The 72,089-nt window shown below is 35.7% G+C and overlaps 4 protein-coding genes across 4 annotated transcripts; 2 read left to right on the forward strand and 2 right to left on the reverse strand.

Moving 5' to 3' along the window:
* Window positions 1-19,016: 19,016 nt before the first annotated feature.
* Window positions 19,017-19,679, reverse strand: LOC136810075 (uncharacterized protein F54H12.2-like). The gene has a single exon (XM_067066646.1). The coding sequence runs from the start codon at window positions 19,677-19,679 to the stop codon at window positions 19,017-19,019; it is 663 nt and encodes a 220-aa protein (XP_066922747.1).
* Window positions 19,680-32,090: 12,411 nt separating this feature from the next.
* Window positions 32,091-37,172, forward strand: LOC136810092 (uncharacterized). Its single transcript, XM_067066669.1, has 2 exons — window positions 32,091-32,392; window positions 32,582-37,172. The coding sequence occupies exon 2, from the start codon at window positions 33,627-33,629 to the stop codon at window positions 37,170-37,172; it is 3,546 nt and encodes a 1,181-aa protein (XP_066922770.1). The 5' UTR covers window positions 32,091-32,392; window positions 32,582-33,626.
* Window positions 37,173-37,330: 158 nt separating this feature from the next.
* Window positions 37,331-39,283, forward strand: LOC136810103 (uncharacterized). Its single transcript, XM_067066676.1, has one exon. It carries the CDS (start codon window positions 37,331-37,333, stop codon window positions 39,281-39,283), a length of 1,953 nt encoding a protein of 650 aa, XP_066922777.1.
* A 15,145-nt stretch (window positions 39,284-54,428) lies between these two features.
* LOC136809151 (uncharacterized) lies at window positions 54,429-66,815 on the reverse strand. The gene is made up of 3 exons (XM_067065680.1): window positions 66,645-66,815; window positions 55,756-64,457; window positions 54,429-54,813 (listed from the first exon to the last, which is right to left on the reverse strand). Exon 2 carries the CDS (start codon window positions 64,450-64,452, stop codon window positions 57,916-57,918), a length of 6,537 nt encoding a protein of 2,178 aa, XP_066921781.1. The 5' UTR covers window positions 64,453-64,457; window positions 66,645-66,815; the 3' UTR covers window positions 54,429-54,813; window positions 55,756-57,915.
* Between the last annotated feature and the right edge of the window lie 5,274 nt (window positions 66,816-72,089).

Raw genomic sequence — 72,089 nt, forward strand, 5'->3', positions numbered from 1 at the left:
CTCTCTCACTGACTCTTTTTACAAAGCATTGATCACTTTTTGTTAGTTGTGTTTTCAACGACGGGAATAAAAATATCGACTATGACGCTCATCCAAGATCTTGGATGGTCGTCATGGTTACTTTTGTCTTCGCTGATTGCGCGATGAATAGAATCTCGATTCGTCGGCACAGCGTAAATATATGATTTTGAGCTGTGCTTTTCACGGTACGAAAATATTACATTATGAATATAAAGAATATATGGATCAATTTGAGTGTTCTGCTTAGCATCAGCACTTTTTAATAATGTTTTTTTCATCCACTTCACCAACAGTGGGACATCGTCATCGATTTTCAGCTTACATAATTATAACCAACGGTTATTTATTTCTTTTTATAAGCTTCTTAAAAAAGTAAAAATTTAATTTCTTAAATATGCGGGTCGTCACAAATTGATAAGCGTTTTAAATTTTACAGTAGTGAGTCATTTGTCAGCTGGATAAAAAATTTCAACAGGAAAGCCTAAAGTCAGGTTATAACGAGGTAATAATGTTCTCTGGTCACATCTTTATATATACTTGGCTGGCGGTGGCGTGATACGCCTTGTTTGAGTGGCGGATACAGACAGATTGCTACAGCGTTAGTAGCAAATGAAATATCTTTTGTTTTATTATAGTGAGCTCTTTATTAGAAAGACATCAGAGAAAATAGAATCGAAAGAAGCCACGATGTAGTAAAAATTGTCATTTTGTTTGAGAAGGAAAGAGGTTCTTATTTTTTAAAAATGGCGCCCCCCCTAATTTTCGAAAGTGGTGCCCTCACCCACCAGTTTCTAAACTTTTACTAATTCATTTGCCTAGGCATAGTGAGGAAGGAAATATTTAATTGAGAAGAGTATATATATGTTTGATGAATGGAAAAAGGAAAAAACAGGCCCCACCATGGTTGGGGCCGACTAGAAAATTTTTAAAAATCGACTGTCAAGATACCCTAAATCACTAAATAAAAATAGACAAATTTGACACTTGCTAGAGTGAAAAGAAACTTAAAGAAACAATATGTAATGCGAAAGAAGCGAGCGGAAAAACTGATGGTTCATGATTTCAATATTGTTGTCAGCAAATTAGTCTTGGGGCGCAGTTAGATTTTAATTTAATAATAAACCAGCTGCGCTGGAAGGTCAGCCCAATAAGCTTAAAAGGATTAGAAGGAAGTACAATCAAGAGACCTAATTCGATGTTAAAGCCAAAGAGGTTGAAAAGCTCATTTTGGTTGAACTTCAGACAAAAAAAAGTTTAACACAAAGTTGAATTTGTCCAAATGTGATTGATTATTTCATCCTTGGAATTTCACATAAATCTTTTCGTTAGAATGTCTTAAACCTGTTCTTTATTCTCTTAGAAAGTATTCGAGGCGGCCGCTATGTTCACTGTACTCTGTACCAGAGTGTATCTCACGATTATCGTAGCGTAGTTCCTCTACGGCAATGAATTTTGAAATTAGCCGTAGATATCGGGTTTGTGTACAGACAATGTTCACTGCGGCTTTCGTCACTTTTGTTCATTTTTGGCATTTTTATGTTGATTTATTTATGGGACGTGCCGCTGGAGTTTGGAAAGTGGACACTGTCAGATATGAATTTTTGGCAAAATTAGGACCCTGTCAGAACAAAAAATTGAAATTTTTTTCCCATTTTAGCCCTGGAAATAAAAGTAGACGAAAATTTGAAAGATTTTCTGTTTTCCACCCTAAAAATCGACCATGTCAGATACACATCTTGAAAATTAGTAAATTTGGGAACCTGTCAGATATCTTCAGAGCCTATAAATTAGGAACCCTGACAAGCGGCACGTCCCCGTACCCAACTTTGCCTAAGTGCCTCCCCCGGGCACGGTTAGCTGTCTAGTAATCACTTGAAAAGAATAGTCAATTGATTCAAATTGATTTAAATGGCGTGTTGAACCTAGTATAATGTGAATGAATAGGGCATTTTATATTGAGGGAGCTGCTTAGGAAATTCCGTCCAGTTTCGATAACTCAATCAAAAGTTATGACGATTCTAAGTTTATGTTACGCCACACTTTGACGTTCCTTTCTTACACAAAAAAACTCTCCAGACAAGAAAGCCTCAAAACCAATCATAAAAAACTTTCTTTTACACTCTCTATTTATTTACAATGCAATAGCTTCTTTCAATTTATTGAATATAAACAAAAAAAATTATTTTTCACTTTCTTCTTTTTAATTATAGTGTTCTTTTATTATTATGCGCAAATCTTTTAATGAAGTTATGTGTTTCTTTTATTCGCGTAGCTAACGCGAGCAGTATCCCGATTTTCCGAAAAGGAACCGAAAGTCAAATCGGGAATAAATCGGAAAAATCGGGGAAACACTTTTTTGAACACGGACGCAGCGCATGGAAAAAGCCGATTTGAAAGCTCAGCTTGGGCTGACCAATTATGCTATATTGTACAAAAAAACTTGTAAAATACCTAGATTGCAAAGAAGTTACCAATTAACTTTATTGCGAGCGAAGCGAGCGAAAAAAAATGCAAGTATTTTAAAATTATCTCAGTAAAATTGGTCCTGGGTGCAATTTAAGGCTTGATTGATTGATGATTTTTAAGACTGGGGCGTTTAGAAAATCTCTTTTGGCGCCCCTTGCTCTTCGGCGCCCCTTCAAAAAAGTTCCACTGGGGGGCCATGGCCCCCCGCCCCCCCCTGCCACAACGCCACTGAATGCAATGTCTTCTTTTAATCTTTTCCAGGCAAAGATTTTGATTGCGCACTTTCTTCCCCACTTTTTTACCTACTTTAACAATTAGAAAAGGCAAGGTAAAAAGTCGGTTTGTCCCTAGCTATCGGTTACGCATTTAACGTTTAACGTAAAGTGGGTCACAGTTACGCCCCTGTCTCAATAAAGTCGGACTTACAGTGTTACATAACAATTCTTATGAGTAAAAAATTTGAGCCTTCAACCAATTAAAACCAATGAAAACCTTTGTCTAAGAGACACGTTAAGATTTGTGGAATTTTTATAATTGATTGATCCATACGGCTCTATCTTACATGCATTTCGCTAGATATATAACTAAAATCTGTCCAAATATAATTGGCAGTGGAAACAAGAATGCCTGTAACTTTTGATAGTCAAATATTATTATGGAAATTTTTTTTGCTTGTTTTAGAGAATCAAAAGCGCTATATTTGAATGTATTTTTGGTTGAAAAATTCGCGATTTTTAGCGGTTAAATTTGCGATTGTAAAAATTGAGCTTTTTTTCTACTTATGCTATAACTTTCATTTTTACACCAATGCTAGTTCAACCTTAGGTTAAGAAGTTTGTTAAATTTGAAGGCAAACAGAAAAGTTCTTCGGAAGATATGGGACCCGAAATACCCCTTGGTAGCACTTTTCTGTGAAATATCAAATCTCCAACTTATTACTAAAAACGGGGGTAGTGATATGATTGATAAAACATTTTTTCGATCATAACACATTTTACGATTGCTTTAATGCCCTCATAGCCAAACTGTGTTTAGTGTTTTGGGAATTAGCAAAGTTCTTTAATGACTTAAAAATAACAGAGGCAATATAAGTTCATGGTTATCTTTTCAATAAAAACAACTATACTGTGATTTCACTTCGTTTCGAAATAATCAATGATACCAATAATACCAATGCACCAACACTTAACATTTTCCAACTTTTAATTTCCCTGTTCAAAAAAGATAACATAACCCCCGTTTTTAGTATATGTTTCGGTGTACAGGGTGTCCCTAATTAAAGTATCGAGTTTGAACATGCAATTGAGTAGAAAAGTTTGTGTGTGTTATCGCTAAAATATAAGAACGTTCTCCATCACACAGGCTAATTGCAAAAGGTAGTTACAACGTATAAATTAATCGTAATGACAAAGAAAAAAGAGGGAGAGCTTAAAATACAATTTTATGAACACGCACATAAAACTTTCTACTCATAGTTGTGTTTCGACTCGATACCCTAGGGACACCCTGTATTATAAGAACAAGATCATAGTTAGATCTCGTCGTGTTTCTTATGAAAAAATTGGATTTCGTTTTTGATAATTCTGATTTGATTAAAAGTTTTTAAATTGCTTGTATTGCTTGCTTTTATTAATGCATACTTCATAAAAGTGGTATTTTGATGATGAGGAGTATGTATTTGCTGTTAAAACTATTTGTCTGGAAGCTTTGATATGCTTGTATACCACAGTTATTCACGGTAGAGGATTTACGGTACATAGAAAATTACTACCCGTCTAGGTTGGCGCTACCCGGCACTCAGGAGCTGGTCTAAAAACACATGGCTTGAAGTTGTAAGGAGATTCGCTGCCATTGAGAATAGGGAATACTACTACACTACATAATTCAAAAATAATTGGACAGTAGGATTTTTGCTGATACTCATAACTCTTTCTGTGTTTATTTTCATGACTTCTTGTAAGCAAATTTTTTGTTCGGACATATTTTCCGGACATGTCCGGTTTTAAACTGTCCGAAAAAGTGGTTTCCCCTGTCCGGATTGATGGGGCTTTTTTTTTGGTAACTCAGTATACCCTAAAGAACATCTGTGCCAATTTTCAGCTTGATGGCAATTTTGTCCGGGTTGCGGTGAAATTTCAACTAATTCTACCTGACTACTTCTTCAAAGGGCTGTAACTTTTTATCTAAGATAGATACGAAAAATCTGAAAATCAGCTTAAATTTTCTAAATGGCCTGGTGTCATGATTTTTAAAACAGTAGAAAAAATAATCATTTTTTTCATCTTCATTTTTCTTCTTCATTTCTCAATTTTTCAAAAATCTTTAGATTATTCTCCTCGAAAATATTTTTCCAACGCAGTGTATAAATTTTTAGCATAGCATGTAGTAGGGGGCCAAGCCTGGGGTTCCTTGACATCTTTTCCGAGGGGCAAATCACTCGAAAAATGGTGTACGAGATTTCTGATTTATTTTTGATTTAGGATTTATTTCTGATTCATTTTTGATTTATGATTTACTTATGATTTATTTTTGATTTATTTTTGATTTATGATTTATTTTTGATTTATTTCTAATTTATGAATAGGAGTAATTTTATGGAAGATTTTTTTCAAATTATAACGAACTGATACTCAAAATAATTGTCAAAAAAATAAAAAAAGTTGAAAAGTCAATTTTTTTTCGAAAGATGTTTTATTTATTTTTATTTATTTCTGATTTATTTTTGATTTATTTCTGATTTATTTCTGATTTATTTCTAATTTATTTTTGATTTATTGATTTATTTCTGATTTATTTTTGATTTATTGTTTTATTTCTGATTTATTTTTTATTTATGATTTATTTCTGATTTATGATTTATCTCTAACTTATTTTTGATTTATGATTTATTTTTGATTTATTTTCGATTTATAAAATTGTGTACGAGATTTATTTTAGTGATTTGCCCCTCAATCTTTTCTACGACCTAGCCATTTTTAGTCCATTCCAAAGAGTTATAAAGTATTACAAGATATTTTTGAGAGGGAGGACGTGGATTAGGCCCGGGAAATCCTTTAATGACGAAAATAGTGACGCCATAGGCAAAACTGCAAGGTCGTTTTAAGACCAACTAACTGTCAGCTCTACTGTGATTTGACGTCAAAAAATTTACTTCATTGAATATCCAATTCATAGTACTATCACCTTATTTCCAAATTCTCACTCCTCATTTCAAAGTGGTTAAAGGATCTTAACCAACATTTCAAAAGTATATCGTAACAATTCCAATGAATTGGCTCTCGAATCTTCATTTCAGATTTGAATCAACCAATTTTCAAAGCTTCCATCTGATGCAAATATTTATATTATAGTTAATTAGAAGTTTGAGATTACTTTTTGGTCCACCTAAGCTGAGCATTCAAATAGGTAAAATTATGTTCTTCCATCATAAGACGTCAGAAAAGAAATCCGATTTCTCGATCTCACTTAGATCTCTGAACTTTCTTCCGATCGGGTTAACTTTTTTGGAACTTTTAGCGTGTGTGATAAGTCAGTGTTGTACCAAAGTATTTCCAGTGTAAATCTGTTGCAAGCTTCAATTTCTGTCATTTATTTTTTAAACTCGGCAAATCAAACACATGATTTTCATCAAGGTGATTTCTTTTTCTATATCTTTTGAAGGTTTAAAGCCGTTTGCTCAAGATTTTGTTTGTGTTGAATTTTCTGATACTTTTTATTGCTGCTTTTTATTAGTTTTTGCAATAAAAACATATTTTTCTTGTTTGCATCTAGGGGGGATTGATGGTGCTATAATGTTATTGGAATTTGATAAAGTTTACAAAAGTACAGCTACTGTCTAAATTTGATAAAGACTGGATGCAATCGTGCTTTTTTGGACTTGGACGTGTTTGATAAGGCGAATCGCAAAAGATTGTTTGGTTCCCGTCATTTCTACTTTAAAAAGTGGGGGTCGTCCGGTCGAAAATATTTTTCTGTTAAGAAGCAGCTACATCTTGTTGTAAGGGAATCCGTGTTAATCCGAATTAAAAAATTGAGAAACCGTGGATAAACTGGTTTTCGGTTTACTCTCCATTAGCATGCGGCTTGCTACTTCGATTTGAAAACTTGTAAACACAGAGCGTGCAGAGGTCGACATTGGAAATCCAGCAAAGCAGCGGACAAGCTTTCCGACTCTCCAACTCTACCTGCTGACTGTAATTCAGGGTCGGTCAGATGACGGGAGCCAAATGATGACATCACATCTCTATTATTGGACTTGCAAAATTATGACAAATGGTCTTTGGAATTTGATCAATTATTATATTAATATTAATATATACAGTTCTTGTTGAAATTGATCAAACGACGACGATTTTATTCCTTTTTCTAAAGAACACGTCAACCCCATTGTTTAAAAATAACCAATCAGTTAAGTATCTTGTAAAAACTCCAAGGCATCTCCTTTCGTTTCATCGTCTATTCAAAATAAAAAGTAAGGGTCTGTCGAATTTTTTAGCACGTGCTTCATTGGTTTGTCCCTTGTATATTAGGTTCCCAGTGGGTGGCTGCATTCGTTTATCATGTTCTACAGAGGACTGAAAACTGGTCTCAGCAACAAATTCTTTGTTGAGTTCACAGTAGTTGTGTAATACAAAGCAAGCCATGATAACCTTAGGTAAAGTTTTGATATCAATATCCATCGCCCTTTGCAAACAACGGAATCGTCCTTTAAGGGCTCTGACCATAGTCCAAAAATTGATTTTGGTATTTGAACATAAAAGTTATAGTTCCTTAACACTTTTAACAAAGAATTGCCTTTATAAATTGCTTTTCAATCAAATGACGTTATGAACTTTAAAAAGATGTTAATAATATGTTGCATCACCCTCTTTTACAAAAAGTGCTTAGTTTTAATTGGTAATTAACTTTTTTGTTTCAAAATTTCTTTACAATGTCCGCAAAGAATTGAACTATTCTAAATTTTGCGGAAAATTTTCTAAAAAGATGTGTCAAAAGGTATGACTGTTTTTTTAAGCAAAATCCAGATGAAAAATTGATGAAAACCCACTATTTTGAAGATTTCGAAACAAAGAAGCATTTACAAAAATTTTACGCAAAAAATTTTAATGTTCGGTAAAAGATACACAATCGTACTGCGAAGAATTTTTCAAAATGTTTTTTCTTCGCCGAAACTAAGCTCTTCAAAAGTTTTCATTTTCCTCTTCGTCAAAAATTTTTAATGCAATTTTTGAATTTTTAGATTCAGGAATAGTTTGTCTAACAGAAAATGTATAACATGCCATAGTTTTGTTGGTTACATCAGTCAGAAAACACATTTTAAATACGGCAATTATTAAAAATTCACTATGGTCAGAGCCCTTAAGCCTACCAAAAGAATTTTCGATTGTAATTCTGGCACTTGATAATCGATATGAAAAGAACTTTTCTCTGTCATCTTTGCCGTCTCTAGTGAATTTCTTCATGACATAGGGTAGTAACGGGTAGGCAGGATCTCCTAAAATGCATATTGGAACTGAGTCATCGTTCGGACAACACATTATCACACATAATTCTACAGAATACGTAGATGGTGTAAATTTAAAATTTCTACAGATGTCTGTAGATTTACGGGTAGAATTATTATTCTACAAAATATGTAGATTCATATTTCTACAGACATCTGTAATACTGGATAAATAACGATCTAGACAGTTAGACTGTTTACTCGTCACTACAAAAGTCCTTGGGTCAAGGGTTTGGAGCTCGAGTCTCGAGCACGCACAAAGTGAAATCGTTCTAGAATATCTACAAAATTAGTTGAATTCTATATTCTACATTATATGTCGATATTAAAGAGTGCCGTAATTCTACAGACTTCCGTAGAATTAAGAAAATTTATACATCTACTTATTTTGTAGATTTTCTAGTGAGTATGGCCTGGTTCGGAACAAGAAGGAATAGTTCCCTGTTTGAATATCTTGTTGATCTCTGAATTGTGAACAATACGGGCGTCATGGACGCTTCCCGGCCATTTCACAACGACATCCAGAAAACAATATTTGTAGTCACATACTGCTTGTACGTTTATCGATGGATACCTTTAAGATTTATAAAGTCAGTGTAGTGTTCTCTCGGCTCTGAAATTTCGATATTGGTTCCGTCGATGGCACCAATACATTGTGGAAAACCGTGAGTCTCCAAGAATACTCTTTTGACAATGATCGAAACGGATGCCCTAGATATCCCAAATGCATTCGCTGTTTTTCTGTAACGCCCCTCATCATTAATGTAATACAAAAAACTGAAACTTGCGTTTCTACCGACATAGGCTCACGCATTTTTGTAGTTTTCTTTGGAGGAATGGCTTTAACATTTCGCACAATTTGTAAAAACTTTTTCTAGACATGCGAAAATTGTCCCTCCATTCCGACAAGGGAACTTTACCCATCAAAAAGTTATCCCACCACGCGGAAGTTCTACTACCTTTAACCCAGCAACTTCGCGGATGTCTCTTCTTGCTATTGTTAAAAAAGAGTAGCACTTGTCTTCTTCTTTGGTTTGACTTTTTCTGCTGATAAACAAAAAAGTAAGGTTACAACGTAAAGCTTTCGACGCCTGCCCATCTTCTCATTTGCCTAACAAGAAAGAAAAATACTTTTGCGTTTTACAAAAACGTCTGGAAAAGTTACTATTTATGATAACAAAAGTGTTTACACTGGATAAAAAGAATTTTTTTATCGTTTTCACATGAAAACGGACAAAGAATTTTCACTTTACATAACGTTTTCAAAAAGTTGCGTTTTCATCAAAATTTGACCCCAAAACGGAAGTATTTTTCAGCTTTAAGTGTAAACGCAATCCGTAAAACCTTTCAACTTTTGCTCTTTCATCGATGAAAACGAACTTTTATCTAGTGTAAACGAGGTTTAATTATAACCACGGCGTATCTTCAACTGCTTTTTCCGAAAGACAATAAGATATTTTTTGTCACAAAACTGTAGGAAATCCAACTTTCATACTCGAATCCCTAAAATCAACCCCCTGGCAAAATTTGAGAATAACAGCTCAGCTACCATCTTGCGTTAAACACAATTTTCATAAACTCATTTAGTATAGTAAGATAAAAGTAATAGCATTAAGTTTTCGTTTGTCGTTGTCATTAATTCTGCCCTTGCAGTTTGATTATTAGCCCTCTAGTGCTATTTGCAGAGACCTACCTTTGCCTAAAACTCTCAAAGAAAAAAGAATATTACGATGGCCTTCAAGGGTCATCTACATTAAATGAGAAAAACTGATGTCCAGGAAAAAACACAGTGGGCGAGAAAAAATTGGCCGTCTCCGAGAGAATTTTTGCAGACTGTCGGAGCGGGAAAGAAAGCAAATACGATATATATTAGCAAAGGAGATGTAATTTGACATGTCTGGTCATTAAAATATACCACACAAGTTTGTGTCTGGTCTTGATTGTGTGGTAAATGCATGTAAATGGTAGAGAAAGCTGCAGGAATAAATTTCTTCTACATCTTTGGCTGTTCCAATGACTGGTGACTGCCTGATTGGATTATATATGGGCATGGAATACGTTCATCACTTTTTTGTTTCAATAGATATACTAGCCGTATTGTATAAGGGTTGCGAAGCGATCCAGACTCCACCTCAATTCGCAAGCTGCTAGCAAAATAAGAGACACTCTAAAAATCCCTCTAATAAAGCCGCTATAGAGACAGGGTCGTAAGCAATGAAGTATAAGCCCGAAGGGCTAGAAGTTAATCTCTTTGGTAGGATTTGAAGCCAACAAATCCTACCAAAGTTGCGCGGCCTTGAGCGTCGAAATCATCAAAACATAATTGATAAGAATAAAACAAAAACAAAAATGTACAAAGATGGCTTGTTGGTTCTTGGGCAGTTTTGATTTATTTCTTGACAAATTCGACAAATTTGATTACCTCCGTACTTCTTTATCATAGAATATATCCACTTGGTTTTGCAAGGTAAGTTTCGTTCACTAAAAGAGCACTCCAAACGCCCGCGCGACTTGCAAAAACCTCTCATTGATTGACCTTATTTGATACTTGATACTTGCTTTAAAAATCAAGGGATGATGATGATCATTTCTGTCACCGTTCAAACTAATTTTTTTCTCCATTTAACAGCAAAATAAACATTTAAAACCGAAGAACCACTGCTTAGATTGCTTAGATGCGTGCCGCCCGCGCGTCAATTTGATCAACTTCAGATTCAAAGTCCGTGTTTCGGCTTCCGGTAATTTTGTTGCTGTTCACTGCTAGGGTACACCATTTTAAAACGGCATTTTTCGCAGTCTTAGCTACTATACCAAACCAAGAAAGTTTTCGTGGCTTCAAGCCAAACCATTCAAGGTCATTTTGATAAAATCATCGGTTTGAAGATGTGATTTATATAGCAAATTTTACAGCAAATTTTCGCTTGGGATAGAAGTTAAAGGTACGTGCACAAAATGTAGCAAAAATGCTTCGCTCATGTATATTCGCTTCGCAATAAAATGATCTCTTATTTTTTCGGGGTAGGTAGAAAACCTTGCCCACCTCTCTGGCCCGGGCCATATGGCTTACCCTTGGCCTACCCTTTGGCCCACCTTACAACTCTAAAAAAGATTTGATTCTTATCATTCTGAAAATCTGCAAACCAATTCTGAGGTTGGTCTTTGGTTTTTCTGGCATTTAGAAAAACAATGAGACTGAAATAAACAAAAAAAATAAAAAGTTTTGAGTCTGCATTTTATACACCTGACATAGATTAAGGGGACCCCCGGGAGAGGGTCTGGTTAAGTCCTGTACGGGTGCCAAAAACCCCCGTAGCGCTGTTTCTTCAACTTTTCAGGACTTCGGACCCCTTTTTTCGGAATCTTCACCCAAAAAAACATAAAGTATCAAAACCTGGCGAAAAACTTTGACGTTGACCCGAACCCGACTCGAACTCGGGATCCCTAGTGCAAGAGCACAATGCGCTACCATTAGGCTGACTTCTATTGAAATAAATTAGAAATTTTAAGGGTCTTATCCCTTGGTCAGATAGACAAGACCTACGTTAAAAATATTTCACCCTCAATTTTGGCACTTCTTAAGAATAATTGACCCTCTCATCCAAAGTACACTATTCTTATAAAAAAAGCGTTTAATTCTTAGAGCATTTAGAAGATTTGACCAATTGTTTGTCGTAAAACGGCTGATTCAATAACGCCAACGCGCTTTATGATGAAATCATAATGAAATTATAGCGCATCCCGACGCACACATATCATTATAACCTGGTTGTCCGAGAATAAAATCGGGGAAAAAAATGTTTGAAGGTGGGCCAAAGGGTGGGCCAAGGGTAGGCCATATAGCCCGGGCCAGAGAGGTGGGCCAGGTTTTCTACCTACCCATTTTTTCGAAATCAAGTTTTCTCTGATGACTGGGGCTGTCTTGTCCAGGCCAGGGCCAGCAGGGGGGGGTGAAGCTTATTAGTACACTACAAGACATCATGCCGGCGGCAGCCGGGTTAGGTTTGGCCGTTAAGGCTCTCTGGTGTCTGGTCAAGTATTTGATCTATCTATCTATCTATCTATCTATATATTTAAGTAGTAACAAAACATACATGTTTGTTCTCCCTACATATAAAAACATTTAACAAAAAATATAAATGAAAATGAGTTAAAATAAAATGTTTGATTCTTTATCTATCTATATATTTGAGGGATGAGGGATGTGCAAGTTTCCCTCCACTGTTGCAAGTTACCTTATCTCACGGTATTACACAGGATTGTATTCTATTATATTCCATTGATTCAATTTAGTTCTATTCGTTAATCGACATCATATACATTACGTACACATAGTTTGCACCCCCCTTTTTAATAGGGGGGACGCCAATTTTTTAGGAACCTTTGTAGGAGGGGGTACTAAGATTTGCCTAAAAAACTAGGGGTAGGGATTGTAGGGGGATCAAATAATAAGGGGGGGGGGGTCAGAAAGTTTGGTCAACTCTATCATATACAAATGGCCTCAGTCTTGTATATTCAGGAGATATATGTGCCATCAAAACATAAAAGTGTATCGTTTTGTTAAAAATGCTGCTTATAATTTGAAATTATTGATTTGTGACCGTATACATTTGGTACTCTTTGGTCACTTTGGTAGCGCTACTGTAAAGCGAGTTTAGGTTTTCTGCAAAAAAGGGGTGAAGTTTCATTTCAGAAAGGGGGTATATAGGGGGGATAAAATAAACCTAGGGGGGGGTTCATACCCCTCTGCAAATTCTAAAAATTCATTACTGTTATCTTCTGTTTCAATCGAAATATCTGGGTTATCAAAAGCTGAAAGCTCATCAACTTCAATCATTTTGCAATATCGTATGAATGGGTATTATAAAGTTGAAGTAGAAAATATAAAGAATCAGGTCTCCCTCTTGGCAGAGATACATTTTGACTAGGTGAAAGTAAATGCTGATCCCAACACAATGCTACATCTGTAACCTCTGCAAACTATGGTATATACATATTCGTGATTTTAAACAAAAATAAATAGAAATAACTAGACGATTCCCGTCGTCGCAAACGCCGGTTAACAGCTTGTGCATCAAAAGCAGCCTTTAAAATATTAAAACCACAAGTTAAAGTTAATGTACAATAAGCAAATATAACGTAAAACCCGCCTTCGAATTTCTCTCTTATTAATTCCTGGCATCGTTTTGGCTTAAAATGACACACACAGGCAAAGTTGGGTACGGTACTATTCAACCAATTACAACGAGTCCAAGATGCCACAGCTAGCTTCGTCCGGAAGAGCTACTCTCGCAAGTCTGACGTAATAGATATGAAATGGCTACCTGTCAAAGAACGGACCGAATACAGTCTGGCTAAACTTGCGTGGAAATCAGTGAATATGAATGACTGGCCCAAATTCCTCCCTATGGAGAAATATGTGCAAGCCAAGACTCGAACGGATGTAATTGGTGGAACTAAATTGCGTGAAACCTGTAATGTTAGTGGTTCCTTTGAATCTAACGCTTCTAAAATGTTTAATGAACTACCTGTTAACTGTCGTGACTCAGATACCTACAAAGCCTTTTGCCAAGAAACAAAAAAATATTTTTTCGACAAAGCCCTAGCTAGGAGCTTGCAGTAGTACCTCTTCTACCAACTGTAGTCCCTGCATCACTACTGGCTATTTCCTAGCTGGTGCTTTCTGTGTTATATTATTATTTGTTATATTTATTAGTTTAAGTCTTATTATCGATTTGATTCACGCGCCATTTTAGTTTCAATTTAATCTTGACTTCAATTCTTCAATATCGCTACTCGTAGCCTTGGTTCTCTAGTCTCCATTCTGATCTTAGATTTAGCCCATCTGTTCTTAGGTTTACTTAGTTTGTATTTTCTTCAGTGCATATGACTGACTTTATTATATTTCTAGTTCTATGAAGTTTTTTTTCTTTTCTATTTGATGTTTAATTAGTTTCAATTAATTTAATTTAGATAGTTGATAGCTCACTTATTTATGTCATAATACTGCAATCAAGGTCATAATATTTGAGAAAAAAGGGAAATCCACCGGGAAGTTTTTGAACCACAATCGATTTGTAAGTGCTCTAAAGTAGGTTGGAAGGGTAGAGTTTTAACTCTGAGTTTTAACATGAGACTTAAGACTCCAAAAGTTCAAAAATAGTCCAATAAGACTCAGAATATAGCCTGGAAGTCTGCCAACCCCTCCCAAATTGAAATATTCGATTAAATAAAAAAGATAGCCAAAAATCGACTTTCTCGCCAGAACTTTAAATCTTGAAAAACGTTAAAATAGCAAAAATTCTCAATATATTATGACCTTGATTGTCTTTGGAAATCAAAAATGCCAAATTCTGCTCTGCTGGGGGTCTAATTTCAAACTTAAGTCATATTTCCCGGTTAAAAATATCCCTTTTTTCGGTTTAACAGCCAAAAACTTTCAAAAAATTAAAAATTTTCTCAAATATTGGCATTTTTAGATTTCTGTAAACGGGACCTTATCAAAAAGTGAAATATTTCACCAAAAACTGATTTTGACCTATTGAAAATGCTTCAAAATGGTCGGAAAAGGGTTATTTTTCAAATTTTTGGGGTTTTCTCCTAATTTTAGACCCCCCGCAGAGCAGAAATCGGCATTTTTAATTTTCAAAGACAATCAAGGTCATAATATTTGAGAAAAAAGGGAAATCCACCGGGAAGTTTTTGAACCACAATCGATTTGTAAGTGCTCTAAAGTAGGTTGGAAGGGTAGAGTTTTAACTCTGAGTTTTAACATGAGACTTAAGACTTAGGACCTTGGGATCTCAGGATCCAAAAGTTCAAAAATAGTCCAATAAGACTCAGAATATAGCCTGGAAGTCTGCCAACCCCTCCCAAATTGAAATATTCGATTAAATAAAAAAGATAGCCAAAAATCGACTTTCTCGCCAGAACTTTAAATCTTGAAAAACGTTAAAATAGCAAAAATTCTCAATATATTATGACCTTGATTGTCTTTGGAAATCAAAAATGCCAAATTCTGCTCTGCTGGGGGTCTAATTTCAAACTTAAGTCATATTTCCCGGTTAAAAATATCCCTTTTTTCGGTTTAACAGCCAAAAACTTTCAAAAAATTAAAAATTTTCTCAAATATTGGCATTTTTAGATTTCTGTAAACGGGACCTTATCAAAAAGTGAAATATTTCACCAAAAACTGATTTTGACCTATTGAAAATGCTTCAAAATGGTCGGAAAAGGGTTATTTTTCAAATTTTTGGGGTTTTCTCCTAATTTTAGACCCCCCGCAGAGCAGAAATCGGCATTTTTAATTTTCAAAGACAATCAAGGTCATAATATTTGAGAAAAAAGGGAAATCCACCGGGAAGTTTTTGAACCACAATCGATTTGTAAGTGCTCTAAAGTAGGTTGGAAGGGTAGAGTTTTAACTCTGAGTTTTAACATGAGACTTAAGACTCCAAAAGTTCAAAAATAGTCCAATAAGACTCAGAATATAGCCTGGAAGTCTGCCAACCCCTCCCAAATTGAAATATTCGATTAAATAAAAAAGATAGCCAAAAATCGACTTTCTCGCCAGAACTTTAAATCTTGAAAAACGTTAAAATAGCAAAAATTCTCAATATATTATGACCTTGATTGTCTTTGGAAATCAAAAATGCCAAATTCTGCTCTGCTGGGGGTCTAATTTCAAACTTAAGTCATATTTCCCGGTTAAAAATATCCCTTTCTTCGGTTTAACAGCCAAAAACTTTTAAAAAATTGAAAATTTTCTCAAATATTGGCATTTTTAGATTTCTGTAAACGGGACCTTATCAAAAAGTGAAATATTTCACCAAAAACTGATTTTGACCTATTGAAAATGCTTCAAAATGGTCGGAAAAGGGTTATTTTTCAAATTTTTGGGGTTTTCTCCTAATTTTAGACCCCCCGCAGAGCAGAAATCGGCATTTTTAATTTTCAAAGACAGTCTTTGGAAATCAAAAATGCCAAATTCTGCTCTGCTGGGGGTCTAATTTCAAACTTAAGTCATATTTCCCGGTTAAAAATATCCCTTTCTTCGGTTTAACAGCCAAAAACTTTTAAAAAATTGAAAATTTTCTCAAATATTGGCATTTTTAGATTTCTGTAAACGGGACCTTATCAAAAAGTGAAATATTTCACCAAAAACTGATTTTGACCTATTGAAAATGCTTCAAAATGGTCGGAAAAGGGTTATTTTTCAAATTTTTGGGGTTTTCTCCTAATTTTAGACCCCCCGCAGAGCAGAAATCGGCATTTTTAATTTTCAAAGACAATCAAGGTCATAATATTTGAGAAAAAAGGGAAATCCACCGGGAAGTTTTTGAACCACAATCGATTTGTAAGTGCTCTAAAGTAGGTTGGAAGGGTAGAGTTTTAACTCTGAGTTTTAACATGAGACTTAAGACTCCAAAAGTTCAAAAATAGTCCAATAAGACTCAGAATATAGCCTGGAAGTCTGCCAACCCCTCCCAAATTGAAATATTCGATTAAATAAAAAAGATAGCCAAAAATCGACTTTCTCGCCAGAACTTTAAATCTTGAAAAACGTTAAAATAGCAAAAATTCTCAATATATTATGACCTTGATTGTGGTCGTGTTTTGCAAGGTCCAGTACACTTTTATACAGCCTTCGGTTTGCAATCAATGCTAGTTTTGCTCATTCTATCTTACGCTCTGTCGTGATTCTATCTCACCGAGTTCTTAGATCTATTTTGTCGCTTACTTTACCTCTAGCCACCAATAGTAATTGAACCTTAGCCTAGTCTAGCTTATAACATTATGTTAGTATTTTTTTTTAAATATATTCGTTAATTTTTTATAATAGCACACATTGCGATGGCCTCAGCTAGCATACTCAGATACTCGGATTTGTTTAGGTTTTAGTCTAGCTCTATCACTATTCACATTTTACCCCTCACACTTCTCAATCCTAATCTTTTATTCATCATACTAGCCCACCGCTTCGTCCCTACCTACTTGTCCGCATAAGGCCCCAATTTTTCTTCAGTATACTACCAGGATATTTTTCAATTTTTTTTTTCTAGACATTGCACATATATTATATACAGAATTTTCAGGTGAAGAGCCAAATGTAAATTTTGGAAATGCCAGAAATATATCATTATTATTATTGTTATTATTGTTACGGGAACGTGCCGTTGGTCAGGGTCCCTTTTTTAGGCTCTCAGGTATCTGACAGGTTCCCACATTTATTGATTTTCAAGATGTGTATCTGACAGGGTCGATTTTTTATCACTTTGTTTGGACAATTTTCAGGGTGGAGATCAGAAAATTTTTTCTTTCATTCATTTTTTTCAATTTTCAATTTTCTTATTTGCCAAAAAGGTCCACTTTTTCCGGGGACTCGCGCTTTGCGAGTGAGCACTTAAGGTTTTCCCTAGTAGAGGGGAAATAGGGATACTGGGACAGTTTAAAAAATTAAAGAACTTTAAAAAATTAAAGAACTTTAAAAAATTAAAGAAGAAACAATTATAAATACAAAAGAAATTAAAGAAGAAACAATTATAAATATCAAAAGAAATATTAAACAAGAAGCAATTATAAATATCAAAAGAAATATTAAGCAAGAAGCAATTATAATATTAAGGAGAAAACAATTATATTTTTAAGTAAGAAACAATTATAGAAAACAATGAGGGTATAATTATGTTTTGAAAGGAAGGGAGAAATGTTTTAAAAATTAAGTACTTTTCTTTTCATATACTTTTTTAAAAAGCTTTTCTAGAATTTCCGTCTATAAAACATAGAAAATTTAACTTGGAATCATATCAAATTTGTAACTTTGAAAATGAAGAGAAAACAAACTGATATTCAAGATTTTGGTTACACTAAGAAAATGATAACTTCTACACCAAATAAAGACAAAAAGATTAGTGAGAAGAAAGACGCATTGAGTTTAAGCAGTCACAAGGTGGTATATGCACGTGATGAAGATCCGGCGGATACATTGGTTATACGTTCTTTTTATCCAGACGCACCTGAAGGCTTAAGAAGATTTGGTATGAAGGGGGTAGATAACATTAAGAAACTTTTACTGGCAATTTTAAAGCTACTAGATGAGGTTGAAATGAACGAAGTAATCGCACACACAAAATTTCTCACGGCAACTCAAGTATTTTCGTTGTATGACTTGGTTGATGAATTCAAGGAAGAAATTGAAGAGATGGGATTCGATTCATTTCAAAAGACTACTGGAAGTGGCACCGAATTTACGTATGTGACAATCCCTAATACGAATGTTAGGGTTGGAATAACAATTACTAAGAAGAACCCACAAATATGTTTGTTTCAAGATGTCGGTCCAGATTGTATTACTGGAATATTCCTTTTCATGATGGAAATTCACAAACTGATTAAATATATGAACACTAAATTTCAATATACAGAACATAGATCTTTTTTAAATACTTATAGGAGTATGGATGATAGTAAAGATAACTTTTTTTAAGAGAATAAAAATCATCAAATTCTAGTCATTTTATTTCAATTTCTTTTATTCTGAGCAAACCAAAAAATATTAGTACTAAGACGTTCATGCCCTGGAAACTTTCTCCATATAAAATCTTTTACATTTTGATCATTTCGAACATAATCGTTTGAAAAAAAGTCATTTACATCTTCTAAGGTAAAATTTCGACATAAATGATAAGCAAAAAATAAACAATATTCACCACACAATGTAGATATTGGATCTTGAATTGCATATTTTAGTTTTAAAACTTCATTTGATATTTTGTTTAACTTTTTTCTCATCCCATAATCCTTAGGATCTCTACCAAATGAATCGATGAAGTAAGTCTCTTTTGGTTTCGTTAAAATGAGTATCCAATGACTTCCACTTTTATCCGATGGCTCCTCATTACATATGTAAACTCCTTTCTTAGATAATTTAGTTCTTTGAAACTGATCCATTGCAAGTACCTTTTTCTCATAATCGTCCATCATTGGATCATTATTCAAAGCACATAGAAGCTGAGTTGTATCCATAACATTAAAAATCCTTCAAAACGTTACGAATTTTATTGACTTTTATTATGTTATCGTATTCACAATATACCAACACACTGATTGTGTTAGGTAAAGCTTTCGCGAATTCCAAGGTTACCCTTAAACTGCCTTCTTGAGATGGTTCTTGATGAGGTCCGTTGCAGAGAGCTGCAGATAGATCGAATCCAAAAAGACTGTATCCAGTAGGATAATCTCTCCTACTTATATCCATTCCTTCATCTCGATTAATTTTTCCAGTTGCAGTGAATAAACTTCTATAGCCTTCTAAATACTCACTGTCTCCGAAGTTTAATTTCATTGGGTGGGATAAAGTTTTCCCGTTTACGTAGACAGCCACTTCTCTCACATCAAAATGTTTGAAGTTGAATGGATTCTTATGATAATTTCCTGTATACGAATCATTATCAATCATCCCAAGAAAGATTCGATTTGGTAGTTGTCCTAGAATCAAGTTATCCCAATTTAAGCTTGTGAGCCCAGCAGCGATGCTATGAGTTTTTACTTGTACTCTATTGATAGGATAAGATGCAACATTTTTCTCTAGGTTCCTTTGAATTTCAGCAAATTTATGATGGGTTAGTTGTACTTTTCTTACACAAAGGACAGCATCTGTTATTTTAATCCTTGGATTATTTGCTGGAGTCATTATTGCAAATGCATCTTTACTTCTATGAAACACAAGTCGGATAGGTAAACCATTCAAAATTAATCTCCCTTGATTACATAAATCAGTATGCAATCTCCCCGCAATCTCCCTATGAGCTCGGTTGTCTTACTCACATTAGTATATTCAGCTCTATTTTTTAATCCGATATTATCCTTAGCAGGGTCAGTCTCCTCAAGTTGATTTGCTGTATCTTTACAGAAGAGTCCCATTTCCAACTGCGTCTCCTTAGCATCAGGACCATAATTCAATAGTGTTTCGATGATTGATCGAAAAGCATAAGTGTTATTCGATGAGCTAATCAAAGTACCTCCCAAATAAACGTCCAATTGACTAAATATTGTTGCAATTGGATAATTGATGAAAGCTGCTTTGTCTGTTGTTGCATGAGCTGAGCCGTCTGCTTTAAGTAATCTTACTTTTAACCTTAGATAGGTATTTGCAAGATCAATAAAGAAATCTGTTGCATTCTTAATTGAAAATTCAAGTGGTCCACTATCCTCAAGTTTCGTGATGGGATATATTTCTTCAAAAGTGCCATTAGATATGTCTGATTGAACAAATGCTGGTGTGAAAAGATCAGTATCTGATAAAGCACACTCGATGTGATTTTTATCTTTTGTATCCATTTTCTCTTATAATATCCCTAAAGGTTTTGAAGGTCTACCACGTCGTCCTCTCCCTTTGCCAGCTTGTTTGTGAATGGTCTTTGATTTATTTGGTTTCCTTTTCTTAAAGGGTTGAAGAAGCAATTCTTCCGTGTTTTCCTTAGCTCTTCTCTTTAGTGATTGCTTCAAATTATGCCCTTGACTAACATCAGAAATAACTTCCATTCCTGTTTTTAATGCTTTCTTTCCTACTTGTTTCAGTCCCGATTTGATGTGAGGTTTTACAGCTCGCATTAATCCTCTAAACAATCCACCCAATCCATACCCACGTTGCATAACAACACCTCTATAGGCAGGTAATCCATGTCCGATATGTGACATCGTTATTGATAAAATCTCGATGTAATTCGTCTAAAGACCAACGTTACGATCACCTTCCCAAATTCAAATGAAACAAATTCACCGAGAGCATCCCTTATATTGATTGTTATGCTACTAATATTTTCTTTACTCAATCTAAGATAATGTGGTTTATCATAATGAATCCAATATATTTCTCCAAAACTCGATTTTACAGGTATGATTCTAAGTAATGGAACTTTAAAATCTCCGACTTGTTGATTCTCGATGATATCCGAGTATAGATATAAAAGTTATCCATCGAGCGATTTATGTCAGCAACTGATGTCTCCAGCTTTAACGGATGTCCCTTGATGTTAGAGTTTTCCTCCATATCTGATTTAAATCCTAAAACTCTCGCTATATCAGAATTGTTCATGGAAATTTTACATCCAGCCATCATTTTGATTTGAGTTTTCCTTGTAACTCTATCAAATTTATACTGTAATGCTCTCGGATCGCCAACTTCATTTTCATTCAATACATCAATCAAATCTTCAATATTTTTATAGTGACCACATGGGATTTTAATGTATTTGACGACTATTCTCGGGCCCTCATTATATTTGAGTATATCCTGAGCACTATAAAGTTTTATCAATTTATCTTTCTCTTTCTCCTGTAGATTATAGCAATGTTTGTATATCACATTATATCCCTCACGTATATTATACCAACTATGTGGGAAGTGTACCTCTTGTAAAGCTACCTCCCACTTTGAAGGATCCACGTTGATTTCGCTTGGGAAATGAGTAGTATAACTTGATATTTTGTTATCTGGATAGATTTTCATAGAACTATCACTTGGTAAGACAACGAAAAATTTATTTGTGTTCATCTCTTGAATGATTGTAAATCTTCCTCACATACAAAACTATTGAACTTTTCAGGATATCCTTTCCACTTCACAAGATAAATCCAACTACCATTAGGTTGTCGCTTCTTTCTGATAACCTTTTCGATTTTGTAAGAGTCAGGTTCGAAAACTCTGAGTAATTCTTGTTGATAAAATATCCCCTTGATAGCTTCGTCGGCTTGATCTTTAACTTTGTATACAACTGGATCGCCTGGCAGTCTGTGTGATATGATAAAGATTTCTTCACTCCATCCCTCTAAATAACTTTTATGAAAAGTACCTCTCTCAAGAGTTATCCTCACATGATCACCAACATTGTAAAGAGTTTGCTTGGGAGACTTCTTCTTCTTCTTTGATTTGTTAGCGTGGTAAAGTCTCATCCAAATTTCCAATTCATTATCCTTATTCACTTTTGAAGGAGCTGTTTTTATGGATCGATGATACCCATTGTTATAGCGATATACCAAATCTTGTAAGATGTCAACATATGTTCTTGTTTCATAACGTGAAAAATATTTGAACATTAAACCTTTTAAAGTTCGATTAAGCCTTTCAACAATTGATGCTTTGCGTTCACTGAAACTAGTGAAGAACTTTATTTCGTTATCCTTGAGTAATCTCTGGACTTTTTTATTCAAAAATTCTGTTCCTCTATCTGTTTGCATAATCTCTGGTTTCCTTCCATCCGTAAAGATATCTTTCAATGCATTGAGTATATCCTGTGCACCTTTTGATTTTAATGGTCGAACCCAAGCAAATTTAGAAAGGATATCGATGCAAACTAGTAAATACTTATATCCTTTATTATGTTTTGAAAGTTTCTGCATATCACATAAATCGGCTTGCCATTGCTCATCCATATGATTAACCAACACTCTTCGAGTTTTGTAGTGTATTCTTATAGGATGATGTAAAGTATATGTAGCATCCTTCAATAACCATTCCTTAACCTCCTTCAATTTCAAATCAGGAATCTGTAATTTAGCTGCTTTATATAACTTGTAAGGAGAAGAGTAAGAAACATGTGATTTTAAAGAGTGATAAAGCTCACTCAAAATTTTCTCTTTCTTTTCTTCATATGACATATTTAAAAATAGTTTACAAAGTTTCTTCCTCTTTGTCAACCCCATCAAGTTGGCTGTTTTCAATAATCAATGTAGAACCGCAGCCATGCTATTAAACATCTTAGTTTCCTTAAGAGGTCTCTGAGCTTTAATAATGGCTCCATCCTCACAGTTAGAGTGTTAAAATACAAATGAAAGTAATCTAAGAGGCTAGCGGTTTTTTAAAGATGTTGAAGATAGCCAATTGATAGGAGTTTTGGGAGTTGATTTCAACTTCATTGGATATGGAGTGGATCTAGATCTTCTTCTGTTAATTTCTTTCATGATAAAGTTCTCCTTATCTTGCATTTGAATACTCTCTTGCATCTGATTATTCTTAATCCATTCTTTAGGCATTTCAATATTGACCAAAGCTTTTGAAAATATATGTCGGAATTGTGATGGGGATATTGTTTTTTTTCTATTGCTCAACATGTCTGTCATAAGATCTCCTATGTTTGAGCCATGCAAAACTGTTCCTTCATAAACAAGCTCTTTATCTTGATTCCAATTCAATTTTTCAGGATGAGATTTTATGAATCGGAGAACTTGTATTGCTTCTTTCCTCATCGTCTTTGGTAGAGTATTGACTATAGAATTCACACCGGTTTCTTTGGGACTTATTGGGTTTGCTTGCTCCTTTGTATCTTGATTTACTTCCTCTCTCGTCATTTGTTTTTTCTCCATTAACGGATTCTGCTTTGATTCTTTAACATCTAATAAAGAATCACGATACCTCTTCAATGAATTCATTTCTTTAGTAAAAACTTTAACTTTCTCATCTTCGTGTAAATCTTCTCGATCCCAAACATTTTTCATATTTTGCTCGGCATCATTCATAGCACTTTTTTGAGGGGGTGCTAAAACATGAGAGCTGTTTTTATCTCCCGCTTTTTGTAGCAGAGATTCATAAACTTGAGGAGATAAGAGTACAAATTTCTTGTTAACATGGTTACCACCCATTGCATTTAATCACCTAAAAAGAATTTAGCAAGAGCGCCTGCTATTTTAGCAAAAATGTTCCCTCCGTGTTGTATCAGCAATGACTTCTTTCTGACTGTGGGAACTTTTGGATCAGTCAGCTGTTTAAGTATTTTCTTCTTTTTACGTAGATGAGTTTTTGTTGAGCCTCCGATTGGAACTTTTCCATATACGACGTTAGTAATACAATCACAAAGCGCATTTACTAAATCTGGTTTTGCTTCCTTGAAAATATTTTTTCTGTCTTTTGGAGAGCATGTGTGTAGCGCTCTAATCATGGATGCATTCCTCTTCATACGTTTTGACATTTTAACGTCTATTCGCGATGAGTGCTTATCAATAAATGTGAGGTAGTTCATGATATTTATCGTATATATACATACTTTGGTTCTTCAGTTGGTAAAATGTTTGTTCTTATTCTCAACCGCTCGTCAGTATCAGGTTTTAAATCAAGAAACAAGTAAGAGTATGGAAGTTTTGTAGCGTCTTCGAATACCCATTTAAGAAAATCGACATCACTCGGCATGAATTGCTTTGCGAGGTTGGTAAATTGTGACTTATCTCGGATATTTTTAAAGATGACCATATAGTCTGAGTTTAGACTGATGCTTCTCTGTTTAGGATGAAATAAATTCTGAGTTAAAAATATAACTGACATGTTGTCATGCCTTCCACGGGTAAAGAGTTGAGATACTGCTTTACTGTCACCTCCTTCATCCATTAAATCATCGAGAATTATAAGATTATTTATCTCTCTATCGAACATTGATGTTAGATCTTCTGGTATCCCTTCACGATATTCAAGATTAGGATCGATTTCTAGTAACTCTTGAAACAAAGTGGGTTGATGTTTCGCGTAACACCATACAATTCTATCCGGTTTAACATTCATCATTTTCGAAGCATTCTTCAAAAGCTTTTTGGTAAATACAGTTTTCCCAACATTCCGACCGCCTGATAAAAGTAGGCTAAATGGATGCTTCAAAACCTTTTCCATGTTTCCTGGGAGGATGTTAAAGTTAGAATAAGAAAAATAACACATGAGACTTTGAATATATTGTTTTCTTGTGCAGAAACTTCCTAATGTAAAAACCTTATTTTTTTTTTTCATTGCTTTTTCATCGTAAATTTGGTTAAGGGCGGTGGGTGGGTTGGTTTAACTGGGGTGTTTCTTTCATGATCCAGGGGCAGCCTTCGGCGGCCCAAGTTGCGCGCGCTACTTTATGATTAAACGTCCTCACGGGAATTTGTGGGAGGGTAGACAATTAATTTGTATAATTAACTCAATTGAAGAATATAAAATTTGTTAAATGTTTTAGAGGGGGATCTTTTGTTTTCATAATTGACTTGATGCTAAGTAATTATTTTTGAAATTTTTATAAATTTTCAAATTTTTTAAAAATATTTTGTCACTTGGATTCATCCGTCGACACCTCGAGTTGTATACTTAACCTTCAAAGTATTGTTTTTAAATCGTGAATTTACATTCTCTTGAAAAATGAATATGGAAACCACTTGCGAGTACTGTTACGTAGTTTTCAGATCAAAAAATCAACTCCATAAGCATCTTTTTCAACATTCACCAAAACCTTTTCTTTGCATGCATTGTGGAAAGGGTTTTACTCAGGATGCGTATAGGAAAACACATCAAAATACCAAATGTCGAATTAGACAAAATTGTAAGGATTTTTTCATTCTTATTTGATTTGTTGATGGATATTTTGTTTTCATTCACTTGTCATTGTTTAAAAATGGATCGTTTTACGATAGAGTAAGATTGAATGAGAATAAGGAAAGAGATGTTCCTTTTTTAAATTTATAATCCTGGTTTTTTTTATTATTATTTTGAGTTGAGTTCTATTTTAAACAAAATGATACTTATCAAATTTTCTTTTTTTTTTCTTTTTAATGTAGTTTATGGTAATCAAGAGATGGTTGTTCCACCGTATCAAAATTTCGATCCTCTTCCTATCAACCATCAGCAATTTCAAAACGACATGTTGATGGAACTTTTAGATGAGATAGCTGATGATCGACCACCTATCGTAACAGCTCCACCTCCAGAACCAATCGATTTATCCAATTTTGACGTGGATATGGAGATGGACTTTGCCGATTTGGCGAAAATTGAATTGAAAGAGTTGGACTTTGTGGAGAATTTTTTCAACGAAATCGATGCGAAAGTTGACGATGGAAAAGTGGATATGGGTCAAGAGATTGACTTTGGGATTGAGAGTATAGACTATTAATTTTTTATTATTTCTGTTCTTTTCATGTTGTTTTTTTGTTTTCTTAAAAAAAATTTTTTGGGGTGCATTAGAATGTTTTATCTTTTAACTGAATTGAAAAAAAAAAAAAAGAAAAAGAAAAAGAAGATTTACTGACTTTCAATTATAACTTTTTTTTTTTTCATCTCTAAGTTATTATTAGAATATCTTTGAGTTGAGATTTTAAACCATACCCTATTATGAGAAAACCTCTAATTTTCACTTTATCTTTCTTAATTGATTCAGAAACATCATCCTTGAAGTGCAAATTTTGTGGTAAAGAATGCGCTCGCAAAACTAATCTACAACTGCATCAAAAAAACTGTGATCAAGCTTATGCATCTTCCTCGACTTCCTCCTCTAACATCCATGTTGGTTCTTCTTCCTCTTCTTCTTCTTCGTCTCCTTCATCATCTTTTTCAACTTCTACAGTAAAATCTACAATTCAAGCTGGCGCTGGCATTGATGCTCCCTTCCTTCTTACGGAATCTATGGGTGGTGATGTTCAGACATTTCGAAAAGATTTAAGTAACATTGTGAATTTCACTCCTGAGGTTTTGAAGGATGCTTTTTCAAATATAATTGAAGGAAGAAAGCGCAAGGGTGTCAAAGCCATCGTTTCGTTATTTATTGTATTTTGTAAAGCAGATAGAGCAGATGTTAAGACGGATCCAGCTATTGTCTTAAAAAGTGATCCCTTTCCTTGTTTGATGGGATCCAATACTGATGAACTATTCACTTTGGCGTCATACAATCCAAGATAACATTGAAACTTTTATAAGGAATGGTTCTGGTTCTGGTTGGGTTCTGGATCATTCTTGTAAAATGTTCATCTTAACCCATATTTTAGAATGACGGTCAAAAAGAGATCCTTGTTTCAAACCTGCCACAAGGGAACAAGCAATTCAAGAACAAAATCAACACCAAACTAAAGCTACTGGTTGACAACACTGGTGGAAAGATCACACATTTGCAAGTCACCGAAGACTCAAACAAAGAATTCGATAATATCGCCATCATTAGATTTGCTGATGCTGAGACAGCCAGGAGGTATTTCTATTTGTTTGATTAAAAAAAATTCTCTCGCCACCTGCTAAATTTCGACAAATACACTATTTGTAAAATAAAAAGACTGTTTGGTCTCCCTAACTTAAACGCAGAATAGAAACCGTGTGTCCTGGCCATAGATTTATAAAGCCCGAAGGGGTAGATGTCGTGCTTTAAGCCATGTATCGCAGACAAAAAAAGTGAATATCGGAAAAAGTATTGTTGCTATTGTTTCTAAAACCTGCGAAGCTTCTGATTGGTCAAGCTCTGAAATCCTATTGTAATGTCACGTGATTTAGGTAGAGTTTCCTACCTAACCACGGCACACTTTTCAGCAAAAGTACGCCGTCTAGCCCTTTGGGCTTTATAAATCTATGGTCCTGAGTGTTATTAAGATGATGATGTTATCTGGATCATTTTCTACATGTTGATTTGGGTCTTTTGAGATATAACCCCCTCAGAGGATCATCTTATATTGCTCTTCCATCTAGCATCTTCAATAAGAAAGCCTGTGTTAATGTTATTAACAAAGATGAAAAATGTTTTACCTGGTCAGTATTGGCAGCTAAGTATCATGAAACCTACAAAGTCCATCCAGAGAGGGTAGCACACTTGAAGAGACACGAGAGAGAGCTGGATATGAGAGGAATCAAATATCCAGTCTCCTTAAAAGACATCAGCAAATTCGAGAAGCAAAATGATGTCTCTATAAATCTGATTGGATTTGAGGAGGATGAGTTTTTTCCACTGAGAGTCACCGAAAATATAACGCTCAACTTCACGTCAATCTTCTTCTAATTGCAAACGATGACGGAAATTCGCATTACGTTTGGATTAACAATTTAAATAGATTGTTGGCAAAACAGAACAATAAGAGCAAAACTCAAACATGGTTTTGTAACTATTGTCTGCATGGTTGTACGACTGAAAGAATCCTGAATGATCATCTTAAACATTGCAAGGTATCTATTAGTTTTTCAATTATTTAACTTCCTAATTGAACATCTTTACTGCTAGAAGACACTTACTTATATGTTAAATCAATTAGAGTTTTTTTTTTATCAAGAGCTTCGTATTATTAGGAAAAGGTTAAATCTTTTATTTTTAAGTCGTTAAATGTCTTTACTTATTCAATGAACAGGTTAGTATTAGTTTTGTTTAAGGAATGAGGCAACCCTAAGGAAAAATGAAAAAGAATAAGCAAAGACATAGTACTTTGATCGCTAAAAAAAAAAATATAATAATAATAATAACAATTTATTACATTGCTTCAGGATCGTGGATTACAAGCCGTTCGATTTCCACTAAAAGGTGACAAATTTGAAAGAGACAAAGTCTTTTTCAACAATGCTCGTCCAATGATGAAGATTCCATTCGTCATCTATGGAGACTTTGAATGCATTTTGGAACCGATAGAGGGATCGAAAGATGGAGGAGCTAAGGAATCGTGGACATCAAAGAAAATGAAACATGTCGCAGATGGTTTTTCCGTGTATACAACCTGTATTGACGAAAAGTTCTACAAACCACCTTATGTTTACACTGGACCTGATGCAGCGGAGAAATTTCTTGATTTCATCCAAGACGAGATAAAGGAGATGAAATCTGTCTATGAGAATCGACTTGATCCAGTTGTGTCTGATGAAGAAAAGTTGAGACATGAACAGGCCACTAAATGTTACATTTGTAATGAGTCATTCATCCGTAACCCTAATCATCCTGATTATGTCAACAAAAAGAAGGTGCTTGACCACTGTCATTTAACATCGAAATTCAGAGGGAGCGCTCATAGCATTTGTAACCTACAACTATCTATAGATCATAAAAAAGTTAAAGTTCCAGTCGTTTTTCATAACCTAAAAAGATATGATGCTCATTTAATACTATCAGCTGCTAAACCACGACACGGTGAAATTACGGTGATACCATCAAACATGGAGAACTATGTAACATTTAGCATTGGGGATGCACAATTCATTGATTCGATTCAATTTATGACGACATCGCTTGAAAAACTTGCTGGTAATCTACAACAGACTTCACCTGATCAACGCAAAAACTTTCCCGAAACGACAAAGTATTTACGTTATAAAATGTCTCAATCCAGTAAGAATGAACATCTTCCAGAATTTAATGATAGTATGGATGAACTAATTCTTACTTTTGATAATTCTTCTGATAACCATACTAACCCTAATGAGATCAATATGAATAACGATATGAACGATAGTATAGATGAATTAATTCTTACCTATATGGATGAGGACTCTAATACTAATAACACTAACATGGGTGACGATTTAAATGAGAGTATGGATGAACTAATGCTTACTTTAGATAATACTGGTAACGGGAGGAGGAATGATAATGAATTAAGTGATAGCAGGATAGACCCTGATGATGGTGATGATGATGAGGATGAGGATCTGATTCGGAATGGTAATGTTGCTGCAAACTTGAATGATTTGAGAGAAAACATGGTTGATTATCGTGATAATCCTTACATCGATCCTACATTAAATCCTCAACAGGAGGAGAAGGTATGTCTGTTTTTATTTCTATTATTATTATTATTATTATCATTGTTATTATTATTTTTTTAATATATTCAAATTATTTATTTACTTATTTTTTTTTTTCACCACTCTTGAAATAGCTGCTGAAAAATAGGAAAACAATCAAAAATAATTTTGAAAAATTTGTTTGTGTTTAAAGGAAATACTAATGGTTTTAGAAGATTTTAATGAATAAATCAATCAAAGAATTTTGTTTTTTATTCTATCTTTAGGTGAATGAGGACTTAGAGCTTTTAACGAGGAAGGGAGTATACCCATACGAATATACGGATAGTGCAGCTCGATTCGATGAGAGGACATTACCAGCCAAGGAGAAATTCTATAGCAGTTTGTCTGAGGAAGATATCAAAGATGCCGATTACACACATGCGCAGAAAGTTTGGGAGAATTTGAGGGATTATCATGATTTATACCTTTTAACGGATACTCTTTTGTTAGCAGATGTTTTCGAAGAGTTCCGTCGAATGTGTATACAATTTTATGATTTAGACCCATGCCATTTCTACAGTGCTCCCGGCTTATCATGGAAGGCAGCATTAAAAATGACACGAATCAAACTCGATTTATTCACTGATCAAGCAACAGAAAACGATATGCATTTGATGAGTGAATGCGGTATTCGTGGTGGTGTTGCAATGATTGATACTAGGTTTGTAAATTTGTTTTTCTTTAATGGTTTCTAGAAAAATTAATACTCTTAATCTTATTTTCAGGTCTTTTATAATGTAGTAACATTAGAAATTAACCCCTTGTTTTTATCTTATCTTTAAAGATCAGGGATAGCAAACCATAAGGATGTTGATCATTTCGATGAAACGAAACCAAAAGAGCACCTCATTTATCTGGATGCCAACAACTTATATGGTTGGGCCATGAGTCAACATCTACCAACGGGGGATTTCAAATGGCTTACTAATGCAGAGATCGAACGAATTGACGTTGAAACAATTACAAATTTACCCGATGATAATGATCAAGGTTACATTTTGGAAGTGGATTTAGGTATAAAATTTATCTGCTTTAAAGAATTCATCAACTCTTCATTCTCACATATGAACAATGATTTAGATTTTGTTACATCATCTGAGAATTAACTAGCTATCATTTTTCAGGGTAGAAAAGTTATTATCCTTCTAAACTATTTACATATATTGATTCCAATTTTCATTTTCTTTATCTTCTTAGAATACCCTGAACACTTACATGATCAACATGCAGACTACCCACTCGCACCAGAGCGGGTACAAGTCACCCCTGATATGCTTTCACCGACGCAGTTAAAATTGCTTGGCGTAAAATCAACAGATGAAGTCAAGTTACCTAACATCAAGAAGCTTGTCCCAAATCTATACAACAAAGAAAAGTATATCCTTCATTATAGAAATTTGAAATTTTATCTCTCGCAAGGTTTAATTTTAACAAAAATTCATCGTGTCTTAAAATTTTCACAAAAACCATGGTTAAAGCAATACATTGATTTTAATACACATCGTCGCAGTTTAGCACGTAATGAATTCGAAAAGAACTTTTTTAAACTTATGAACAATTCGTGCTTTGGTAAAACTATGGAGAACCTTCGACAACGACGAAACATTGAAGTTGTTCAAGATCGTCAAATCCTTCATAAACGTGTGGCACAACCATCATTTAAAGATTTCAAGATTGTTAACGATAACTTCATCATAATAGAACGAAAGAAGAAAACCGTATTACTTAACCGTCCGATATACACTGGATTCTGCATCCTCGACCTTTCAAAGATACACATGTATGACTTCCATTATAACCATATCAAGAAGTTATATCCTGCGAACCAATCAAAGCTTTTATTCACAGACACGGATTCACTTGCGTATGCAATTAGAACTGAAAATGTTTACGAAGATATGTTACCACATAGTCACTTATACGATTTTGCAAATTATAAAGAAGATCATCCAAATTACTCACCTGTGAACAACAAAGTCATCGGGAAATTCAAGGATGAATTGGAAGGGGTACCTTTACAGGAATTCATAGGATTAAAGGCCAAGATGTATAGTATGCAGTATAAGAAGAAAGGAGAAATTCAAAACGATAAGAAAGCAAAGGGAGTAAAAAAATCGGGATGTTAGCCAGTGTAAGAATCACAGCTGACGTCATATTTAGTACTTCTGATAAATGATATTATATTTTTTGATTTGTGATTATGATATTATATTTTGTGATTTGATTTCTCTACTACATATTTTTATTCACTCTCTTTATTCCCCCAATAACTATTCTTCTTCTTGACCGCCCTTACGTTGACCTATTAAAGTAATTATCAATATAACTATCTCCTCATTTTAACTTTATATTCATCAAAGTTTTGAAAAGTTCTATGAAGGTTTTGTTTATCTAAACCAAGCACAAATTCGTTGTAAACATTCATCAGGACATAATACGTCTCACCAAATTCTTTGATTTCATACTTTAAGTCCTTAACTTTTCTTTATATTGATTCTTATATTTTAACCACTTTTCTTGAGTTTCAATTAATTGAGATACTATGCTAGGATCCTCGTTCATAGCTGTTTTGGATAATGTGCTTATAACTGATTTGTTTTGGTTGTGACGTATGAGCTCGATAATGACAAGATGATAATTATCTTTAATTACCTTTTATCACGTTTTTCCATAAAGTATCATTTTTTCTACGCCTTTTTCACGCACTCAAATCAGATCAGAATTACTTTTACAAGAGACGTGAGTGAGATTTTCATTCTCGAGATGTGAGCAAAATACTTTTACTTTATGAGATCTGAATTCATTACAGAGTTGATTTTACTTCTACTTGGAGTCACGAACATTTGGGGATAGTATTTGGACAATATTTTGTAAGTAATTTCATGTACATATCGTTCTTTCATATGGTGATATTTTTCCCTAGTTTATAAATACCCAAGTCAGATTAAGACATATTTTTATGAAGCGATTTCTTTACTTGTACATTATTTTACCTAGTCGACATTTTTCTTTCATAGGCCTATGTACATATTTTTAGTTTTTGAACTTTGTGTTTTTAGCTTGAACAACAATCAACAAGATTCCTACGTTCCAAGATTTTTGACTCAACTATCCCTAACATCTTCAAGAAAATATTTGGGAATCAATTGGACAACAATCAAGTTTTGGAGGATCAAGTTTTGGTGGGACAATCAAGTGGAGAACTGGGACAAATGCTGAGAGAAAGAGACACATGTCAGAGGTATACCTTAAACTTTGGCTTGGAAATTTGAAGATAGCTCACAATCTTCTTCGTCTCTCAAGTCCTATCGTCTGGAAAATCGCCTATCGTTTGGAACATACTCTCTCTGATACCCTCCATATTGTTTCCGCTACCCCCTCATTCGGAAAAGGCCGTCCGAATATCATTCTCCAATCGCACGTTCGGAAATCGTCCATCCAACGTCCGTTGTCCTCCCAAATTTATCGTTTCCGGGATTCATTCTATCCGGAATTCTCTCCTACCGTATCGTCACAGATACTCCATTTCGTTCAGATACCGCACCCAGCGTCGTATCGTTTTATCGGTATACACACCAAATTGTATACAATCCATCATTTCGTTGTTGATTCTCCCGTCGCAAAACGCCACTTCCGCCCCGCCTCGTTCTCATACGTGGTTCGCCCTCAACTGTGGTCCACCCCACCACCAATCGTGGTCCACCCTCATCCTCAATAGTGGTCTACTTTATCAATCGCAGTTCACTTTCGTTTGAATTGTCTTCCGTCCTCGATTATTAATCGCTACCGGCCGTCGTTCAATTCGCAGCCCGCTCTTGTTTCCAATCGTGATCCGCCCGTTGTAATTCGTGGTCCGCCCTTATTTGCAATCGTTGTTTGTTCTCGTTATCAATCGTGGTTCAGCCTTGTTATCAATCGTCGGCCGCCCTTTTCATCAGTGGTCTACACTCGTTCCCAATCGGGACCGCCCTTGTGTCCAATCGAGCGTTTATTCAATACCGCCCGTCGTATTCGTCTGTGGTACACGCAACTACCACATCAGTTGACTAATCCGTGGACTACCTGTTCTTGATTCAACCTTGTTTCATCACCGTCCAGACCATCATGTCAATCCGGAGATCTCAAAGAATTGCAGGACAAGGGCCTGATCATTCCACTGACCTAGCCAAACTGATATCTCTAAGGAACACTCGAAGAGGTCTTCTGGGATATCTTACACGGGTGGCAAATCAAATCTTATCCTACCTGAATGATCAAGATGCATCGAGTGCGTCTACGTTGCATAACACTCTTGTTGAGACTTACTTAAAATTCAGAGCGGCAAACACAGAATATCTTATCTATGAAACTGACGAAAGAAGGATACAAGAATGCACAGAGACTGAAGCTAGAGAGGCTAATCGCATCGCTGAAATAGAGCATGAGATTCGTACGAGATTGAGAACACCAAATCTTTCCAACACTACACCTGATACAAGTCTGTATGATGTAGATCCATCTGAAACTTCCAACATATCGGGTCATGATGAACGTACTAACGTATTCAATCCTCATATTCGTATACCTGTTGGCTCCAGTGGAAACTCACCTACTTTTTCTCATATCGAATCACCTCCTAACTCAGCTATTTACCACTCACCTGTCCATTCACAACCACTTCAACGAAGTCTATCTCAGGTGAGATTTACTCCATGTCCACCTTCGGTGTCTTCTGTCACAGCAAAGCCACGAAGCAGCTTCCGACGTCTACGCCAAAAGGCATCTACAACATCAGGTGATAATCGTTCAGAGCCTTCAACTGCCACTGTGACTCTTGCTAATGCTAATTCTTACACAAAACCCAAACCTCCATACCTCGTCTTCAGACCAGTCGACCAATTCATTGACGAATTGACAGAAGGAGAGGAAACATGCCTCGCCGGCTTATCAAACCCATTAACAGCAAATTCTGCGCTGAGGTTCGAATTCGAGACAAAGGCTCTTCCAACCATTGAATTAGTTAAGTTCAGTGGCGACAGCTCCAAATGGCCAGACTTCGTCGAAAATTTTAGTCGCAGAGTCCATTATAAACTATCCTTCACCGACAACGATCGAATGGAAAGACTCCTCAGTATTTTGATTGGTGAAGCCAAAAAGAGTGTTGAATGTATCGGAACCTCTGGGATATTCTACGCAACTGCCTTGAAAACCCTGAAGAGAGATTTCGGTAATAAGACGGTGGTCACACATTCCAAGCTTAGGAACCTGCTTGACAAACCTCAGTTACCTTCTGATGATCGTTCCTCCTTGAAAAGATTTCACCAACACCTGAAATCAACAGTGACATGGCTAAAGATGATTGGTAATATGGGTGCAATTCACTCTGCTGAGAATCTGTCCAGAGCTGTCATTCGGTTGCCTGACAATTTGAGAAAGGCATTTTATCGGACATCTAAAGATTACGAGGATACCAGTCTTTCACTGATGAAGCTTGAATCATGGCTTGACTCCAAGCTCAAGGAGTTTTATAATCCCATTGCAGACATAATCGCTCAAGAAGAACAGAAACCAAAAGACAAAAGGAAAGACAAACGCAAGGAAGGGCAATCAAATTACTTGGGAGGAAAAGGTGATTCAAAGACCCCAGTATGCTACGTATGCAATGAACCCCACAAGCTTTGGCGTTGTGAACGCTTTAAACAGAAATCAATTGCTGAAAGGAGAGGAGAAGCAAGAAAGTTAAATCTATGCTATAACTGTCTCTCAAAAGGTCATTCCATCAAAGATTGCAAGTTCCAAACAAGATGTAAAGAATGTCAACGAAAGCACCACACGTTACTCCATGATCCAAATTACAAAGCAAATCCACTTGCAGGAACTAAGGAAGGGGAATCTCATTATGCTAAATCCAAAAGGACAACCTTCCTTCAGATCGTGCCGGTCACCATTTCAAACGGTGATATATCAGAAAAGGTGAATGTTCTTCTAGATCCTGGTTCTGATACCACGTTAATCAGTGCCAGCCTTGTTGATCGATTGAAATTACCAAATATCAACAGTAATCTGAAAGTTTCTATCAGCAACGTTCTAACAAAAAGGCAAACCCTGAGATCAAGATCAGTCAACTTTCTTCTTTCATCATGTGATTCCAGCGTTCATGTAGAGGACGCTTGGGTAGTCGAGTCTCTAAACATCAAGATGAAACCCTACAACGTTTCGAAAATGAAAAAACAATACCAACATCTCAGAGATGCTTCCTTACCACAACCACTCGATAAAGACGTTGAGATCCTAATCGGTGCAGACGTACCAGAAGCGCTCTTGCATCTCGAATTTATTAAAGGTGAAAGCTCAAAAGAACCAATTGCTGTGAGGACTCTGCTAGGATGGACTATCTTCGGAGGGAAGTCTGGTAGCAATGATGGTTGCTCTAATTACATATCAGTTCAATCCCTTGACTCGAAGCTGGAAAGATTTTGGAGTCAAGAAACCTATGCGACAACGCCTGATTCAGAAGCCTTGCTTACTCGGGATGAGAAGAGAGCCTTACATCTTCTAAAGAACAACACAAGACTCGTGAACAATCATTTTGAAGTGGGCATGTTGTGGAAAAGTGACGATTTGGAGCTCGTGAATAATCGACCACTTGCTGTCACCAGACTTCTGTCTACTGAGCGAAGATTAGAGAAATTACCTGAAATCAAACAAATCTACAGTTCGAAGTTAGAAGATTATGTAAAGATTGGTCACGTCCAAGAATTGACCAAAGACGAAGCAGCAAAGACATCATCCAAGACGAACTATATACCGCATCACTTTGTCTTAGAACCAAACAAACCAGGTAAAATTCGAATCGTCTGGGATGCATCTGCTAGGTTTAAAGGAACCTCACTGAATGATCAACTCCTCAAAGGACCAGATTTACTGAACAGCCTGGTCACAGTCCTATCGAAATTTCGAAGAGGAAAAATTGCAGTGATGAGTGACGTAGAAAAAATGTTCCACCAAGTTCTTGTACCTGAAGAGGATACAGATTCATTGCGCTTTTTGTGGAGGAAAAATGAGGAACACATATCAGAGTTTAAGATACTGGTCCACCCATTCGGGAAAAAGGATTCACCGTGCTGTGCCAATTGGGCATTGAAGGGATGTGCTAATAAGATTCAAGACGTACCAGAAGGAGAAGTGCTCAAATCGCTAACATCGGATGAAAGAGCAGCTGTCACAAAAGCTGTTTCCGAAGAATTCTACATGGATGACTTCCTAGGATCATTCGATTCAACAAATGAAGCAGTCAACACCTGTTCAAACCTTGTCAGAATCACCGCTGAAAGAGGTTTTCGATTGACAAAGTGGATTTCAAATGATACTGAATTTTTGAAAGCAATTCCAAAGGAGGATTTATCGCCAAAAATAACAAACCACGACTTCAAGGTACTACCATCAGAAAGAACCCTTGGAGTAAGGTGGAATCCAACCGACGATGTCTTCTTCTTCAATGTTCCAGTCAAGGAATGTAAAGAGACAAAGAGAGGCTTGCTGAGTTTCTTGTGTTCGATATTCGACCCTCTTGGATTCTTGGCACCCTACCTTATTGCACCAAAACTGATGCTTCAATCCCTTGGAAAGAAAAGGTTGGATGGGATGACACCCTTCCAGAACGGATCCTGAAACAGTTCAAAGAATGGCAAGAAGGACTTTCGTCACTGAAAGAAATCTCCATACCAAGATGGTTCAACTTTGCAAAGATTACAGCTACCGAAATCGAGTTACACGTCTTTTCAGATGCTTCGATGAAGGCATTTGGAGCAGTTGCTTACTTTCGGACAATGGATGATGATGAGGTCAACTGTAGTTTCATCATCGGTAAATCAAGGTTAGGACCTATTAAAGGAAGCACAACACCACGTTTAGAGCTGCAAGCTGCTGTCCTCGCATCCAGGATTAAAAATTGTGTCGTCAAAGAAATGGATCTTCCCATGAACAAGACCTTCATGTGGACTGATTCAAAGGTCACACTCAGTTATATTCGGAATGAACAAAAGCGATTCTCAAATTACGTAATGAACCGTACAAACGAAATCCGTAAAAAGACAGAAGTTGAGAATTGGCGCTTCGTACCAGGAAAACTCAACATCGCAGACATTGGAACCAAATGTTTTGGTGTTGAAGAAACCAAGACATGGATCGATGGACCTGAATTCTTGAGGGAGAAGGTGGTCAGGCAATTTGAGGAACCTGAGGAGGACGAAGAACTCATGGAGATCATCACAGCCCATATCGAAATCAGAGTTGACGAATCAACAAATGTCATCAGTTGGGAAAGATTTTCCAGTTGGACTAAGCTGAAACGATGCTACGCCTGGATCCTCAAGCTGAGAAGGAGATGGGTAGAGGTAAAACGTAATGGTGAATCGTCAATCAACAAAGAAATCCTTGATGTTGAGGACCTCAATGACGCTACCAAGGAGTTATGTCGAATTGCCCAAGATGAATCGCAGCACTCAATGGATGAAAAGAGACTTTCAAGTTTCACACCAATCATTCTACACAACCTCGTTTGTGTTGGAGGACGTATTTCCAAATGTGACGTACCCAACCAGTCCAAGCATCAAGTAATTCTTTCCAACGAACATCCAATAAGCGAGCTCATCATACGCCATGTACATGAGGTCAACCACCACTGTGGAAGAAATGCCACTCTTGCCCTTGTGCGAGAGAAGTATTGGATTTTGAAAGGAAAGAGCAAGGTCAGGAAAGTGCTAAATCAATGCTTTGTTTGCAGGAGAGAGACGATCAAAACCAAACATCCAATGATGGCAGACCTTCCAAAGGAGAGACTTTCAGTTGGATCACACGCTTTTGAGAATGTTGGAGTCGACTACTTTGGACCAATCAATGTAAAACAAGGACGTAGAACTCGAAGAACTGCAGGCACCGCTAAAAGGTATGGTGCTCTCTTCACGTGTATGACTACACGAGCTTTACACCTCGAACTAGCTGGAGACCTATCAGCTGACAGCTTCATCTTAGCACTCCGACGTTTTCGAGCCAGGAGAGGCAATCCAAAAACAATCAGGAGTGATAACGGAACCAACTTTGTGGGAGCTGAAAGAGAGATACGAGAAGCTCTTGCAAAATGGGACCAGAAACGAATCCAAGATGAGCTTTCACAGTACGACATTGTGTGGAAGTTCAATCCACCTGTAGCTCCATGGATGGGTGGAGCTATGGAATCCATGGTTAAGCTCACAAAGAAATCATTACGATCAGTAATCAAAGACAGAATCTTCACTGAGGAAGCACTTCACACGTTCCTCCTTGAAGTTGAATCAACTATCAATTCGCGACCACTCACACCACTGAGTGACGACATCAACGATTTTGAAGCTCTCACCCCTAACCACTTTCTATTAGGAAGAGCTTCACCCAATCTTCCAATCATTTATAACCCTCAACAAAACAACCTGAAGAGCAAGTGGAAGCAGGTCCAATCAACACTTGACGAATTTTGGAAGAGATGGGCAAAGGAGTACCTACCTACAATCAACGAACGAGCTAAATGGCGCCATCCAATACGGAACACTAAAGAAGGGGATTTAGTTGTCATCAGCGAAAAGGACATCCCAAGATACAAATGGCCATTGGCACGCGTTGTTAGTGTCATCACATCAGATGATGGCATCACAAGGATTGCAAAAGTCAAGACGTCCGACGGTTCGATATACACTAGGCCAACCGGTAGCCTAGGCTTGTTGGAAGACGGAACCTCATCCAATTGACGATTGCCCTGTCATCGAGTTAAGCAAAAACATATGCTTATTACGTTGCGTTAATAAATATCACCAATGGTACACCTTACGTTGCTAAGGTACTATCAACAGAAGTTCGTCCCTGAACTTGAAGTCATCAATTGTACACCTTACGTTGCTAAGGTACTATCAACAGAAGTTCGTCCCTGAACTTGAAGTCATCAATTGTACACCTTACGTTGCTAAGGTACTATCAACAGAAGTTCGTCCCTGAACTTGAAGTCGTCAATTGTGCACCTTACGTTGCTAAGGTACTATCCACAAAGGTTCGCCCTTGAACTTGAAGTCATCAATGAAACGCCTTGCTTTGCTAGGGCACTATCATCAGAAGTTCGCCCCTGAACTTTGAAGCTACCACCAATGAAACAAGACCCTACTGAAGTACCAATTGTTCGCCTTGTTTCTACAAAAATGCTATCACCAGAAGTTCATTGAACGTGACGCAATCATCAGTCGTTCGCCTGGAACCAGGCATTATCATCAGAAGTTTGTCTTGAACTTGAGGGAATCATCAGATGTTCACCCTACATCAAATCATCAACTGTTTCGACGGTCATCTTCACAGTTCGCCACGAAATTTTAATGCGACTACCACCGGGTTGTACATAATGAGCTGAATAGTCCGATTGATAGACTGAATGAACTCTTGGTCCTTCCCCTTTTGGGTGGGAGTGTTTTGGATAATGTGCTTATAACTGATTTGTTTTGGTTGTGACGTATGAGCTCGATAATGACAAGATGATAATTATCTTTAATTACCTTTTATCACGTTTTTCCATAAAGTATCATTTTTTCTACGCCTTTTTCACGCACTCAAATCAGATCAGAATTACTTTTACAAGAGACGTGAGTGAGATTTTCATTCTCGAGATGTGAGCAAAATACTTTTACTTTATGAGATCTGAATTCATTACAGAGTTGATTTTACTTCTACTTGGAGTCACGAACATTTGGGGATAGTATTTGGACAATATTTTGTAAGTAATTTCATGTACATATCGTTCTTTCATATGGTGATATTTTTCCCTAGTTTATAAATACCCAAGTCAGATTAAGACATATTTTTATGAAGCGATTTCTTTACTTGTACATTATTTTACCTAGTCGACATTTTTCTTTCATAGGCCTATGTACATATTTTTAGTTTTTGAACTTTGTGTTTTTAGCTTGAACAACAATCAACAAGATTCCTACGTTCCAAGATTTTTGACTCAACTATCTCTGAACTGAACTCAGTCTCTTCCAAAACAAATAACCAAAAAGGAGAAGGAACAACTTTACACTTTTGATATCTCATAATTTTCATTTTGAATTTTTTTATTTTCTTTTTATTATGATTTTCTCTAAATAAGGAAAGAAAGAAAAACAATGTTAATTGATAAAAACTAAAAGAGGAAATATAAAATCTTAATCAGCGTTTTCATTATAAAAAGTTCATTGGACATCTAAGCGTTCAGCCAACACTTTTTTAACTCTATAATTCCATTGTTCATTCATCATTAACTCCTTCTTAGACATTTGCTTAAAGGTAGCTCTTTTCTCATTCTCCATTTTCTCTAGATAAAGTAAATGAGCTTTTTCTTCGTCAACTTTCCCCATTAACTTCTCGAAAATATATTCGATTCTTTCGGTTACATCCATCATCATACATTCATGATCCCTTTGACTTGGATATGATTCTCTACATCCCTCGCACTCCTCTTGTGAACAGCCATAAAACCATGAAAGCAGCAGACTTGCATATATTGGAATCATCTCATGCTGATATTCATTGAGAGTTACCTCATCGATGCTTTTCGTTGATTCATCGTGTGGAACTTTTACTTCTGTTTCTACTTCTGCTTCTACTTCTACTTCTGAATCATTATTCAATTTAAATAAAATTTCTTGAAACCTCTTGATCTCGTTTATCAAACTTGGTAACATCGTATAATGAACCATTACTTTGTTTTTCGTTTCTGGGTTTACGATAGATGGTTGAGAAAAACATAAGAAAATGTTTTGTTTTATCTTCAGTTGCACTATGTAACGATAAATCAATATCCATATATTTTTTATTCATAGTTCTCCAATGTCTAATCCAATCGTCAAATAAGTGTTCACGTCTTTGATGTTTTGTTAATTTCCTCGGTGCCATTGGATGTTCTAGCTTTCTTTTTCTAGTCGTTTTAGGTGTTTTTTTCATTTTACTCTCAACCATTTTGATAAGAAGCAAAAGAAGGTTTGAAGATAAATCATCGTATATTTTTAGCTTTAAATACTAATCCATCCATTATTCTTAATTTATTATAATTGTTTCTTCTTTAATATTTTAAGTATGGTTTCCTTTTGAATTTTTTAATTGTTTCTTCTTTAATATTTATAATGAAGTTCTTTTTTAAACCTTTTAATTGTTTGTTATTTAATACTTCAAATTATTACGATTTTCTTTTTATTTAAAAAAAATTAAAACATTGTTTTATAATTGATATAAAAAACTTGGAGAGTTAAGGTTGTTGCGTATTCTTGAAAAGAATATTTTTTTTTTACTTATAGTTTAATTAAAATAAAATTTTGCTATAAGATTTTAAAATGATTCTTAAACCTGAAAAAATACATGGACTTCCTCTAGCATATTTTGCTATTGAATTCATGAATGATGATTTGATATTAAATGATCAAGATATACTCGATATCAACGATGAAAGTATTTTTTGGTATTGTTTTGATAAGTTAGATATTAATATCTTAAATCAATTGGCATCGGAATATCATGAAATGGATAAAGAAATATACTTCACACGAGAAGATATCATATATGATAAACCTTTAATCGTATTAATGCAGAATATTTACCATGATATGAATAATCGTTTAGGATTGAGTATAGGGATCAGTGCAAGGATACGAGAAATCTATTTGAAATATAAATTTAAGACTCTAAAGCTTTGATCTTTACTTTCAGAGAAAATAACAAAACTAAAAAGATTATGACAAGGATAAAACCTGTCAAGTGGCATCGTCGCTCAATGATGTATTTAGGAGTTGAGTTGATGATAGACGATATTAAAAATGGAGAAGGATGGGAAGATTTAACGGACGAGCAGAAGTTTTGGTTATTGTTTGATAGAATAGACTTTGCGTTGCTAAATAAACTCTCCTTGGAAACTCATCTCTATAAAGATCAATATTCTTCAAAACAAGATTTATTGGAAGATAAAGGTTTTATTGGTTGCATGAAAAGTATTTTTTATCAGAGAGATGTTGAAACCAAATCACAATTATTTTTTCATTATTATAGAATATATTTGAATTATTTGAAACTTAATGAATTAGACGAATTATTGAAATCAAAGAAAATATATCATTCATGTTGATTGGAAAAATGATTTTATCTCTATCTCTGATTGAAACTACCCCTTCCTTTCACTACATAATTATACCCTCATTGTTTTCTATAATTGTTTCTTACTTAAAAATATAATTGTTTTCTCCTTAATATTATAATTGCTTCTTGCTTAATATTTCTTTTGATATTTATAATTGCTTCTTGTTTAATATTTCTTTTGATATTTATAATTGTCTCTTCTTTAATTTCTTTTGTATTTATAATTGTTTCTTCTTTAATTTTTTAAAGTTCTTTAACTTTTTTAAACTGTCCCAGTATCCCTATTTCCCCTCTACTTCCCTTTTGTTGGCATAACATGCTAACAGCTTAATACCGGCGCACATGCAATCTATATAACCTTTTTAAATAATATTAGACAAAGTTTAATCATCAAAGAACTATTTAGGATTTGTTGTGTGTCGATTGATAAAAAATAATGCGAAATCGTGCCACAAAAGGTGCCACACCTTTTTATTTGAAACTTTGTGACTTTGTGACGTCGCAGTACTCTTTCATGAAAAATTGACGTCAGAACCTTTTTCGTTTACAAATAGCATTTATTAAAAAGACGGTTAAAGATGGCGGAAGGTCACGCAGCGAAGAAGATCAGAATCCGGTAAACAGAAATCTACGAAGGTGGTGTTACTTCTGGACTAACGGAAAGAAGATCTATTCAAAAGTATCGTGTTTCATCCAAGTCAACGCCGTATCAAAAGTAATTTGCTATACTTCTTTGCATACAAGAATTTTTTCCGTCAAGAAGGTCGAGGTGCTAGACAGGGTCGAAAAATCCCGAAGAAAAGACTACTGCAGTCAAGGTAGCCGGAGCGTGAGGGCGAACAAGTCAAGGGTGCAGAAGATCAGTTGAAATAGACTGATTGGCTCGAATATATAGCCAGAAGAAAAATCCTCTGCAGCCAGGAGGTAGACGCGTCTCGCCGAACGAGTGAAGAGTCTAGTTTACACCTTATTGACCTTTTAAAAGCACCCCCCCCCCCCCCACTGCCAACGAGATCATGGCAGACGGATGCGCAAAAGATGAGTTAAGAATTTCCAACTCTCCTGAAGAAGAAAATTTGAACTTTACACGAAATCGAGTACCAATGTTCACCTTCAACACGATCAAGAAGGGAGAATCATTTCTTCATCTAAAACCATACAAACAGCAGATAAGGGGAACTCCAACAAATGAGCTGGAGGTCGCTATTCCTGATTCGCAATCAGTACAAGAAAAGGGGTTTCAATGTCGACATTGCACAAGAAGCTTTTCTTCCAAAACTGGTCGAGCAAATCATGAAAATGCCCATGCCCGAAAGAATCGAGAAGAATCTCCTGCAATACAAAATTCAACCGTGGAGGAAGTGACGTCACAACCTCATGCGAATCCCGTGCCACACCCACAACCTCAAATAAACCATATATGGGGAAACCACGCCAAGGAAGACATCTATCAAATATTCCGAGCCATGTATAGTGAAATCGTGCTTTGGAGACGAAACATCTTTCTCGTCCCGAGTGGTGCAAATGGAAAGAGGTTTGTCGGCGAAACAACCAAATGGCTGCAGCGATGGGTCGATGATTCCGAGTCGTACAAGAATATTGCCCTCACCGTCGTAATGGTCATGCCCGCACTGCTTCTCCAGAAACCCAGCTACAAATCAACCGCTAAGCAACACAGTTTATGTCTGGAAAGAAGATTTCGGTTATGGGACGAGGGTGATTTTGACGCACTACTCTCGGGTACCTAATAGCTGGGGGGGTTGGAATAAGCGGGGGGGTTGGAAAAAATCTCAAAACTTAATAAGCGGGGGGGTTGGAATAAAAATGTCCTGGGTGGAAAATTTTTGAAAAGGAGGCTAATACAGCAGAATTAGGACAAAAGAGGGAACTTTCAAAAACATTTTCCCAAAAATTAATAAGCGGGGGGGTTGGAATAAGAATGTCCTGGGTGGAAAATTTTCGAAAAATTAATTAGCGGGGGGGGACGGCTATTAGGTACCCGAGAGTAATGAGAGAGTCACGAACCATCCAAAAAGCTCTCAAGATGTTTCCCAGCAAACAACGTGACGCACAATTTTCAAAGACATTTGCAAAACTCGTTTTCATGGGCAAAATCAACGCTGCTCTGAAAATGCTCGATAAACAAGAAGGAGGTGGTGTGCTTAACCTATCGAAAGATGTAATCGACAGCTTGAAATCAAAACACCCAGACGCACAAGAAGCAGACGAATCCGTTTTGATCCATGGTCCAAAGCCTTTTGTCGATCCGGTGATGTTCGAAAGTATAGACGAATCTACCATCGTGAAATCTGCCATTCGAACCAAAGGATCTAGCGGACCATCTGGTTTAGACTCTGATGCTTGGAGAAGGATGCTGGTTTCAAAGAACTTTGGCAAATTTGGTTCAGATCTGCAAAAAACGTTGGTGGTATTCGCAAAAAAACTTAGACTTTACTCTTGATGTACCCATTAATTCACAAAATAGCAGAGTATATAGCCAAGGAAAAGGTTGATGTCCCTGATAAACGTTTGTATCATGAAAAAAACCGGCAGTCAAAAAAAGTGATGGTGTCTGCCTGTGTCACGTGGCACGGGGCCACAAAACCTTTTTTTGTTACGAACAATAATGTTAAAGTAAATGCCAAGAGATATAAAACGCATCTTCAAAAGTATCTTCTTCCAGACATCAATCAGATGTTGAAACGTAAGGACTGGATCTTCGTACAAGATTCAGCTCCATCTCATCGCTCAAACCTGGTACAAGATTTTCTAAAGGAGCAGTTAAAAAGTCGATTCATCAAATACACCGATTGGCCACCTGCTTCACCGGATTGTAATCCTTTGGATAGGATTGAAAGGAAAGTATATGAGAATCGATTTAATCGTGCTTTCAAAAATTAAGAGTCATTAAAGAGACGAATTCGAAAAGTTTGGCCAGAAGTTGCAGGAGAAGTTCAAGAGATCCGTAGAGCATTCAAACAATTTGTCCCCCGGTTGCAAGCTGTTCATGATAAAGAAGGACATTGTATAAAAATGTTGTTTGGTTGAACTGTTTATTGTAAAACAACCTGCATTGTGCTTCTTCTACGATATCTATTTAACTTTTGTAATATACAGTATATCTTGGTTAGATTAGATGAATAAGTTATGCTGTTACTTCTAAAATTTATTTTGACGTCAATTCTTAGGTATTTTGAACAAGTCGAATAATACCACTAATCGTAAAATCTTAATATCTCCCTTTCACTTTTAGACTCGATGCTAAAACTTGGCAAAAAATCGGGAAAATACTTATAGAATAAAAGTGCAAAATCGTGATTGCACATCTTTTTTCGATCTATCGTCAATTAAGAATGAAATATGGACTTGTTTTTTTTGCCCACCCGGTAGATGAACCAATTGAGGAGCAGCAGCATGACAACATTCAAGAACAAGCCAATAGGAAAGGCCAGTTTTCCTCAGCACTTTACCCTGATTCCACAGTAACCCTTGGTGCTGCTATAACCATGGTGATTGCATTTTCACAAAAATTCAAGCTTCCTGGTGTTGCTCTTTCTTCATTAGTTCTTCTTTTAAACATCCTTTTACCAGCAAACCATATTTTTCCGAAATCCCTGTTTATCCTGAAAAAACTACTTGCGTCACTTTCACCTGATGTTAAGACGCACTATTTTTGCAAAGAGTGTTTGATGAAGATTGATAAGGCTGACAAAGTTTGTTCAAATACTTCTTGCTGTCAGTCAAGCAACTCTGGAAAACCTATTGCCAAATCGTATTTTATGGAGTTCGACCTCAAAAGTCAAATTAAATCAATTTTTTCTCGTACTGGCATGCTTCAGAAATTAAAGCACAGGTTCACTCGTACCTCTTCATCTCCATCAGACATTTATGACTTTTCTTTGTATAAATCTTATTCATCATTTTTGAACAATCCTTTCAATATTTCGTTTATGTGGAATACGGATGATGTTAAATCTTCCATTTGGCCTGTGTTTTATACCATTAATGAGTTGCCCTTTCAAGATCGAAGGAAAAAGGAAAACATTTTAATCAGTGGCCTGTGGTATGGGGAGACACATCCAAACATGTTACTGTTTTTGCCACCACAATTTGAGACAATTAAAGAATTGGCATATTTTGGAACCAAAATTAATGATGAAGTTACTCTAAAATCCATTTTGCTTTGTGGTACCCTTGATATGCCTGCCAAAGCTAGTGCACTGAACTTTCAACAATTCAATTCGTTTTATGGTTGTCCAAAATGCCTGCAGTCTGGAGAAACAGTGAAGACAAATAAGAATGGGAATGTTAGAGCTTTTCCTTTTGATGAATCGAATCCAACTGGTCCACATAGAACACATGCAGGTACTATAAAGCATGCTATTGAATCAGCCAACTCTGACAGTTTAGTTCATGTTAAAGGGGTTAAAGGACCTTCTCCGTTAATACTTTTACCAGAACATGATATTATCCGTGGAATGGGAATTGACTATATGCATGCTGTTCTTTTAGGAGTTACCAAACTAATAATGTCTTTATGGTTTGATGGCTCTCATAAAAGTGAATCTTATTCTGTATATCAAAGTCTACCTTCTATTGAAAACCGTTTGGTATCACTGAAATCACCAAATTATATATCACGTGCACCCCGAACAATAAAAAGTAATCTTGGCTACTGGAAAGCCTCAGAGTTTCGTTCATTTTTATTATACTACTTTGTTCCCGTCATGTCGAACCTTTTACCCTCCATCTATTTTGAACACTTTTATTTGCTTGCCCATGCAGTTCATTTATTACTGAAATCAAAAATTACCCCAGATGATATTGTCACTGCCAGAAGATTTATTTTTTTGTTTTGCTCCACTTTTGACAAGCTATATCCACGTCGCTACATGACCATCAATATTCATTCTTTGAATCACCTACCTCAAACAGTCTTGGAACTTGGCCCTCTTTATGTATACAGTTTGTTTAGTTTTGAGGATAAGAATGGTTATATTTTAAAACTGATTCATGGCACACAGAATATTCCATTTCAACTAGCATGTGCAGTTTCAGCATCTAATCATCTTCCATATCTAGAAGAAACCTGTATTGAACCTGGCACAAAGGAGGATAAGTATATCAAGCAGCTGAAAGGAGCTTATCATAAACATACTTTTAAAATCAATCTAAATCTGACCGGTATTGGCGCCTTTTTACCATATGCTGTTTCAAAAGAAGAAAGTTCCCTGTTTACCGATCGCTTTATGACAATTTATTCATCTACTTATACATTTTCATCTATTAAGCTTGGTGGCTTCATCATTAGATCAAGCTGTCACACCAAGGAGACGCGTAGAAATAGCATATCTGTCTCCCTAACCACAGGTCATTATTTCTCAATTAATCGCTTCGCTTGTTTCAAGACAGATGATGGAAAAGATTTTTATGTTGCTTTTGGTAATTATTTCGATGTTCAGCCTTTTCAAATATTTCAGCCATCAAGTAGCTTCTTAAGATGTTTTAAGCCTGGAGAAAGCAAACCATTGGTAAAGCGAGTCCAACTTCAAAATAAATTAAGTATAATCAGTATTACCGAAATCTCAGAGCAATGTTTATGTTTGGATATTGATGGTGGATATTCTTATGTTAGTAGCAATAAAGGTGGGTTTGTTTCACCAAAGACAGTGCTCTACGTAAAGGAGCAATACAATAATGATGAGTCAAAACTTTTTTTAAAATGTAGAACTTAAAGTTTCATGCTTACAATCATCAGCTACATATGATACAAGTTTGAGATTCGAAAACAAAGACGAATTGCTTAACAAAAGATCCGAAATCGTTTCTAAATGTCGTCACATGAATAAGTTTATGTTCAAACATTATAAAACAAAAGACTGGACATAGCTGCTCACATGGGAATTATAATTTTATTTTTTCTAATTACTCATTAATTTTTACGACTTGTCGATTCTAGCGGTGTTTGAATTTTGAATTTTTTTCAATTAGATCAAACTTGTATCATATGTAGCTGATGATTGTAAGCATGAAACTTTAAGTTCTACATTTTAAAAAAAGTTTTGACTCATCATTATATTCTTATGTTACAAATTTTCCTAACATTTTAGAGTCAGATTAATCATTTTCACATGCTTCACATAAAGTTTAAATTTTTCTAAATTTTGCAAGATTACCTGAAAATTAGCCCTTGCTAAATTTAATCCACTTGAGGTAACTTCAGCATATTTTAATTCAACTATTAAGTTACCTTTATTTCTTCCCTACCTTAGCTTGTTCATCTCTGGTATCTTTTCTTTCTTTTCCTATTGTCTTTTTCATTCGTTCTGTCTTTTTTTGCCTATTTCGTTTCCTTTCTTTGCACTGGGTGAAAAGCGAGATTTCCAGTACATTGGAAATACCAAAAAAGACCAAAAAATGTCTGGAAATTTCACATTTTTTGGGATTTCTGGAGGCACGGAAATGTCAAATTTTCCAAATTTGGAAACGCCACTATGTGACATTCGCTAAATTCACAGACTTTGAAATTTCATATTTCCAGAATTTTTTATTAGTTTTAAATGTCATATTTTTAGAACTTTCGGGAATAGTGAAAATATCAAATTTCCCAAATTTGGAAACGCCACTATGTGACATTCGCTAAATTCCCAGACTTTGAAACTTCAAATTTCCTGATCTTTTTTAAGTTTTAAAATTCATCTTTTTTGGAATTTCTTAAGGAATGGAAATGTCAAGTTTTCCAACTTTGGAAACGCCACTATGTGACATTCTCTAAATTCCCAAATCTTTGGAACCTCAAATTTACTGGTGTTCTTTTCAATCTAAAGGTCATCTTTAATAGGTTTTCAAAAGCTTTAAAAGAAGTCAATTACTATCTGAAAAAAAGACAATAAAATCTTCTTTGAGAAAGACTACAAAAAGATGTTGAAATATGAAGAAAGTAACATTTTCTTTGACAAAATGTTCATATATTCTTCTACTATACAGTCAGTACATTATATATTTATTGTAACATGTTTCATTTCAAAAATAAAAAAGCTAAGATGTTACAAAAAAATCCGCCGAATCCCCCATCTCAATATCCATCCAATTCCTGTCGAGTCTTTATTGGTTTATTAGAGCCTCACATACGAAATTTTGTGTATAATAATCAGTTGTGTGTATCATTAAAACTGCGTGATTCTCGATTTATTTTACACATCCTACACGTTTATTTTTATTACATTTCCGAGTTTAATTTTTGTATATGTATGTAGCGAAGAAGATGAGTTTTAAGTTTTCAAGCCACCGATAAAGTCTGTCATTCTGAAGCGTCGTGCATTGATATACTTTCCATTGGAAATCCAGAAGAATTTACTTCACCGACTGCAACAAGATTTCATTGAGCAACGGCTTCAGTTGAAAGTTTTTCTACAATAACAACATAACGATGATAACAATTTTAAAGGTAGAATGGTTCCATGGTTGCGTCTATACTGAATTTGTTTCCATTTCAAGTATTTTTTTCTAAAAACAAAATAAAAACATTAAATAATATGAAGAAATATAACTTTGCAAGCCAAAAGTTCAACCTAAACTCAACTCAACACCACTTCATCTGAGAGAAATAATGAAATAAACGTTTAAAACTTTCCACATGTCCGCTCAAAATCACATGATTGAGTACTCGCATTTGATTGGCTAGAGATATTGTATAAATTCTCTTATTAATTATTTTTGACCGACTAAAGTGGTTTCAATTGGAAAATTTTATATGGAAAAACTTGTTTTTAAATTTTAAAAGCGATAAGAATGGAATAAAATTGATAAGACTTACCTGAAAAAAGTTTGTAAAAATAAGACGCATCAAACTTGGTTTGCTATTTTCTTCTGTACAAAAGCTCAACACCAGGGGCGTATCTAGGATTTTTAGGATACCCTGCAAAAAAGATTCAGCTATATATAGTGATTCAGCTATATATAGTGTCTAAGGAGGGCCCACCATGGTTGGGCCCGACGGGCCAGAAAATTTTTGAATTTCGACCCTCTAGATTGGCTAAAACAGCCACCTTTTTATGCCCAATGTACCATGAACCAGAGATAAAGAATTAAAATTCATTTCATTTAAACACAAAATGAAGCTGGTAAAACTAAAATCTGCCACTGCCACTGCCTCTGCCTCTAAAATATGGAATAAATGAAGGAAAGAGGAAAGAGGTGTAAAAAGAAATAATAATAACTATCATGAATTTTTTAAAGAACTTTTTGAACTTTACACAAAAAAGTGAAAAATGATAGCAAAATAATACTATACAATAGCACACAAAAGATTATAAATTATACAAAAATCTTTATCTGATCGTGATGATAGCAATAACAATAATAATAATATTTACCAAACTGTCTAAAAAATTTTAATATAATTTTGATTCTTATTGTGTCAAATTTATTTATCTTATTTCTGTCAAAAGGTGACTTAAATAATTTCAAGCAGATTAATAATAAAAGCCTTTTGCCATTTCAAATGAAAATTTAGAGAAAAAGAGCAAAACTTTTATTCAGACTGCTCAAGAAAAGAGTATTTCATTAGAAAATTGATTAATGTGATGCATTAAAGTATCCAAAACTAGAATTTGTACTGAAGCTGAAATCTCTATAGTTGGTTCATCTTGAAATTGTAGTCTAGCCCCATTCTGGTGTCTCGTTTGGAACTGTTTGCCAAATCAAGCAGAGAATCCTGTACCAGGGGTAAAAAGCCCCCAATCCGAATTGAAAACAAACCATATGTCATCAGAAACTCATTTATTCATTATGTACATAATGCAGCATGTTTTATGTTTGGTATCAAAATTCAGTTGTTGTGTTATAAATTTTATACTATATATATACATTATGCATCCAAATTCATTTGCATTGGCAATTACATGTCAAAATCAAATCAAGATGTACTTTCCAGAGATGATATTACATGACAAATATTGATATTCAGTTTACAGGGAAAATTTTGAATCCAAAAACTTCCAAGAAACTAAATGTTAGGTACACACTGACACATCATTTTGATTGAATTATTCCATTCTGTTGTTTCCTTTAAGTTAAATATGGTTTCTCTCATCTTATTAGCAGACTTCGTCAGTGTTTACAAATATTTCGTACCAACCACGTGAAGGTGCAAAATAATCCATTTATCTAGGGGCTACTGGACAGTATGATGGCAACTAACCTGAAAGTATATAATGAAGAGGGAATTAGGATTTTTGCAAGCTACACCTACATATTTAACAGACACAACAAAATTTAAGTCAAACGACAACTGGACAACCAATGAAATTAATCTTATATAATAACCGGCTGACTGTGGATAACGCCAACTGTAATGCTTCATGACTGAGCCAATCTACTAAACTTATTGGATAGTTTTTTTTTGTTCTGAGAATAATACTTACAATTCAGGAAAAGTTCTGCACACGTGCAAGGCTTCGAAGTGTATCCATCAAAGAATTGTTGCCCACAAGATGGAGAGAAATGGAACACTGTACAGGCAATTTCCATTTGGAAGAGAACTAAAACAAAATAGAAAAATCATTTTTAAGATTGTCGTGCAATTTTTATGACCAGTACTTGACTGGCAGGTGCTGGCCCGCAAACTAAACATAGTCAAATACAATCAGACAATCTGTTTGTGTACCTCAAAATAGTGTGCGAAAAACCCACACAGATCTTTTTCTCTCCCCAGAAAAATTTTTTAACCGGCCAAAACATATTAAAAACATTAGGGTGTCAAGGTCAGAATCACAAAATTTTCAATGTTATTTTTTTTCTCTTATTTCAAAATAAAACCACAATAGGTTGGTTGTCCCTTTGCCTCTTAAATTGCCACAAATTCGTCTCCTGTCGTCAACCTTTTCTTAGCCAGAGTGATTGGCCAAACAAACAGTAAGTACGTACCCCGATTGATCAAATATCTTATAAATATTTCATGATTGGCCACTCACTCACCACTCACTCACCACACACAACAAGTGGTTTTGTTGATTACCAAAAATTATGACAAGTCATAGGCCATAGGCAGATAAGTAGAGAAAGAGGGGGAAGGGAAGCAGTTTTTCCTGCACTTATCAGATTATAATTGATAACATGCAGGCATGAAAAATAATAGAAAAAAATACCACATACCTTACAGATTTGACTTTCCTTGTTGCAATGGATTTCAGAAGATAACCATAAGAAGAAAAACAAACATTGAGATGACCTTGATGGCAGCCCTCAGATGACGAATTTGGAGAAGATCGAAAATGTGCAGGCTTCAAATTCTTCAGAATTTACGACAAAATAGATAAAATCAGGACTGTCTATTCTATTTTTTCTTCTCCAAGCATCTAAAGGCATTTGACGAGTCTTGACTTTTAACGTTTTGACACTAACAGCCATCAAATCCCGGGCAAACCCTGCATTTTGACCTCATCCAGGTCTTTCTGCAAAATTTTGCAGGGTGCAGGCCTGCAAAACGCTTTTGTACACAAAATCTAAAATACAGACTCGAATTCACGCTTCCTGTAACGCGACTTGATAAACAGTTTTCTTATATTTACCGCGGACTTTAAGTCAGTAAAATAAACAGAAGCAGCCACCGAGGCAAAACACGAAAAAGCCGTTCCTTTTTGCCAGCCAGGAGAAAATTTCTATAAAATGAACATAATCAGGTTGTCCGGAACGGCTCCAAATTTCCAGCTGGAAAAGAAAAATATGCCAGGAAAGTTGAACAAATTGCACGGGAACAGCTCTCAAAAAAAAAAGTGTCGCCCTTTTCCTTAAAATAGCCGTTCACATTTGCCAGGAGGAGATATACAAATTTATAGGAACGGCTCTCTATTTCCAGCTGGAGATAAAAAAGGAAAAGTGTCAGAGCAATATAGATATTTTATGGGAACGGGTCTCTATTTCCAGCTGGAGATAAAAAAGGAAAAGTGTCAGAGCAATATAGATATTTTATGGGAACGGCTCTCTATTTCCAGCTGGAGATAAAAAAGGAAAAGTGTCAGAGCAATATAGATATTTTATGGGAACGGCTCTCTATTTCCAGCTGGAAATAAAAATGCAAAAATAACTGTCCCAAAATTGCCTAGAATGATTACAGTATTTAATGGGAACGACACTGTATTTCCAACTGAAAAGAGGTGAAAATATAGCACTCTTGGCTCAGGCATTTGGTAGTCCTTCAAGTGACGATAGTTGCAGAGTATAACGCCATGAGAATCTATCACAGAACTATACTTATTCCAAGGTCGAAAATCAAGTAGAAAGTTCGCAAATGGCCCTTCTGCGGAGAAAACACTACTTTAGAAGTCTATTTAAATTCTCCAAATCCGAATGTTCTGGCTATTGGGAATTTTGAAGGCACTATTCGAACATTTTGATAGCATAGCAAAGAAGCCCACCGGGTGCACTTGGTCAAAACAGGAGACGGGTATGTGCGAGTCATAAGGATATCTTTTTTTCACACCTAAAAAGTCTCTCGAATGGAATGTAGATTTATAATTTAGTCTCTGAAGAAAAGGTTCCAAAATCACGAAAATCGAGATTTTCCCTCAGAAAGGGTCAAAATTCCTAGAAATTTCGAACAAACTTGGTGAAAATCGACCAAAATTTAGGGAAAAGTCTTTCCAAGGGTTCCCAAAAAAAGTAAATTTTACCTCTCTAAGGGTCTATTTTCGGTTTTGGCTCAGATATATTCGTCACCTCCCAAACCAAGGTGACAAGATAGACTAATTAAGGTATATCTTTTCCATGTATTTTTTAAAAATAATGATAGAATTATATTGATCTAATAAGAGTACAATAAATTGAAAAATATCTAGGCGTCGAGAGTTTATGATGCATTACTTCCTTCATGAAATAGTCTGCGTTGAATTGACAATCAGTCTTTAATACCCAAGTTAAAGTTTCAGTGAAAGCAGAATAATCTATAACCATTACAAGTTGGGTTGTCTCTTTCGATCGTTTACCATAATTTGTTCTCCGTCAATCAATCGAAATAACACGATACTCTTTCTCCGATAGCAGTCTTCTCAAAGTATTATCACGTTGATATCATTTCAAATTTCGTTCAAGAACTTCAACGTATTGCAGCATATGTCCAGCATCCAGTTAACAGCTAAAATGGAAAGGGAATTGCTTCAATCATAAGCCATGATCTGCATGGTTAAAAGCAGGCGTCATGATGGATAGTATTAATTTCCTACCAAGAAGGCCACACAGGATATCAATGGAACTGATCGTATCGGAAATTAACGTAACAAAGGAGAAAGTAAAATAATTTGCATAAATTCCTTTGTTACTCGTGATGAATCGTTAATTGCACTCCAAGCCATACGATTACTAGTACTAATTATCTTTGGTGAATGTGTGTTTTTGTTTTAAAACTGATAACTGCCTTTCGGGATTACATTTACGTCTACGTAAATTGAAAATGTCGAATAATTATTCTGCTTACAAACGAGGTCTGCAATACTTTTTATACATCTCGAGAAGGGTGTATTAGATTGCGATTTTGAGCTCGTTAAAAAGAGGAGGAAACTTCATAGGCGTGTTCGAGGCTCGAGAGCCACAAAAATTTACCCTATATGGTTATGCCTGCTTTATTTACAATAGACGATATCGGATTTAGATATATGCAATGCATTCTGGTTTCTAGGGACTCTCAAAGGAATTATAATCTATTATAATTCCTTTGAGAGTCCCTAGAAACCAGAGCAGAATGCATTGCATTTATCTAAATCCGATATCGTCTATTTCCATAATAGGCGTTTTAAGAAAAGGTGTGAGCTAAGATCGCCAAAAGGATATTTTGGGATAGTCTATTTAAAGGCATGTCACAGCATCCTAAAGATGAATTAAAGAAAATGTTAAATTACACCCCTTAAAATTAAATTAATGCAAAGAGATAGCCATAAGGAACTGTGGCATTTACTGAAACGTTTACTTAAGTCCCTTATAATAGTCCAGGTAAAAAATATTTTCGATAATATCGGGGAAACCATATATTTTCACTGAAGATCTACTTTGGAATTTATTTCAGACGATAGGAAACTCTTACCTGGAATGGTCCAACATGAGCCATGCAAGATAAATTCTCGGTCCAACATAAGCCATGCAAGATAAATTCTCACCTACAAGAAAGGAAACGAAACAAGTACACTATGTGAATGAAAAGATGGACCACTGACTCTTGAGCCTTGTCATATTCGTCCTAATAAACCTTCATCCATTAGATGTGAAATTAAAATGTTTTTTTTTCACGAGCAAAAATTATATGCCTGATGCATTGATATTTACAACGGACTTTCATTCTCGTTAAAGAGCTATAATTATGGATAAGGCGCCCCACACTCGCGCCTTGGGTTTGACCCAATACGCTGGGTCGCACCCGGTCCATCACACCGACAGAATGTTACCTTTGAAAAGCATTGTAGCAGTAGACGTGAGTTACAAAAATGGAATAATAAAGTGAGAAATGTTCAGATATCGAAGAGTATAAACAAAATACAAACAACGGTTCTCCAATTCGAAAAGACATTTCATATCTGGCTTGAAGCAAAAGACAAAATACCAACGGTTCTCCAATCCAAAGAAGATTTCATATCTGGCTTGAAGCAAGGGAAACTATACAGGAATAATTTTAAACAAAATATCAACGGTTCTCCAATCCAAAAAAAATTTCATATCTGGCTTGAAGCAAAAGAAACTATACAGGAATAAATTTAAACAAAATATCAACGGTTCTCCAATCCAAAAAAGATTTCATATCTGGCTTGAAGCAAAGGAAACTATACAAGAATAAATTTAAACAAAATATCAACGGTTCTCCAATCCAAAAAGATTTCATATCTGGCATGAAGCAAAAGACAAAATACCAACGGTTCTCCAATCCAAAAAGATTTCATATCTGTCTTGAAGCAAAAGAAACTATACAGGAATAATTTTAAACAAAATACCAACGGTATTATTCCAATAACAATTCAGCAAGAGAACAAACTGCTAATAATGTGACAGTGAGAAGCTTTAAAGGTAACATTCTGTCCTACTGATGGTCCCTTTTGCAAGATTGTGTACCATTTACTAAATAGGGATCACTACCTTTTTGGTGGTGATCCAGGCTCTTCGGATAAAAAACTCTCTTCTTTAACCCAAAGAAACGGGTCTGCTCTTCTCTTTAAATCAAATGCTATGGCTAATTAGGAGAGAAAAAACCGTGGAGCCTTTTTCAATCTAGCAAATTTTAAAAACCAATATCAAGAAGCTGCCAATAAGAGAACTACACAATCTTGAAAACTGAAATCTATATACAGGAAACGATCTGATACACTGATAACAACCAAAGAAAATAACTGAAAAAACTGGAAACTGAAGCCAAGCAAAACTACCGATAGACCAAGACCAAAGGTTTATGCATCAAAAAACAAATGCCACGTCTAGATAAACGTGCCGGAACATATGTTTCATCACAACAATTCAGGAACTAAATGTCAATCTTGAACCATCAGGAACAGCACTTTCAAGAGACGATTGGTCACAAAAGCATCGGTTAAAATACTTTAACATACTGAACAGATACTCCAATGTAACAAAGAACCAATATTTCATGACACAGAACGTATTCAGGAAACAACATCTCAGCAGCTTGATCCATAATGCATAAACTTTGAAGTCATTCTGGAACAATCAGCAGCAATACATTCAAGGCCAAGATGATATTGGTTAAATTACAAAAGCATCGGTTAAAACACATTTACATGAAGAACCGATACTCCAATGTAACAAAGAACCAATATTTCATGACAAAGAACGTATTCAGGAAACAACATCTCAGGAGCTTGATCCATAATGCATAAACTTTGAAGTAAATCTGGAACAATCAGCATAAATACATTCAAGGCCATGATAATATTGGTTGAATTACAAAAGTATCTGTAATAAGTGTGCTAAAATACAGAACTGATACTTCAATGTAACAACGAACCAGTATCTGTATACAACAGTAATACATTCAATTGCCAATATTGCAGGTTCCATGACTCGTAAAGAAAAACAGCAAATTTCAAAATCAAGACAAGCAGAAAATTGGCTCTGGTACAATCTTGAGTTTCTAAACAAATAATGGTAGTAAAAACCGAAATTCCGAAATGAAAAGAATGTAAAATTTCAGAACGAAGCAGAAATAAAGATCAGATATACAGATGTGAACTTTTTGGTAAGATCAATCAATTTCAACATTGGAATCTTGAATTTTTACAATATGCAGACTCATTCTTTTGATAGTAGTATTATTTGACAGACGAGGAAAAGGTGATAGTTTCCCTGATGAAAAGCATTCTTTCAGATGAAGACGGAATCGAGTTTGATCATACCAAATGTCAACTGGATCGTTATCAAAAGCAAGATCAGTGGCGAATGCAATCACGAAAAGCCCACAATCATTACACCCTGTTTGACGACATACACTTTGATATTCAACATCCAGTTCTCCATCTTTTAAATATTTTCTATAACACTCCAGAAGTTGATTTTTGAGGTTTTCTGTTGGTTCCTCTTTCGAACTATCAAGCATCATAACCTTACTCCCTTTTGAGACTGAAAGGGCCCAGTGCTGCTCACCGTCATGATGCATCTGGATCCGATCTTCCTTGAATGAAAGGAATCTAGACGCATTTGCAGGGCCTTTGATGCTATAAAGTGTCTCTTGAAGACCTTTCAAATTGGGGAACTGCCTTTTTAGCATTATTCTGGCTCTATTCATAATGTTATCAGACATCCAACTACCATTACAGATCCTTCTGTCATCACCTACATTCCAATCAAAAACATCAGTTCGTATTTTATCACAACCTGGGACAACTACATTCTCAATATCATCATCGGATAAGGCAATCAATTCCTCCTTTGAAGATTTCTCCTTGTTACTAGAAGAACACCAACTGGCGGTCGATTTTGGTTCACAAGAAAATCGTTGCAGGAAATCAACACTTGATTTTAAAATTTTCAGTTTTTTACCCTTAGAATTAGAGGAAGTCTCTGCAGATCTTTTACATGTAGTCTTTTTTGTGGATTCAATTTTTCTGCTTTTGATGGGAAGTTTTTTCGTTGGTTTGTTGTCGGATTTTCGTTTCCTTTGTGGTGTTTTGGATTTACCAGACTGTTCTTTTTGAGTGGTTGAATGTGCAGTGCCTTTGTGTTCAGATTCATTCTTTGATGAAGTGTTGGCTTTCCTCAGCTGATTAGAATTCTTTTGAAAATAATTCGATATATCATTCACCTTTTTTGAATCTTTGAGTCCTTCGTCAGCAAATAAAGAATCTGAAACCTTCAGTCCACTTCTCTTGCCGTACTGAAATGGTTTATCAAAACACGACGAGTCTAACCAAACTTCTTTTCCTACTTGACCTTTGAATTTAACGAGATAGACGTATAGATGTGTGTTTGGATCAAGTTTCTTATCTAATATGTCATCAACCTCCTTAAATTCTGAGGGAAGCAATCCTTTGGAAATCTTTTGAGCAATTTTTCGATCTTCATCAAGCATAAAAGTAGCCCTTGCATGCCAGATAAAAGCTCTGGACTTTTCCATAACAACCATGTGACCGTTTTCACTTTCTTCCATACTGATTTCACCAAGGATGTTTGAGATTTTCAACCAATCACTTACAACAATTTTATCAGACATACGATAAACATGGTCCTTCTGTGGAACCTTCTCTAATGGGATTAGACGGCAGGTTGCATGTTTATCATCACTGGATGCACTCATTATAGATTTACCTTGACTATTCAAAGAGGAAACCTTGCAGACAACAACTTCATTAGCTATTTTGGCAATAACAAAACGAAAAAGCAGGACATTATGATTTTCATCTATTTCTTTGCTGTCTGGCAAAAATTTGGAAGCTATATGTCTGCGCGACCGCTCTCTGGAAACATATTCCCTTGGAATAAGAATTTTTAATGCTTGTTTCAGGTGAACTCTATTCAGCTTTCCTTTGATCAATCTTGTTATGTACCACCTTTCATCCAAACGTTCTTCTTCTGCGATCTCAAGCTCTCCGTCTGAAAGTTCAAGTTCTTTATCTGGAGTTCTCTGCTCAGCTTTAACTTCACTTTTACTAGTAGCACCTTTCATTGACGAGGTTTCTTCAATTCCACTAGAAACTACCTTTACTTTCTCTCTTGACAATTCATCATCTTCAACAGAAGTTGGTTCACATTTCTTTGCCGAGACCTCCTCGATTCCAACAGAAACCGGTTTCAATTTTTCCTCTATCAATTCATCATCTACAACAGAACTTGATTCACAATTCTTTGAAGACACTCCCTCTACATTCTTGTTTTCTACAGTAGATTCACTGTCGTCCCCTTCAGGTGTATACTCCTGATCAGCTCTTTTTTGTTCCTCTTTATCCTCAGGGTTCAAAAAATCAGTAATTTTCTTCTCCTTTTTTTCAGCCTTTGAAGTTAGTAGTTCACTTGGATTTAAATTCCTCAATTTGTCTAAGGCATAACCGTCATTTAAGGTCCCATCAAATTGGCTCTCATAGGGCACATCATGATTGAAACTTCTAAGAAAATCAAAATCTCCATTGTCTTTCACAAATTTTGCACCTTCAGGGCAATGTTTTTTGAACAATTCGATCCCTTTTAGCACCCCAGCTCTATAAGCTTTTCGTTGACCATTTCTGAATTCTTCATAGGTATCAGGAAATTTGTAGTCTGATGAGCTTTGAACTTTTTTCCATTTGTGTGACAATCTCCTTCTGTTTGTGGAAGCATGCTTTTTACCACCTCTGGCCATGATATTCTCCTCAGATAATTGGTTTGCCTGAACTTTTGATAATCTACTAGAAATATCAGACAACGTGGGCTGTGCATCAAGAGACTGAAGATGATTTGTTTTCCCCTGAAGTTCACTAATAATCCGCTCTGTGGTTTTGGTACCACATTTGAAAGGAGAAAGGGCAGAGGGACCTAGATCACGGAAATGGGCAAAAATTGCTAGCATGTGACAGGTAGCAGCAGTAAACAAGATTTCAGCTGTCTTATAGCACCCATATGTAAGAAACCTTCCTCTTTTAGATGGATTTTTTGCTGCACCACTTGTGGCATTTAACCTCTTCTTCTTCAATTCTAAAATCTTTCGCCAAATTCGAAAAACTGTTATCCCCTCAGAAATCTTTTCCTGCATCACGATTGGGTTTGAGTCTGGATTTATAAAAGGGTCAAAAAGTGCAACAACACCTCTGATGTACAATACAGTACCTGCGGATTCGGGTACATGATCTTCGAGTAATTCAGCGACAGACAATGTGAACACCTTCAGGGCAGCATCACTATTCTGGTCTAAATAACGAGCAAACAAAAGATCACTATTGCTAAAGTCACAGGAAACACCACTATCATCGGCTATCTGCTTCAACTCTTTCAAATGATTAATGGTGACAATGTAAGAGTCTGTCTTTGATGGAAAAATGTTTAAGTCAAGTGTTGTGTATTTCAGGCATTTGAGAAATAAACGAAGATTATGATCGTAGTCTAAGTAGGCAATGGAAGGAAGAGGTCCAAAATAAGGTGCTGCAAATTTGCTTTCCCCACAACCAAGTGTCAAATACTTCACACCAGCATTTATGATTCTGGACTGAGGCGTCATCAGTGCAACAGCAGCTGCTAACTGAAACCCAGCGGAATCTGTTGAGTGTCCCAACAGATTCACTGGATTCTCTCTCAAAACCTCACCGTCAAGAAAACAAAATTTTCGTACTACATCCCAAATTTTCAGAAGGTTAGGGGCACAGTAGTCTGAATTTGGAGTTGGCCAGAACAAAAAGACTAATGGCTTTGACATGACACCCGAAGCTGCCACAAAATTGTGAATGGCAGTGTCCTTGGCAAAAGAATTAGAAGATTTCATTTCTTTGATATGATCTTTCAACGCAGAGAATTCATCTACTGATGTTTTGTCTGATATTACATTCTTCAAAAAATCACGAGAGTCCTCCCATTTGCTAATATCAGGATCCCAACATTTTCCAATCAGTTCAATTTGGTTACCTTTTCCAACCACAGGAGATAAGAAACGCAAAGTCCTAGCCTCATCAGACGCTTCAATAACAGGTCCACCACAATACAAATCAACAGCTTTATCAAAAACATCTTCATTTAAGCCAACATGCAATTTGTTCTCTTTGGAATGCTGCTGAACACAAGTTTTGCTGGGTAAGCAAAATAAGTCTTTGAGATCACTGTAGCTAGTAACGCCTAGTTTATTCTTGTACAGGACAGCAACATCTTTAATCAGGTTTGTATATTTGTGATTGACACCTGATTTAAGTTTTCCCACTATATTCTGTAATATTTCCATTTGAATACTGTCCCTTTTGTTTTCCTGTTGCATAAGAGAAGCTAGATCTACGATAAGTTTTTTCACATTTCCATCCGAACATGACCTCAGAATCATCTGTTCCCATGTTTTCTTTTCATTTTGTACTCTGTTAAATTTGATTTCTTTATTCAATATTTTGAGCCGAACTTCCATCTGCTTTACTCTCTCTGCTTCCTCTGTTTTTGTGGCAAAGCGTTTATTGAAGCCCGACTTTCCGACTCTATTTTCAAGTGTGGTCAACTTACTTTTTTTACGTTTTTTCATCAGACCTTTCAAGTCACCTCGTTGCGAATAGCAATTTTTACATGTGTAAGGATGGTCACCATTACTAACAGCTAGGCCTGTGCACACTGGATCTAAACTTTTGATACCTCCATTCAATTCAACACACTTTCCACCAATCAAAATTTTTGTTTCTCCGGGAACAAATACTGATCTTGAAGAATCATTTTCCCAATAATTCCGAGCCTCTCTAGAATGCAGTTGCTGCCAAAATTTGAAATTAACACAATTTTTATGCCCTTTCTCTTTAAGACATCTCTTCCAAGGTTTTCTCTCTTTAAACAATGTTTCTGCTTGTTTTGTTCTAATTCTACGATCATCTCTAAAACAGTTTACAATGTCATGCTGCCACAGATAATGACAAGCAACTCGTGAACCTTTTCTCTCAACTGGAAAAAAATCAGTAACAACTTTTTCACTCTTTTTGGGTAGGAAGTCATCTAGATCATTTTTTTCCATGAGATAATCAATAACATAGTTATGATGGGCTGACAATGCATGCTCGTATACTTGCCTAAAGCCAACAAACTCACCAGTACCAACCATACAGCTACGACCATGCAATTGAGCATAAGGGGCAAAAACTTTACAAACATTACAAGCGAATCTCAGATTATTGGCATAGCTAAGCACAGAAAACTGAGGGAATTGAATATTAGGAGCCAGGTCAATGATTGTTTTGTGCGCTGTGTTCCCAGTTAGGATAGGAGGAAATGAACCACATAAAAATGCTTTCATTTTTAACTCAGCAGGATCTTTATTTGCCTTAGCTGATTGGACAAGCTCTTGAAGCTTCTGAGGTACATTATCATAATCTGGTAATTGGGAATCCAAAAAATCCTCAAAGCTTTGAAATTGAACGGGCATATTAGCAGGAGTGAGGTTTTTCACGTTGCTGTAGTGTCTTGAAAATATCAAATTGCAAAAATATTTCTCCTTTATTGGTTGTCTAAAATGGAAATTTCTCTCTTGAAAAACAGGTTTGTCAAAGGCTGGAGTCACTATTTCATTTGTTTTATGGAAATACGCATCCAATGTGTTTGGATTAAGTTTTAAGATATTGTCCACTACAGAATCAGATTCATCAATAACACTGGAAGAGTGGCTGCTTTCCAGGCTGAGGGGTGGAGAACAGACTGTTTCAATTGAATCATCCTCATAATCATCAAAGCTTTGGTATGCAGGAAAGCTTTCCTTAAGTTCAGGTGAAGAACAGTTGGACAGGGCAACTTTGAAAGAACTTTGAGGCAAAGGATCGAAGTCACTAGAGGCAGAATCAAAGGCCATAGCACCAAAATCATCTGGGACATTTTTTGGTGACGCACTGTTCTTGGTTATGATTTCAGAGTCACTGCAAAATCTAAAACCAAGTTGAGTTGTTATCTGGTCATCTTCCATTGTCTTCTCATAAATATCTTCCAGACAAGAATCAGTTTTCCCACAGCAGACCTCAAAATGTGGTATTTCTGGATTTGGTGAATCTGGTGAAGTAACACTTTCTGTAGAGACAGAAGTAAGCAAAGACATGGTGTTACTTGGGGCACTTTTAAATGAAGCACTACTCTTAGTCATAATGTCCGACTCACAGCTACCCCCAACATCAATAAATTTGATTTTTTTCAAGACATCTTCCCTTGACCCCTCACCACAAACATCAGGAACATTAGCAGAATCAGCTTTGGTACAATAGCGTTCAACAGAATGTGGTATTTCTGGGATTGGTTTGGATGAATGTTTATGGATGCTCAATTGAGACATTGAAATGTTTGAAGTCAAATTGACTGGAGGTGAAAAACTAGGAGCAGAAGAGATTACTGAAGCAGAGATATTATTAGAAAGGCATATACCATGTATAACCATTTCCTTTCCTTTTTTAAGACGCCTGAATCTTTTTTTCTCATGTGATACCCGAATACCATTTTTTGATAAAAACACATTCAATTTGTCAAGAAAAACATCTGTGCTAGTGGTAATTTGACAAAAAATTTCATAACTCTCTAATAATGATTGTACGAAACAGTACTTCCCTTTCTGGACTTGGACAGATTGGTTGAACCAGGTTTCCAAGCTTTGTTCTGAATCCATGTTACCTAGAAATAAGAAAAATCATCAATAATTGCTTTGGCACTTTTGATACAAGGACTTGTTGTCAAATTTGACAAAATTGAAAATTTAGGAGATTTTTCATTTTTCAAATTTTCAAATTCATGAAATTTCTCATTTTTCTAATTTTCTAAATTTAGAAAAATACTTGCCACTTTCAATACCGTGTGTGCATGTTTCGTTCATCCAATTTTTGACGACATTTTTGATAAAAAAATTGAATTTCAATGGTAATATTACAAATTTTCAATATTCGAGTTAAGAAATTGAAAATTGAATTTTGATAGCAAATTTCAATTTTTGTTTTGTTTATTGCCAGAAATGAACTGAAATTTTAAGTATCATCTTTGATTTTCTAATATAAACTTCTTGCATCGAAAATTGAAAATAATACTTTCAAATACTGAAAATTGTGTCGTGAAAAATTGAATTGCCAAAACAAACCCAATTTTTTATCAATGAAAACAGATGCTCAAAACAAGTAGTTTTTCATCGGTACCAAAAAATCAAAAATGTAGAATGTTTTATTGTTTGTTGCGGTCTAGTTCCCAGGTCTTTTGCAGTTTAATTTTCTTCTGGGTAAATACAGTATGACATAAATTTCATGTGGAAAAATTTCCTTTACGTAATATATACTCTTCGGATACTCTTTGGTCTTTGTCTGCAAACATAGTCCTGCAGTGTGCCTTTTTTATTGAGCGACGCCCTTTTTTATAAGAACAATTTTACAAGAACACAAGGCTGGAATTTAGGCCAAAACCTAAGAACAAATTAAGAACAATCTGAGCCTCAGATTTCTATAAAAGTACTGATTTTAAATCTGTTTTAAGCTCTCAAGTAAAAAACGTCGTAAGAACATTTAAGCCTGAAAAATTCAAAAAATTAAGAACAGCCTGAGCCAAAGTATACCTACTGGTTCTTATAAAAAAACTTGTAATTATTTAGAAAGTGCTTGATTAAGTCTTTAGGATACACAGGACTGTGTTAGGAATGAAATTTCTTCAACCTCAGTGGCACAACTACTTGTCAACTAAGGGACCTTTGACGTACTGCGTAACCAGAAAGTTTCAAATGACCTAACTCCTTGAGGTAGAGATAAATTAGACTAACAAAGAAGCGACTGAATAAAACTATTGTTTCCTTCGTCTTCTTTGTAACTGATTGTAAATCATTTTCAACTTTCAAATTTTTTATCCGAGACGTCTTTTTTACTAATTGGTTTGGTTTTGTCAAATTCGATTTTTCATGACACAATTTTCAGTATTGGACAATACTATTTTCAATTTTCAATGTTCAAATTTCAGTTCATTTCTGGCAATAAAAAACTAAAATTGAAACTTAATCAAAATTCAATTTTCAATTTTTTAACTCGAAAATTGAAAATTACCATCAAAATTCAATTTTTTGATCAGAAATTTCCTCAAAATTTGATTGAACGGAACATGTAAGCATGACATGATGTATGCATGGCTTAGCTTGCTTTTATCTCTTTTATCTCATATTGGAAAGATCTGAAGCCATTTTTGAGGGAAAATCCTTTAAAAACCAACATAAATTAATAATAAATTTATATATCAGGGATCAAATCATGTTATATATAATTTATATATTTTAGCATCAAACTGCACCAAAGGAGCACAATGCGCTCGCCAGCAGATATTGGAAAATTTTCAATTTTTAAATTTCTATTTCTTATGCTGATTTTTTAAAAATGATGGGCATGGGCATGGGCCCTAGTTGTTCGAAAAAGATTAGGCTTAAATCTGGATTAAATTGCAATTAAATCTGAATTAAATTGCAATTAAATCTGAATTAAATTGCGATTTAACATGGTCAAATTTCATTCAATGCAAAAATTTCCCTTAGAATCAACGTCTTGTTTATATTGGCAAACAAATTTGAGAATTCATTGTTTGCATGAAAAACAACTTTCCAACAACAAATTTTTTCAAATTATAAAAATTTTCAATTTTCTAAACATAAGGGGAATGAAAGGCGCCAAGAATCTTAATCTGAGAACTGAATTATTTTCCACAGTTCCAGACAGTAAGCAGTTGGTATAAGTAACTGGTAACAAAATTTGAGCAAACCAAAAATTTTAAGGTTCTCTCACAGTAGTGTCAACAGAGAAGAGAAATGTTGACAGATCTGACACAATAAAAAAGGTTTCATACCACATATCAGCTAATTGTATACACAATAAGGCTTGAATCTTGTCATTTCTTCGATATTCATCCGGATAAGTAATATGATGTGCTTTCTGAAACTTTATCCACACGTGCTGAGTTTATAGACAAGACGATCACATCACAACTTCTTGTACTTTCGTTTCCTGGAAAACCTTTTTGCTGCGCCCTCCTACGCATTGCTCTTTTTTGACACTAATACGCATGCGTGATAATCAAATTAAAGCCGGGGGTTAATATTACAATTCAAACTGATGTCAAAGAAAAGATAGAAAATATACTGTAAATCGCAAAAGAATCAAAATACAAAGTATGAATTTCAATTCATTTTAATTTAGTAATTCTTAGAATTTCAAATATTATTCATTGTTCAGCGTTTTATATTCAATAAAAAATGTTGTTTTTATTTTGCCCCCGTCCCCGGGGGGGGCACTGACCTTGACGACCGACGGGGACGTGCCGCTGGAGTTTCAAAAATCGATCCTGTCAGAAATGAAATTTGATGAAAAATAGACCCTGTCAGAAGAAAAATTCGATGAAAAACCTACCCTGTCAGATTCTACTGTGAAAACCTATACCCTGTCAGATTCTTCCCTGAAAAACCTACCCTGTCAGATTCTATGTTAAAAACCTACTCTTTATACACGTTTTTCGCGTTTTTCGTAAAGTATAACGTGATATCAACATTTCCAGGCTAAAAAACTACAGCATTGCATAAACATTAAACCTCAAAACCCACCAAAAGAATCGACGACGACAGTTATGAAATTACAAAGTATCCAGTGGCGTTGTGGGAAATTTTTTCTGGAGGGGCCAAAGTCAATTTTTTTTAAATGGCGCCCCCCTCCCCAATTTTCCAAAGTGGTGCCCCCACCCACCAGTTTCTAAACTTTTACTAATTCATTTTCCTAGGTATAATGAGGAAGGAAATATTTAGTGGAGAAGAGTAGATATATCTTTGATGAATGGAAAAGGGAAAAACAGACCCGACCATGGTTGGGACCGACTAGAAAATTTTTAAAAATCGAGTGAAAATAAACTTAAAGAAACAGAGTGTAATGCGGCGAAGCGAGCAAAAAAATTTATGTTTATATGATTTCAATATTGTTGTCAGCAAATTGGTCTTGGGGCGCAGTTAGATTTTCATTAAATAATGCTATATTGTACAAAAAACAACTTATAAAATGTTTTCAAGTGGCAAGTGGAATGTTATAGCAGGAATCGGAATCTTATGTGATCCTCCTACAGTAAGGGTCTCCAAATCAGAACTGGTGAAGTCTAGGTTTGAAAGGACTATTTTGCAAGTATAAGCTTTAAAACGACGCTTTTACAAAGAGGACGAGAGGATGTCAAGGGAGTAATACAGAAGAGTCGAGAGTATTGTTCTGTTCTACAGCTGTTCTAAGCCTACAGCGGAATGTCTCAACGATATGGGAAGAAACAAAATATAACAGTTGAAATAAAAAATCTGAATCAAAATCTACAATAAAGTCTTGCAAAATCTAGTAAAATCTGTTTACCCCTCACAGGGGTCTGCTCACCGCCGCGTCAAAACGATTTGCAAAATAATTCTACATGCAAAAACGGCAAAAACAGACCCTGTCAGACACACATCATGAAATAGCACCCCTGTCAGATTAGGATTTTGCAATTTTAGATACCCTGTCAGTAATTCTGCAACACTGAAAAAGGTACCCTGACCAGCGGCACGTCCCCGTACCTATTTTTGCCTAAGTGCCCCCCCCGGGCCCCCGTCTCAAAAAAGGGTGTGACTTCGTGACTGGAGTTAATTGTTGTCGTGTCGGAGTTGATGGTGTTCTTCTCTATTTTTTTCTTCCTCCCTTTGAAGTCCCCCGAACGACCCCATTGTCTCAAAAGCCAGACACTTCATTCGAATAGTTGTGGCTTTCATTCAATTCGAATAAAGTATTTCAACCACCGATATCCAAGGATATCAAAGTATTTTGTCTCGTTGTTTGCCTTCTTTATTTATGTATTGCGTTCAGATAACCACAGATCTGTAAGGGCTAGATTTGCCGATTTTTTAAAATTTTATTTATGTCTCTTTAATCACCAAAAATCTCGGTATATCTACTAAAAATATATACAAGTAAAAATAAAATGTTACAACTTTTCTTCTTTTTTTTCTTAAATAAAATAAAATCTACTAACTATATCATTTTTGTAAAGACGAAAACCTAATAAAAGATATTTGATCATATTGAACAGAGTGTGACCAGCACCATCATAGTTAGAGCTAAGCATTAGCTCATGTTAATTTCGAGGAAGCGACTAACGCTACGCCCATCACGGCTCTTACGCCCTTACGCATCAAACATACGCCCGCTTGGTGGCCATCTTGAATTTTAGCCTATAAACCGTGACCGAAAATATCGAAACACATTCTTTTAAAATCATAATGTTTTGGAATTTGATGAGTGAAGTCATGTGGATTCTTGGAAAAGTTTATCCTGTAAATTTAATCAAGCTGTTGTAACTCGTTGATCCTGTCTTAGTTGGAACCATCTTTGTGTAAATTATTTGGCATTCTGTCGTGCATGGTATCAATCAAATTTTGGGATACTGAACATTGCAACTTCCCTTTCCTGTGTGTTTACATTCGACCTGGTTGATTTGAGAATCTGCGAAATGTGGTGACCTTTCGAGACCGTTCCCAATCCATTTGTGGCCGTAACGCAGCCTTGGCTTGTCTGTCAACCTCCACACACCAATCAGCAGAGTGCTTCCTGCCAGTCCTGCCCTGTTGCGACCTAGATTCCATCAACAACTCCAAGCGTGCTGGGTGAGTCGTTTCCTTTTTAGAGTTTGTTGTCCCATCTATACGTGTCCAGCATTCCCACATGCATCTCTAATAGCACACTGACTATTATTATGCCTCACCCTAGCTGGATTCCCTGCACTAGTTTCAACATGGTTCAACTATCCCGTTTTTTTTTTTTTTTTTTTTTTTTTTTTTTTTTTTTTTTTTTTTTTTTTTTTTTTTTTTTTTTTTTATTTAGACTTTCTCAACTTCAGTTGAGCTATTTGGAATTAAGTGTGTCTGTCAGTGTGTGGGTGTACGTGGGTGCATGTGCAGATGTCGGTCGTCATCTGGATGCATGCTCAGGACCTAGGGGTTGGCTGATTTTGCTAAAGTTTGTACATTTAAGCTCCTTGGGTGAGTCCTTGGGGCATTCTTCTTCATTCTTCTTGGGAGTTGGCTGATTTTGCTAAAGTCTTGTACATGTAGTTCCTTGAGTGAGTCCTTGGGGCATTCTTCTTCATTTTTTTTGGGGGGTGGCTGATTTTGCTAAAGTTTGTACATTTAAGCTCCTTGGGTGAGTCCTTGGGGCATTCTCCTTCATTCTTCTTGGGAGTTGGCTGATTTTGCTAAAGTCTTGTACATGTAGTTCCTTGAGTGAGTCCTTGGGGCATTCTTCTTCATTTTTTTTGGGGGGTGGCTGATTTTGCTAAAGTTTGTACATTTAAGCTCCTTGGGTGAGTCCTTGGGGCATTCTCCTTCATTCTTCTTGGGAGTTGGCTGATTTTGCTAAAGTCTTGTACATGTAGTTCCTTGAGTGAGTCCTTGGGGCATTCTTCTTCATTTTTTTTTTTTGGGGGGTGGCTGATTTTGCTAAAGTTTGTACATTTAAGCTCCTTGGGTGAGTCCTTGGGGCATTCTCCTTCATTCTTCTTGGGAGTTGGCTGATTTTGCTAAAGTCTTGTACATGTAGTTCCTTGAGTGAGCCCTTGGGGCATTCTTCTTCATTTTTTTTGGGGGGTGGCTGATTTTGCTAAAGTTTGTACATTTAAGCTCCTTGGGTGAGTCCTTGGGGCATTCTCCTTCATTCTTCTTGAGAGTTGGCTGATTTTGCTAAAGTCTTGTACATGTAGTTCCTTGAGTGAGTCCTTGGGGCATTCTTCTTTTTTTTTTTTTTATATATTTTGCATGCTTGTTCCTTGGAATCCTAGGAGTGTTTTGTTATTCCCCCTAGAGGTTGATTGGTGCGAATTTTGCACACAAGTTCTTGAGTGTATCCCTGGGTGTGCTTCATACTCTATTGGATTTTGGGCGTGGGGTTACTGGTTTTTGTCCTAAACTTACAAAAATGTGGGCAGGCTGGAGACCTCGAAATTGTCTGAATCCGCTTCAATTTCGAGCACATTGCGCTTTGGGTGAATTCACTGGGGCGTTTCCCAATTTTTCAATTTTGCAATTTAGTTTTAGGGTCACCAATTAAAGGCTGAGAACTAAGTCGAAATTTGGACATACTGGGGATCTCTGAAGTGTTTGAAAGGCAAAAATTTGCAATCATGGTCCTTGGGTGAATCCCTGGGTTAGTTTTTCTTCATTTTCAATGTGATATGATTCAAGGGTGTTTTCACACCCCATAACGCCAATATATAACACCATTACTTAGTTTACTTAGTTTACAGGATACTTTAGAGTGATTCGATTTGGCTGGAGTTTTGCATATTGCTCCTTGGGTAATTCCTCAGTCCTAATTAGCATGCGGGTCTACAATTGGCCTCTGGGAGACTATGAAGATGCCGAAGCTGAGCTGGTGTTGTAAGCACCTCCAAAACTGTCCATTGGGGGATAATTACCGTGCTCATAGTCAGTTTAAGAGGCATATTACATTTTGTCGCTATCCTTTTATGCGAGATTCTTTCTAATTCATGAATAAACTTGATTTACCACAAAACTTTTCATTTTCGTCATGCTGTCCCACAGCTCAAAATTTCAACTTTTCATGCCGTCCCGCGGTTAAATTTTCAATCTTATCATGCTGTCCCGCAGTTTAACTCTTCAATTTATCATGCTACCCTGTGGCTTGAATTTTCATTTTCACCACATCATCTCGCAGCTCAAGTTTTAAAATTTTCATGCCGCCCCACAACTTAGATTTTCAACTTTATCATGCCAAAAATTTTAATTTTATCGTGCCGTCCCGCAGCTCAACTTGCCAACTTTATTATTATGCCGTCCCGCGGTCTAGCTCTTCAATTTTCATGCCGTCCCGTAGCTTAATTTGCAAATTTTATTATGCCGTCCCGCGGCTTAGCTCTTCAATTTTCATGCCGTCCCGCGGATCAAAATTTCAATTTTATTATGCCGTCCCGCGGCTCAAGTTTTCAATTTTTCGTGCCGTCTCACAGCATCATGTGTTCTTTTTAATCACCCTTGGCCTTACCTCTGGTTTAGGCAACGACCCTACTCATCGTATCTACTCCTAAGACCTGTCTCGGGACCCATAGCGATCATAAACGTTCTATGCGTAATGGAGATCCTATGTTAGATTTGGCGGTGGTTTTGGGGGTGTGGGTTACTTCGTAACCCCTTACACTTATAGTTAGCGGCTAGTTTAGATCAAGTACACACTGCCTCACGGGCACACACGACAAGTCCCCCCGGGACTTTAAGGTCACGAC

Source organism: Clytia hemisphaerica, unplaced genomic scaffold (genome assembly GCF_902728285.1).
Source record: "Clytia hemisphaerica strain Z4C2 unplaced genomic scaffold, Clytia hemisphaerica genome assembly, whole genome shotgun sequence".
Lineage (NCBI taxonomy): Eukaryota > Metazoa > Cnidaria > Hydrozoa > Leptothecata > Clytiidae > Clytia > Clytia hemisphaerica.

Bases quoted from the DNA above. Each gene is read 5' to 3' on its own strand.
- LOC136810075 (XM_067066646.1), bottom strand. From the start codon at position 19,679: ATGACTCCAGCAAATAATCCAAGGATTAAAATAACAGATGCTGTCCTT.
- LOC136810092 (XM_067066669.1), top strand. From the start codon at position 33,627: ATGTCAATCCGGAGATCTCAAAGAATTGCAGGACAAGGGCCTGATCAT.
- LOC136810103 (XM_067066676.1), top strand. From the start codon at position 37,331: ATGGATGATGATGAGGTCAACTGTAGTTTCATCATCGGTAAATCAAGG.
- LOC136809151 (XM_067065680.1), bottom strand. From the start codon at position 64,452: ATGGATTCAGAACAAAGCTTGGAAACCTGGTTCAACCAATCTGTCCAA.